We start from the raw sequence: 72,089 nt of genomic DNA on the forward strand, positions 1-72,089 counted from the left end.
ACTAAGGAAACATAATATTTGTCCGCAAAAACTATTATTTTCTGATTAAGTGTGACCTAAGCCAGTGCTTCCAAACCTTTTCAGTTCGCGACCCACTTTTCATCCAGATTTCGTTTCGCGACCCACCAGACCCCTCTTTCGCGATTAACGTTTTGACCACTGCTCGTGCGGTCTAGTATTTATGTTGTTACTGTGTTGTAGGCTAGTTATCTGGTCGCGGCTAGCGTCAATATTTTCCGGAATTCATGATTGAATTCGGTCGATGATATTGGCAATGGCATATAACGGTATTTTTTCCCTCTCTCAGCCAACGTGAGTAGTTAAGTAGATCGGTCGCATGACGCAATGGGGTTCTTATGGCGGGGTGGCGATTCGCCGTGAAAACCCGGGGTGGCGATTCGCCTCTTATCTCTTATGGCGGGGCCGCGATTCGCCATGTGTTCATATGGGTGCGGTCGTGATTCGCCTTTTCAGGTATAGGCTGCGGTCGTGATTCGCCGTGAAAACTCGGGGTCGTGACTCGCCTTTTTTGCTATAGGCGGTGGTGGTGAATCGCCTGTCGTGTATTCTTACGGGTTCTGTGGTGACTCGCCATGTGTTCTTATGGGTGCGGTCGTGATTCGCACTTTCGAGTATCTCTCGCGCGGTGTTGAATATGTACGAGTCAGCAACAATAACCGCACAAACGGAAACGTGGCTTGCAAGAGGATTAAGCAGTGCGACCTATATTTCGAATGACCTGCGTGCGGAATTGTTTCACGGCCAACCGCGTGCTACTATCGGTTATTACACTAGGCCAGTCAGTGCGAAATAGTTTGCTAAATCTAGGAATCACTTCCAAGGTAATATTTTGGTAATTAGTTTACTGCAGAGCCGGCGTAGACGGCGAGTCGAATATCGACAATAACCGCGTTCGCATACTAACACTCTAAAAAGGTGTGAAATATTTGTAAAAATCCTACGACCACTCACAAGATAACACATCAGAATAGTCATCTCTCGTGGTTTGGTGTTGCAAAGGTAGGAATTACGCATAAGTAATATTTTGGACGACGATGATATATCGTTATTCTTATGGACGCGACGACATGATAACGTTACAGGTATAGGCTGTGGTGGTGATTCGCCATGTGTTCTTATGGATGCGCTCGCACGTCGTACTTTCAAGTATAGGTATCTCTCGCATGTCGTATTGGAAATTCGTGTTGGCTCGCTCACGCGGCGAAATTTTAGTAATCAGTTTGTCGCAGAACTTGATTTCGCTGGTAAGATTTAATAAGTAACGAATAACAGACCGCCAGTGTCGGTAACTTGAATAGCGACAAATTGTCACTTATTTCCGCTCTAACCCTAATCCTTTGTGAAGTGAACGCTTATTCAAAAGGGTGTGATATAATTTTAAAATCCAACGACCACTCACCGGATAATGCTTCAGACATATAGCAATCTCTCATACCCGCTCACAAGGTAATATTTCGGTAATAAGTTTGTCACAGAGCCGTCGCAGACGGTGATTCGAAAACCAACAATTTGTCACTTGCCCGCGATCGCTATATGTTTCACGCCTCTCGAATAGTGGCTGACTTTAGTTGCGTGATAAGATCCATGAAAATATTCAATCAATGTGTTAGTTTGTCAACTTGAAGTGTAACTCACTACACAAATCAAGTTGAATCGTATTTGAATGTATTGATTCGACCCAACTCAAATCCTTTGACAAATCCTATTAACGCGATCTGTTGAATCGAACGTAACCTGAATATTACTGACGCCAACATTCACCCGCATCGGATCATTCACACATTCCACGCCGCTGTTTTAACACTTATAGAATCAATACCAACTATCTCTAACCCGATAATATTCAATCATTTTGGTAATTTGCCAACTTTAAATCCATTCGCGGGATGTACTAAAGGTAAATCCAAATAATCCAGAATGAAATATTTGGACTTTGACATTGCGTGAATTGAAATAGGTTTGACAAACATGACTATCAACTTTGATCCAACCACATTTCAAACTCAAAAGAATTATTCACAACATTAACAATTGTTAAAACTCTAGTTTCACTTACTTGATTATATCATTACAACTCACAAATTTGAATTAATTCATCCTGGTTGTATTCATATGCTCTATCTTTTTATTCAATTGTAAAGGTTGTTACTATTCTGAAGACAAAGTATTTACTAATCGGTGCATATACGATTCGACTTGGACACATTATATTTTGAGTATACGAGATTTGAATGTCTGAACAATAACTGAGAATTATTTTTAACACAAATAAATCCGTATATTACAGCGTAAAAGATATTGGGGTGTCAGCAACTCTGTACGGTCGTAGTTACAACCACATTAACTAATCTGCCCAGGCAACTCGTCATGATCATTCCTGAAATCAACACAAACACGACCACTGACTTGAGTTAACCGCGAAACACCATCAAGTTTTAAATCCGCTTGCAGCTGACGGATTATTCGAATGCATCGATGGGGAATATTATTGAACTCGTCGGTATTGTTACTTCAACAAATTACACCGACTGCGAAAGTTAATATCGAATGGTAAGACTTGATCACATATTTGTTGATCACAGACATGACGAAAAAAAAACATTACCGAGATTTTATAAACTAGTCATATTACTCTACACATCTATCAATATCAAAATGCGAGTCATCCAATTTTTCTACTAAAGTAACATTGCACTTTCGGATTCGAATTCGGTATAGTCATACAAATTGTATTAAATCCAACATCAAAACAAAAGGAATTTTTTTTTTTAGTTTATTGAAATCAAATCATTCGTCTTCGACTTGTGCTTTTCTAGATTACCCGCGACAATTCGTTTCGAGTGAGTTGTAACCAAAGTCAAGATATCTTTGTGTCCACAGATATGGAAGATGAATATAGCTAACACAATCACGAATCGACGTTTCAGAGTATTTCACGGGTGTATTAAACTTGTTAGTGTCACCTATCTAAAAGTACGCACGCGTTCGATTTCCATACCGACTGTTGCGATGTTTAGGATTCACTTACAATAACCACGGGTGAGGATTTAACATCAATGTCGTTACTGTCGGAATTTGCGACAGAGAATTGAAACATATGCACTTTACAGAGTGTGAAAATATCACTTTGAGTATCGAGTACCGTTCGAAGCTAGCGATCAATTCTTTATCATTTCAGTAACTCCCCATTGTGCGTGCTAAATGTAAAATATCGCGAGGTTATACACTCTAAGACTTTGATTATTGTAAAAGTAAATTGTGATATGTTTGTTAGATGCATCCAATTCAACTAGAAGTGTCTAGTATCCAACACTCGTAATATCAAAAAAGTACTTGCTACACTGTTATTTGCTAAACGTGTTTTGCATTGTTGTTCATTTCTAGTATTTATTGAAATTGTTTTTGAACCCTCAAATAATAATTCCCGACATGAAACTAAGCCGCCGAAAGTCGTTACCATCACAAAGAAACAATTTGCACGATGTTTACTAAATGTATCCTATAGTTAGGTGTACTGGAATTATTTGTAAAACACACACACACACACACACACACGATCAGAGAAATTGGAAATTTTTCCGTTGTCATTCGCTAAAGTAAATGTCATCACAATACTCTGTCACTAAAAGACGTTACTTGGACGTGCTTGCATTCTAGACATAGTTCTGATTTACCCAACACAAGACCCAAGGACAACCCTAGTTTCAGCCGAACACAGATATCCAAAATATCACACACTTCGCTATTCCTAAAGCACAAACACACGATACAAAATAATACTTGTTGTGTTGTTGCGGCATCATCTTCACAATATCACCATTTTGTTTGTGTCAATTAGTTACTTTGTATGTTATCCCACAACTCTTACAAAAGTACGAAGGATATTAACATCGCACTAAGTAATTAACTTTACTCGATATTCTCACATTACGAAACTAAAGAATGGTTGGTTAGACTCTACAAACTGTTTCGATATCACAAGACCTTTATTGTCTGAATGGGTGTTTATGTATCTTAATAATCAAATAGTTCAACACAGAACTAGTACTAACAGAAACATCAGAGTTGTTTACACAAAAGTTTGTATGTGTACAGTATGCGAATACCATGTGTAAGTCCAGCACAATTGCAGTATCCATTCGAGTTTAGTCAACACAAATTTATTACAACGGAGCCAAGTAAACTTTCGTGAAAGAAAAGCATACTCACTTCCAGAGGGTTATGTCAACACCATAGCAGTTCCCCAACAACAAAGTACATATGTTTCTAGCCACGGTCCTTACATCTTTCACATAGATCAATCTACTTTGCTAACGAAAAGTGCTGAGTCATCACATGATCGCTCTCACAACAAAACAGCTAGTAGATATTATCATTCAAAATATTCCTAACCCTTTACACACCAGTGACAAATCATACAACGAATATGCTTTGCGGGTCGAATTGTTGTTCAGTGTCAAGTCTACCTGTTGAAACGTACATTAAACAGCGCAATCCAATTAAAACCACGAATCTATTTTCATTTCGTCACATACAGAAAAATAAATTTTCTTTCTCCAACACATACTTGTAACCAATCGCTTTCATTAAACACACAACACCATAAAAGTATTTACTTTCTACAACATAGACATTCCGATGTAGTCAAGAAATATTTTTATTAATCAAAATCATCGATTTCTGTTCACGGCGTTAGTGTGTGCATGTCATACCTGTGGGCCCCGTATTAAAATGGACACGACACGCTTGACTGTAAGGAGATAGAAGTCTATCACATCGATTTACATGTGGTCTTCGCTACGGTTTCAAAAAACGAATCATCTCTTTTGCATTGATCTAGACCGAGCAAGTTAGTTAATGGCCATGATTGTGTTTGTCATATGCGAATGATAGGGTTACTGTCAAATCTACATACAACAATCTTCTGACGATCATAATAGCAATTTCATTTTCCACCCCTTCATAATTGTACAACTCGGTAACTACGTTTAACAAGACCAATCACACTACCGGCGTTGAACACAAGATACCTACCCAAGTAAAAATATCATTCTGGTTTGGACAACTGACGTTTACCTGTGTAAAATTATCATTTTCACTTGGAGGTCCACCGTTACCTAACTAAAATACCATTGTCCTTTGGAGATTTATCGTTTACCCAGTGTAACAATCCCCTTTTCACTTGGAAATCTATTTTTGGCCTGAATAACAAACCCCTTTTCATTTGGAAATATATTTTTTCTCTTGGTAACAAACCTTTTTTACTTGGAAATATATTTTTTCTCTTGGTAATAAACCTTTTTCACTTGGAAATATATTTTTTCTCTGAGTAACAAACCTTTTTCACTTGGAAATATATTTTTTCTCTTGGTAATAAACCTTTTTCACTTGGAAATATATTTTTTCTCTGAGTAACAAACCTTTTTCACTTGGGAATATATTTTTTCTCTGGTTAACAAACCTTTTTCACTTGGAAATATATTTTTTCTCTGGGTAACAAACCTTTTTCACTTGGAAATATATTTTTTCCCCGGGTAACAAACCTTTTTCCCTGAGCAACAAACCTTTTTCACTTGTAAATATATTTTTTCGTGGGTAACAAACCTTTTTCACTTGGAAATATATTTTTTTCCCTGGGTAACAAACCTTTTTCGCTTGGAAATATATTTTTCCCTGGGTTACAAACCTTTTTCACTTGGTGATCCGTCGTTTACCTGAGTAAAAATATCATTTTCCTTTGGGGATCTGGCGTTTACCCAGTGTAACAATACATTTTCTCTTGGTCATCTAGCTTTTCCTAGAGTAACAAAACCATTTTCATTTTGAAATCTGACAACCACACCGACAATTTGATATTTTTGTATTTTCTTACAGCGAACAGCGACAAAATATACACCAACAACGACTCCGATACATTTGTCTAATCAAATATTCACTTGTGTTGGTGCATCCCATCAAAATCGTCGGTTACCCACATGCAATGCGCTCCTGTACACAGAAATGCATGTTTTGGAAAATTGGACAATAGGCTTCGATAGTTCTGTGATGTCCGGGTTCGTGCTTTGGATTTTCCAGAGTCAAAATGTCTGAATAAAACACCTCCTTGACGATGGTTGGTATGTGGATAACGGTGTTCGGAAAACGGTTGGATTTATGTCACCCATCGCGATAACAATTCCAGGTCGAGTTTTCCCCCGCGTGTTTACTATATTGTGTCTTTATTGGTCATGTATGTCTCGACATTCAGTTTGAAATCGGAAACCCTGATAAAGTATGTAACCGGATCCGGATATCAACTCTGAATCGATAAACCAATGAACAATATTCAAAGTAAACATGTTACACCCTGAGTTTCCACGAAAAAATACCATCCAGACATACGTCGCGCTTGTTTGCCCACATCAGTATACGCGTAAATGGAGGTGTGTGACATTGCATGCAATGTGTTGGTATACAAACATCGATCCACAGACATTATCATAGCCGGTAGTTTTGATGTAGATCGAATGTCATCACACCCGATAACAATGTCATACCAATAAGCCACATTGCAATGACTCTGAGTCAATCTGAAGCGTGACATATAGACACACAAACATCGAACCGAACCGTAACATGGGTTATTCGCACGACGGTGAAAGTGAACTATACAGCATATACCAATAGAGCGTTCACAGTCGAATATGCGAACCACGCACAATCACATACCCTGGTTTTTGTTGGATATGTACGAAACCAATAAATCGATACATTTCTGTTCCTTCTACGTCAATAATACAAGCGTCATTCCAATGCATCGCTCGAATGTAAGGTTCGTCGGGTGTAAAATCCATGTCAAATAACACCAAAGTGTGCTTTCCGTGTTTTATTATTTCCACCGACGCTTCTTGTCTGTGTCGTAACACTATGGTGCGGGAAGTTGAAAAACGGCGGATTGTGAAACGGATTGACATGACCAACAGAATCGACGTCAATAGCCTTGTGACGATGTCTTTTCAAAATGATACCGATCTCTTGTGGCGATGACCGTTTCGAAATGTCACCGGACGAACTGAATCCTTACGATGATGTGTTTTATGATTGCGTGTGAAATCGCGAGGTAGTGTTCTATTGTGGTGTACGATTGCAGTCTTCATTCCTCAGAAACACACCTTATTGGATCACAGTATCAGTCCGAGATTTGCACGATATTTGTCTGGAGTCGTTATGTGGGAGTAGCGACATCCATGCATCGTGACTGAAAGACTGATCGCAATCATTTCGAGCACCACTTCGATAGTTCACCATGGTCAAACGCTGCAGCAGAAAACTTCGGTGTGGACAACACATTGATCGATGTATCCAATTGGTCTGGGTGGTCTGTCCGGAGATAGGGCCATGACTATCTTGCGATAACACCATCGAATAAATCAGTGAACGGTGTCGAAATATCGATGTAATAGCGCGGACTCAGAGTCATTGCAATGTGGCTTATTGGTATGACATTGTTATCGGGTGTGATGACATTCGATCTACATCAAAACTACCGGCTATGATAATGTCTGTGGATCGATGTTTGTATACCAACACATTGCATGCAATGTCACACACCTCCATTTACGCGTATACTGATGTGGGCAAACAAGCGCGACGTATGTCTGGATGGTATTTTTTCGTGGAAACACAGGGTGTAACATGTTTACTTTGAATATTGTTCATTGGTTTATCGATTCAGAGTTGATATCCGGATCCGGTTACATACTTTATCAGGGTTTCCGATTTCAAACTGAATGTCGAGACATACATGACCAATAAAGACACAATATAGTAAACACGCGGGGGAAAACTCGACCTGGAATTGTTATCGCGATGGGTGACATAAATCCAACCGTTTTCCGAACACCGTTATCCACATACCAACCATCGTCAAGGAGGTGTTTTATTCAGACATTTTGACTCTGGAAAATCCAAAGCACGAACCCGGACATCACAGAACTATCGAAGCCTATTGTCCAATTTTCCAAAACATGCATTTCTGTGTACAGGAGCGCATTGCATGTGGGTAACCGACGATTTTGATGGGATGCACCAACACAAGTGAATATTTGATTAGACAAATGTATCGGAGTCGTTGTTGGTGTATATTTTGTCGCTGTTCGCTGTAAGAAAATACAAAAATATCAAATTGTCGGTGTGGTTGTCAGATTTCAAAATGAAAATGGTTTTGTTACTCTAGGAAAAGCTAGATGACCAAGAGAAAATGTATTGTTACACTGGGTAAACGCCAGATCCCCAAAGGAAAATGATATTTTTACTCAGGTAAACGACGGATCACCAAGTGAAAAAGGTTTGTAACCCAGGGAAAAATATATTTCCAAGCGAAAAAGGTTTGTTACCCAGGGAAAAAAATATATTTCCAAGTGAAAAAGGTTTGTTACCCACGAAAAAATATATTTACAAGTGAAAAAGGTTTGTTGCTCAGGGAAAAAGGTTTGTTACCCGGGGAAAAAATATATTTCCAAGTGAAAAAGGTTTGTTACCCAGAGAAAAAATATATTTCCAAGTGAAAAAGGTTTGTTAACCAGAGAAAAAATATATTCCCAAGTGAAAAAGGTTTGTTACTCAGAGAAAAAATATATTTCCAAGTGAAAAAGGTTTATTACCAAGAGAAAAAATATATTTCCAAGTGAAAAAGGTTTGTTACTCAGAGAAAAAATATATTTCCAAGTGAAAAAGGTTTATTACCAAGAGAAAAAATATATTTCCAAGTAAAAAAGGTTTGTTACCAAGAGAAAAAATATATTTCCAAATGAAAAGGGGTTTGTTATTCAGGCCAAAAATAGATTTCCAAGTGAAAAGGGGATTGTTACACTGGGTAAACGATAAATCTCCAAAGGACAATGGTATTTTAGTTAGGTAACGGTGGACCTCCAAGTGAAAATGATAATTTTACACAGGTAAACGTCAGTTGTCCAAACCAGAATGATATTTTTACTTGGGTAGGTATCTTGTGTTCAACGCCGGTAGTGTGATTGGTCTTGTTAAACGTAGTTACCGAGTTGTACAATTATGAAGGGGTGGAAAATGAAATTGCTATTATGATCGTCAGAAGATTGTTGTATGTAGATTTGACAGTAACCCTATCATTCGCATATGACAAACACAATCATGGCCATTAACTAACTTGCTCGGTCTAGATCAATGCAAAAGAGATGATTCGTTTTTTGAAACCGTAGCGAAGACCACATGTAAATCGATGTGATAGACTTCTATCTCCTTACAGTCAAGCGTGTCGTGTCCATTTTAATACGGGGCCCACAGGTATGACATGCACACACTAACGCCGTGAACAGAAATCGATGATTTTGATTAATAAAAATATTTCTTGACTACATCGGAATGTCTATGTTGTAGAAAGTAAATACTTTTATGGTGTTGTGTGTTTAATGAAAGCGATTGGTTACAAGTATGTGTTGGAGAAAGAAAATTTATTTTTCTGTATGTGACGAAATGAAAATAGATTCGTGGTTTTAATTGGATTGCGCTGTTTAATGTACGTTTCAACAGGTAGACTTGACACTGAACAACAATTCGACCCGCAAAGCATATTCGTTGTATGATTTGTCACTGGTGTGTAAAGGGTTAGGAATATTTTGAATGATAATATCTACTAGCTGTTTTGTTGTGAGAGCGATCATGTGATGACTCAGCACTTTTCGTTAGCAAAGTAGATTGATCTATGTGAAAGATGTAAGGACCGTGGCTAGAAACATATGTACTTTGTTGTTGGGGAACTGCTATGGTGTTGACATAACCCTCTGGAAGTGAGTATGCTTTTCTTTCACGAAAGTTTACTTGGCTCCGTTGTAATAAATTTGTGTTGACTAAACTCGAATGGATACTGCAATTGTGCTGGACTTACACATGGTATTCGCATACTGTACACATACAAACTTTTGTGTAAACAACTCTGATGTTTCTGTTAGTACTAGTTCTGTGTTGAACTATTTGATTATTAAGATACATAAACACCCATTCAGACAATAAAGGTCTTGTGATATCGAAACAGTTTGTAGAGTCTAACCAACCATTCTTTAGTTTCGTAATGTGAGAATATCGAGTAAAGTTAATTACTTAGTGCGATGTTAATATCCTTCGTACTTTTGTAAGAGTTGTGGGATAACATACAAAGTAACTAATTGACACAAACAAAATGGTGATATTGTGAAGATGATGCCGCAACAACACAACAAGTATTATTTTGTATCGTGTGTTTGTGCTTTAGGAATAGCGAAGTGTGTGATATTTTGGATATCTGTGTTCGGCTGAAACTAGGGTTGTCCTTGGGTCTTGTGTTGGGTAAATCAGAACTATGTCTAGAATGCAAGCACGTCCAAGTAACGTCTTTTAGTGACAGAGTATTGTGATGACATTTACTTTAGCGAATGACAACGGAAAAATTTCCAATTTCTCTGATCGTGTGTGTGTGTGTGTGTGTGTGTTTTACAAATAATTCCAGTACACCTAACTATAGGATACATTTAGTAAACATCGTGCAAATTGTTTCTTTGTGATGGTAACGACTTTCGGCGGCTTAGTTTCATGTCGGGAATTATTATTTGAGGGTTCAAAAACAATTTCAATAAATACTAGAAATGAACAACAATGCAAAACACGTTTAGCAAATAACAGTGTAGCAAGTACTTTTTTGATATTACGAGTGTTGGATACTAGACACTTCTAGTTGAATTGGATGCATCTAACAAACATATCACAATTTACTTTTACAATAATCAAAGTCTTAGAGTGTATAACCTCGCGATATTTTACATTTAGCACGCACAATGGGGAGTTACTGAAATGATAAAGAATTGATCGCTAGCTTCGAACGGTACTCGATACTCAAAGTGATATTTTCACACTCTGTAAAGTGCATATGTTTCAATTCTCTGTCGCAAATTCCGACAGTAACGACATTGATGTTAAATCCTCACCCGTGGTTATTGTAAGTGAATCCTAAACATCGCAACAGTCGGTATGGAAATCGAACGCGTGCGTACTTTTAGATAGGTGACACTAACAAGTTTAATACACCCGTGAAATACTCTGAAACGTCGATTCGTGATTGTGTTAGCTATATTCATCTTCCATATCTGTGGACACAAAGATATCTTGACTTTGGTTACAACTCACTCGAAACGAATTGTCGCGGGTAATCTAGAAAAGCACAAGTCGAAGACGAATGATTTGATTTCAATAAACTAAAAAAAAAAAATTCCTTTTGTTTTGATGTTGGATTTAATACAATTTGTATGACTATACCGAATTCGAATCCGAAAGTGCAATGTTACTTTAGTAGAAAAATTGGATGACTCGCATTTTGATATTGATAGATGTGTAGAGTAATATGACTAGTTTATAAAATCTCGGTAATGTTTTTTTTTCGTCATGTCTGTGATCAACAAATATGTGATCAAGTCTTACCATTCGATATTAACTTTCGCAGTCGGTGTAATTTGTTGAAGTAACAATACCGACGAGTTCAATAATATTCCCCATCGATGCATTCGAATAATCCGTCAGCTGCAAGCGGATTTAAAACTTGATGGTGTTTCGCGGTTAACTCAAGTCAGTGGTCGTGTTTGTGTTGATTTCAGGAATGATCATGACGAGTTGCCTGGGCAGATTAGTTAATGTGGTTGTAACTACGACCGTACAGAGTTGCTGACACCCCAATATCTTTTACGCTGTAATATACGGATTTATTTGTGTTAAAAATAATTCTCAGTTATTGTTCAGACATTCAAATCTCGTATACTCAAAATATAATGTGTCCAAGTCGAATCGTATATGCACCGATTAGTAAATACTTTGTCTTCAGAATAGTAACAACCTTTACAATTGAATAAAAAGATAGAGCATATGAATACAACCAGGATGAATTAATTCAAATTTGTGAGTTGTAATGATATAATCAAGTAAGTGAAACTAGAGTTTTAACAATTGTTAATGTTGTGAATAATTCTTTTGAGTTTGAAATGTGGTTGGATCAAAGTTGATAGTCATGTTTGTCAAACCTATTTCAATTCACGCAATGTCAAAGTCCAAATATTTCATTCTGGATTATTTGGATTTACCTTTAGTACATCCCGCGAATGGATTTAAAGTTGGCAAATTACCAAAATGATTGAATATTATCGGGTTAGAGATAGTTGGTATTGATTCTATAAGTGTTAAAACAGCGGCGTGGAATGTGTGAATGATCCGATGCGGGTGAATGTTGGCGTCAGTAATATTCAGGTTACGTTCGATTCAACAGATCGCGTTAATAGGATTTGTCAAAGGATTTGAGTTGGGTCGAATCAATACATTCAAATACGATTCAACTTGATTTGTGTAGTGAGTTACACTTCAAGTTGACAAACTAACACATTGATTGAATATTTTCATGGATCTTATCACGCAACTAAAGTCAGCCACTATTCGAGAGGCGTGAAACATATAGCGATCGCGGGCAAGTGACAAATTGTTGGTTTTCGAATCACCGTCTGCGACGGCTTTGTGACAAACTTATTACCGAAATATTACCTTGTGAGCGGGTATGAGAGATTGCTATATGTCTGAAGCATTATCCGGTGAGTGGTCGTTGGATTTTAAAATTATATCACACCCTTTTGAATAAGCGTTCACTTCACAAAGGATTAGGGTTAGAGCGGAAATAAGTGACAATTTGTCGCTATTCAAGTTACCGACACTGGCGGTCTGTTATTCGTTACTTATTAAATCTTACCAGCGAAATCAAGTTCTGCGACAAACTGATTACTAAAATTTCGCCGCGTGAGCGAGCCAACACGAATTTCCAATACGACATGCGAGAGATACCTATACTTGAAAGTACGACGTGCGAGCGCATCCATAAGAACACATGGCGAATCACCACCACAGCCTATACCTGTAACGTTATCATGTCGTCGCGTCCATAAGAATAACGATATATCATCGTCGTCCAAAATATTACTTATGCGTAATTCCTACCTTTGCAACACCAAACCACGAGAGATGACTATTCTGATGTGTTATCTTGTGAGTGGTCGTAGGATTTTTACAAATATTTCACACCTTTTTAGAGTGTTAGTATGCGAACGCGGTTATTGTCGATATTCGACTCGCCGTCTACGCCGGCTCTGCAGTAAACTAATTACCAAAATATTACCTTGGAAGTGATTCCTAGATTTAGCAAACTATTTCGCACTGACTGGCCTAGTGTAATAACCGATAGTAGCACGCGGTTGGCCGTGAAACAATTCCGCACGCAGGTCATTCGAAATATAGGTCGCACTGCTTAATCCTCTTGCAAGCCACGTTTCCGTTTGTGCGGTTATTGTTGCTGACTCGTACATATTCAACACCGCGCGAGAGATACTCGAAAGTGCGAATCACGACCGCACCCATAAGAACACATGGCGAGTCACCACAGAACCCGTAAGAATACACGACAGGCGATTCACCACCACCGCCTATAGCAAAAAAGGCGAGTCACGACCCCGAGTTTTCACGGCGAATCACGACCGCAGCCTATACCTGAAAAGGCGAATCACGACCGCACCCATATGAACACATGGCGAATCGCGGCCCCGCCATAAGAGATAAGAGGCGAATCGCCACCCCGGGTTTTCACGGCGAATCGCCACCCCGCCATAAGAACCCCATTGCGTCATGCGACCGATCTACTTAACTACTAACGTGATCAGATTTACCGGTAGAGCTAAAGGTGAAGGTGGTGTCTTTGAAAATTCCGGGCATATAATTATTTATTTATGATTATATCTCCGGACGGGCCCGTTTTTAATAATTACTTGTAACAAATTTCATATGTCTTGGTGTGTTATCTAGTGGCAACGACTGACACTGAATGCCTATTTTACAAATTATGCGTATTTTCCATTAGGGGAGGTGTACCCATATTAAAATCGAGACATTTAACGTCGTTAAATCGCACCATGCGTGATGAAAATGTTTAAAAAGCCGAGTAACTGCCAAATAAATACCCCATAATTTGTGTTGATTTATGAGATGATTTGACACTTCGCTCGGTTTGGGGTGCGTCTTGTAACATATGATTACACACGAGGAGGGTTTATATCTAGGCTCATTCTCGTCATCGGATTTGCGTCAACGTTGTCTTAAAGAAGCCTGGAATTGGGCTGTGCTCCCATTCGGCAGATGCGGAATCAATCGAATCATAATAAAGAATATCGGCCCTTTGTAAATGACCATTGTAGTCGAAAACATCACGAATACCACCAACAACCACACATGAGAAAGAGGGTATTCAATCAGCAATTTGTCTTTTACATCGAACGCAAAGTGTTTATGAGTAGCTTGCGTCGCGGCAATTGTTTGCTGATCATAACGACAAATCAGGCTGCATTTCCCTATCAACGTTCGCAAAGCGTTTGGACGAAATAATAAATGCCAAGTCTCAGGCATACACAATAACGCACTATTCGATTTCACTCTCCCATCAAAATGACTGTTACGAAAACCTGGGTTGTCTAATCTTGAGAAGATAACTGTTTGGAACATTTGGCAAATGTATTAAGAAACTTTAACATTTGGAAATTATTCGCGACCAGCCTGAAATAGCCTAGCGACCCACCGGTTGGGAAGCACTGAGTAGCCTACTAAACCAATACAAATTAGAATTCAGAAAGTACAAAATTTAATCCAACTTTATGACATTAATTATAATTACCGTAATAATTAGGGCAAGTTTTTGTTGCATTTAAATCCGTGGAAAGTTGCAGTAAAACGATGCATTTCTTTTTTTCACAAAAGTTGCACTAAAAGACCACATCAACTTCCCAGTTCCACTCGCAAAATACAGTTTTCCATCCGCATTCTCTATTGACTGACTAAAAAAAGGGTCAACTCTCCGGCTTAGCTCCCAAAATACCCGTAAGAGCGTTACTTCAGTGCTGATTTACGGTATTTCAGTCGAATTTGGCCGTGTATTTCACCAAAATCAAAAATACTTTCATGAAAAATCGAAAAAGTTGCAAAATGTTGCAAAAAGTTGCATGAAAAAAATGGACAGAAGCTGCAAAAAGTTGCACTATAAGATTCCTTCAAACAGCTTAAAACAGCATTCTACTCATCCTACGAGTATTTAGGAAGCTGCTGGAAGCTCTAAAAAAGTTGCGAAAGCTGCAAAAACTTGCCCTAGTAACAATTAATACAACCGTGTTACAATGTTTTTGATAACGAAACTCTTTCGCAGCATGAGCTAATTAATTTCATCAAAAACGCAAGCTAATTAAATAATTTTGTAAACGATTACAAGATATTCATGTCATCACCCTTCGTACGCCGCGAAAGAATACCCGTCATAGTCGATTAGTAACTATTTGTCGTGCGCTAATATTAAGTATGGGGTTGTAGCATGTAGTAAGCATAGCGATGGGTATTTCACGTATTCGTTGAGTTGAATGAGCATGAAATGATTCCCGAGTCATCCCCACACCAAGCTCTCTCTAACCCATACCACTTGACCCTAGGGCTCGGGAATATTTTGCTTTAGATGTAAATACACAAACATTTTTCGCTTACTGTGTACAACTGTACATATAATCACGATACATAAATAAAATGGATTCTAAATAAAGATATTTCGAGTTTAGTTTGTAAAATATACAGCATATAGTTTCAGTACACTCATGAACATTCAACATATGATTTGTGTTCTAAAATCCAAATGACATATTGCCATTTGGCCCGCGGGCGGTAAAATACCCATGTCTGTCCTGTATACGAAGCCTAATGAATGCGCGGCCCGTGGCGGGATTAATTCGTTAAACTGAAAAGGTATGTGAGATATGAAAGAATCGCGAGTATAACAAATTAATATAATAGCTACAATGATTGTTTATAAGGGATAAAACAACTTCAAAAAGGTCAGATTTCGGAAGAACCATCATATACATCTGGAAAGGTATGGCAAAACCACAAAATATATCTAATCCGACAGTATTTGAATTTGTGGTGTAAGTGCTTCTTCAAAGTAGATCTCATGCCCGAAAATAGTTTTATTACAAGCTACAAGTTACGTTAACTATACGCATATGATGACAAACACATAGCTCGTGAGTAGTATTATTATCCTTTTTATACGCCCCGCCCCTCAGGCTATTTAGAATGTAAACACTCTCATAATATAATTTGCGTCGGACTATGCCCGGTTTATGATGTCATCACAGAGGAATTAGGCGATTGCAATGTTTTGTGAATTTCAATACCTATTTTCCATGTGTATTTAGCAATATGTATTGAATACCTTTGCGATTTTGAGCGCTGCGACTCGATAATATCAATCCCTACGCTTCTGATGTATGATTTTTTGTGATAAGGACCTTGGTAACATTCAGAGTCTGCAACGATTGTTTGGATATACATTATAGCAATTCCCTCACTAAACTATAGGCGGTTATATTACTCTATTGGTCAGAGATAACTCATCCGTCCATATTTTTAAACTTGATTTTATGTATACAAGTTACGGTCTCTGCAGGCTCCACATTTTACGACTTATTTTCATTAGACGCAGGCAAGCGATTCTCAAGTTCAGAGCTACGGAAACAAATCACTCGCATGTGCACGTTTCGAAGTCGTAACAGCTTAGTAGCATATACGCGAATCCCAAGGCGAAAATAATCGAACTAACAATAGCCGCAGGCGTGCGATTCGCAGGGCATTATTTATACAAACACTTTCGATACCTGTACGCGAACCCCAGCGTCATAACGATAAGGTCTAATTAGCGCGTTCTGAAACCGTAAATTTAGTCAACATCATTGAGATAGCCCTGATTTAAAGATGATGATCGAGTGAGACGATAGCACTCACCAAGGTTATACTATCTTAACCTTAAACTACTCTCTACTTCACAAAATATAAAGTTATAAAAGTAAATAATCCAGTGATCTATTTTCAATCACTATATTTTTCATTAATCAAAACTAAGAACTGTTAGTAGACAAACCCTAGGACCGATGCAAGACGGCGTGAAACAGCGCTTTCGCTCGATTCTTGTAGTGACCACATTTCATACGATTCAGTCCTTTTCATGTCACTAGAATAAGGGTGATTAAACCGACAGTGAAACGCCGCCAGCGTCTTATAACGTAATAATGTAAGCTGCGTCGGGCGCTGCTATAATGTTAGGAGCGAATATAGTAGAAAGTACACGTCTGGACACCTGTATGCAGATGCGCATACTACCGTAGTAAAACGCATAACAGAATGCACGCAAAATTCGATATTGCTTTGTGATGATTTTGATGTTGTTCCATACCGATTGGGAAGATAGGACTCCTAATTTCCTAACTAACTACATAATCCCTAGTAACATAGTCGGACGCATAACGGAATTTACGCAAAATCGGTATTGCTCTGCGATAATTTTGACCACTATGTTTTGATAATAACTTGCTTCCGAGAAATAAATAACATTCATTATACGTTAGATGATACTTTTCCTTGATATTCTATTATGTGTATTTAGGGCTTATGCGACATCACCATGTTGGCGACAGGCCTGATTTGAACACACTAATTTCGCGAATTAAACTTATCGCTCAACACGGACACTCAATGAAGAGCGCCCCGGAGACCCACATAAATGCTCCACAATTCTTGACATATAATATACTGAGCATATAATAAGATGACAAAACAGTAGTATTATACACAGTCTTTATACGCGCCCCAATCAGCGTCGAGTATTTGATCACGTGACATCTGTTAGCCAATCAGAATGCAGAACAATGTGGGCGTGGTTCCAATACGAGAGAGGTTTTGGTTGTGCGAGAGATGGCATAGTTCCAGTCCAGTAACGCTGAGATATTTATTACGTCATTACGTAAGTTGATTACCTTCAATTGCGTATTGCACATATCCATGATCACGTCACATGCGATTACTTTAGTTATTACGAGAGCGGCTTTGCTTAGTTTCAGTAATGCTGAGATATGATTACGTTATGATTGCGTCTAGTTCCAGTCCAATAACACTGAGAAATACGTCATTATGATTGTGTAGTTAAAGCATGTTCATGATTACGTCATATGCGTGGTTGATTACTTTAGTAACGCTGAGATATGATTACGTTAATATTGCGTTGATTGCCTTTGCAGTTGAAGCAAGTGCAAGGTAATATATAACGTGTAATATTTATTACATGATTATTCGCTGTAGGCTGTAGATTGAATATGTCAAAGATTACTGCTAATGATATATACGTCATAATGGATCGAATTGACCTGATGAACTGGTATAGGTTTGCACGTGAAAAACTTGAGCTATCTGACAATGAAATTGCCGAATGTCAATACATGGATTGCTATAACTTAACTGAGCAACGATATCAAATGATACAGTTATGGATTCGTAAAAATGGTCGTTACGCTACGATGAACAAACTTGAAGAATTAGTTCATAGCTGTCAGATACCTTCGAATAGTAATTCAAATGCTCTGAAAGACATAACGTACTAAGAGGAGAATTGCGCGGACTAGTGAATATGCTCTCAGAAGACTTCAATATCGGTTTATTCGTAATCATATGCTCATCTATGCGAAACTGTTATTGCTTTTACATCGCAAATCAAAAAAAAGGATTCTGATATCAAGAAAGTGTGCCAAGATCTCAAAGAAGCTCTACGCCTTGTTCTGAACGATTAGTAAATGTTCTTGTTGGTTATTAATAAACTGCTCATGTGATTGTGTAAAATGTGTTATAAAAGTCACTCGACGGAAGTGAATAGACACGTCTGAACCTGTCTGTATTGCAGCATATTAGAGATAGATTGTGCAATAACCTCTACGGAGAGTACTAAACTTGAGTGACCTGCTTATAAACACAAAGCTGCTCTACAGGGCTAAGCAATTAAATAACCTCATATGCTATCTTGATATAAGTCTATCAGCACTGAAAATCATCGAACACAACAATCATAATCACAGGAAGCTTTTATTTCCACTCACATAGCAATAAAACAATTGATATCGCATTGAGCGCGCTTCCGAGACAATTCAAAATTGCTGAGAATTGTTTGGCATCCATCTGCGATTGCCGTATTGCGTATTGCTATTTGGAAAGGTTCCATTAGCATTGCCAGCATTCCGGAAACTTGCATTGGCATTCGGCATCCCACCATTCGAATACCCAGCAAAGTTACCATAACCATTTGGAAATCCCGCTTTAGCGCGATCCATAGGCTGTATTTGACCATTCGGCGCAATGTAACGCGATGTTTCTTGTAAAATCCACCCCAGCGGTGAATTTTCTACGTCATCGACGACGTTCGACGGAGAATATAATATATATTCATCAGCGAGATTGATTTGCTGAAAGTATTCGATACCTTCTCGAGTGTAACACGCAACGAGCTTCCCATTATGAGTTAAACTTGCTTTGAATCGTTGAATTGCGCCATTCGTTGGAAACACACGTACTTGTCGAGGATCAATCAGCTGATCGTCTGCAGTTTCGATTCGAAGCTTCGATATGTTATTGAAAATGTAAATGTCTTTCCGAAGAGGTCCTTCTGGGAGTTGCGACTCGGCTCTAATTGCTATAGACATGATTCGATCTAAACAAAAAATACACACATTAAAGATTCAACGAAAACTGCTATGCGGTATACGAATAAGCACGTTGCGAAAGAACTTAGAATCCTTTGCTAATTTCATGATCAGAGGACAGGAAGGATTGAGTCTAGCATGCTCGCTCCAGACATCTGTACAATTTGTCAAGTTATCAAACAATTGACCACAAATGTAGCACTTGACGTGATTGTTGAATCCTAAGTGGAATAGTCCACAAGTCGCGAGTTCAAATGCACTAACTCTGAAATTCTCTTTATGAGACTCGAATGATTGCAAGCGTCTATCGAAATTCATTTTACGAAAGACGGGTTGATTTAATAAATCACAAGGTTCATATAGTATTTCGCCCTCGGAATTCTTTATTGATTGATGCGTTCCGCACGGCTTGATCTTTTCCATGTCTCTTGAATAGAACTGAAATTATGCACTAGCTACTGTGGTTTTATAGACCTCGGCGTCTTCTCTGATTTTTTAAAAATTTAAAATGATTGAATGTCTCGCACATTGCGCAGCTGTTTCGCAACTGTCACAGATTCAAATTCAACGTTCACGCCGCAGCTGTTATTTTTTAAATTTAAAATGATTATCTCGAACGTTGCGCAACTGTTTCGCAACAGCCGCAGATTCAAATTCAACGCCGCAGCTGTTATTTTTTAAACTTAAATTATCTCGAACGTTGCGCAACTGTCAACTGCCGCAGTTTCATAGCCGCAGCTGTCAACGTTAGTTTCAGAGGCGCAGGCATGCGCGTTTATTGTGATCGCAAACAGTACTAGGTGTGGGATTCGAACCCACGTGAACACTTGCTCATTGGAACTTAAACCCAACGCCTTAACCACTCGGCCAACCCAGTATTTATTCGCGTTGTTTAGCCTCAGCTATGCGACTACTATTTAGAGATCGCAGTCATTTGCGTTTTTGATATTATAGAGTATTACGATTGAATCGCTACGAGTAACGCACTGTTGTCTAACTCATTGGGGAATTGATTATAACGGCGCATTTAGAGTTAGCAATGCTAAGTTCCACTACGTTCGAACAGCTGCGTTTTGTTATTGTCGAGTATCGCGCAGACGTCGTTAGGGAATAGATTTAGATACGCTCAGTATTTCGAATACGGCGGACTTTAGTTATTGAGTATTGAGAATGAATACTGAACAAGCCGTAAATGACGAGATGGAACAAGTCGCAGTAGATAACGAAAGTAGTACGACTCAAGTTGACGTGATTGACATCACCGGTGATGATAGCAGTGAAGCTAAATCAACCAGCGAAGGTTTTGATTGGCAAAACACTCAACCTTTTGTTAAAATTCGACGTACGGATGAGAATAGTCAAGAGCCTCCAATCAAAATTCGTCGTACGGAAGCGGCGCGTGCAGAGATACGCAAAATTATGAAAAATGGTCATTTTGGTGTAGCACCTTCGAACAAGCGATCCATCCGAGAAGATACAGAAACAGCGATGTTAAGTGGGCTGTCTGATGATGATTCGCCAATGATATCGAATATTAGATCATTAGCTAGTGATCAAAGTGCCTCGTCTGATTCAACAAATGATAGTGCTCGTAGGCGCTCTGTGATTTCTGTTATTCGAGTGTTGCGCGAATCCAGTACGAGTGAAATTCTGGCAAGTGATTATATGAGAAGTCGAAAATTCAATAAAGTGATCGAAAAGTTAAGTCCTCAACCTACGATTCAAAATGCTGTGTTTTTGTATTCTGCGCTTGAAGAAAATATCACCGAAATTTGGTATGCCGGTCAAATGCGTAGTCTTAATTTCCTCAGGGCCGCGCTCGTTGTTTCTATCTTTGAAGGTTATGTTCGCCGCAGAGATATAGCCCCGAATTTTTGGTTTGAGGGTGATTGTCACTCTGGTAAAGAAATACTGACTCATATGTTTTTCACTAGTGATGTAGCAAACTATGTATTGAGTACTTTGGAAAAGTTGGATGCATTCAGATATTACGATGCCGACAAATCTATTTGTATGTTTCCGAATTGCGCTAGTATTTTCATGAATAATGCTGCTCTCCAAGAGACTATTATGACAGTACAACGCACAGCTGTGAACTGCGATTATGGCTTGATTAAGCCTGCCTCTTTCTGGATGTTTTGTGATGTGAAAAATGGCTCTGAGATCATGACTGAAAAGTACCCACTATCATTTGCCGGAAAAACTGTTGTCGTAAAATTTGGAAATAAACTTTACGATCCGTCAGTAGAAGCATTGAATAGTCATGGTCGTGATACTGTTCTGTATTCGTTATTGAATCGTACTTCAGTAAAAACTCGCAACGGCAATGAAGTAGAAACTGATATGCATGCAATGAGTTTCTATGCTAAATTTCGTGATATCAAACGTACTTACGAGGAATGTGAATGAATTTGATGCATGTTGATTTAGTACTAATATTTTGATGCATGTTGATACAGTGCTAATTCAATCTTTTTTGTTCGCAGCTCAGTATGGATAACTTCATTGACATAAGTGACTTGCTAGATATGAACGCACCTCATCAAAGTGTAACGATGCAGGCTCCGAGAAAAGACATGAACAAAATATACCAGAGTCAAAATGAAAGTCGAAAGCGCTCGCGTCAAGACACTATGTCTTTGATCGAAGGTCTAGTTGACGACGATTTGAAGATGGAAGCTATGTGGAATCGACTTGTTTCGATGGAAGTATTTGACCAAGACTACTCAAAAAATTTTCTAAACATAATTAAAAACACCATGAAAGACATTGAAAAACTATCTAGTGACTCGAATGCTTGCATTGTTGAGATTCAGCGTCTTGAAAAAATTAAGTTTGTGTTTCTATACGGTGTAATTAAATGTAAACTGCGCTTGAAATATGGATTCAATTTCTAATATATGTACTGACTATTGTCTTGATATTTTTCAGATACTAGTATCTATGGCGCGACGCAGGCGATATGGAGATCGTGGGTTTCTGGTCGATGAAACGCTGGGTTTCGAACAAGACGGCATTGAGGTGATTGAAAGACACTACGATTCCATCATCGATTCGACATGGACTTCAAGAAACAACTTACGAGAAATCATCAACATTCGAATGGTCGGAAGAGGTCCGCTCGAAATTCACGCGCGTATTGCAGACATTTACCCCAGAAGATATCGTCAGTTCAAGATGAATTTCGCGTATGGGTACTTATTATTCAACCGTGACACATCCAGATATAGTTATTATCATCCTCAGAGTTCTCAAGCGGTTTTTAATGTCCCGAAAACTATCATATCGCGCGAAGATTTCGATTCCGTTACGAATGAGATCGATTTGACGGCAGGTTTTGAATATGCCAATCGAGTGCGACCAGATACGAAATTCTACTGTGCTGATGTGTTGCATATTTCCATTTACATTTATGAAATGGATAGAGCTTTACTCGGTGGAAGTACTTCCATTTCCCCGGAGATGCAAGCATTAAGCAAATGTAGACATATCATGACTTTCCTGCGTAATCGTAAAGGCAAAGCATATGACGATTCTTTATGTATTTTCCGATGCGTTTCATATAGTATGAAAAAAGCGCGTAATGAAACACATGTTCGGCAATTAGCCGCGCAATTCACAGCCCGTTACGATATCTCGACTGAGAACGGAGTAGCTTTTGAAGACTTATCAAAAGTTGAGGATTGTTTTCAAGTTCAAATACTGCTTTATGAAAAACGTAATCAAGACACAGTCATGCTGCGTAATTCTCATGCTAATGGAATGACTATACCTATTCACATGCAAGATCATCACTGTTGCCTGATTATGGACCTAACATTGTACACGTCTACCTATATGTGCGACAAGTGTAAATTTTTCTTTACTAGAAAAAATAATTTGCTAGAGCATATGAAAAGCATTGATTGTGAGCGTCCCCAAAAACAGCGACACGGTTTCGGTATTTATCGCCCTAAGATGACTGTGTTTGAGCGAATGGCCGAACAAGGAATTTTGGTTAGCCCTGAAAAACGATATTACCCCTTCAGAATCGCTTATGATTTTGAGAGTTTACTAGAAAAAGAAAATCTTCGAGCTGACACACCGAAAGTCGAAATTGTTAATAAGCATGTCGCGGTATCGGTATCTCTCTCAGATAATGTTACGAATGAAACGCATACACTCATTTCCAACGGTGATCCCAACGTTTTAATTAACGATATGGTGGCAAAACTGTATGAAATTCAAAACATCGCATCTTCGCATATGCGGCAGTTATTTGAAGAAGAATTGAAAGATTTTCGCATGTTAATAGAGCATCGCAATGCAATTGAACCAGGCAAAACTCGCTATTTAGATCGCTTGTATCGTCACTTCGAAATTTGGTTGGATCAAATACCTGTGATTGGATTCAACTCGGCTCGTTACGACTTGAATCTTTGTAAAAAATATTTGATTCCTATACTGCAAGAAGAAAGTGGATTTTTCGTTTTGAAACGAAACAGCGCATATCTGACCATCAGTACCAACCGATTGAAATTCCTTGACATTTCGCTGTTTCTGTCACCGGGTTATAGTTTGGATGCGTACTTGAAAATTTATGGAAATGGCGTGGACAAAAAATTTTATTTTCCATACGAGTACATGACTTGTATTGATAAATTGAATGACACGCAATTGCCTTCACACGAAATGTTCTATAGCAGTCATCGAGGCACTAATATCACCGCGGCGCAATACCAAGAATGCGTAGATATGTGGAATCGTCTGCAAATGAAAACCATGCGAGACTTTCTAACTTTTTATAACGAAAGTGACGTGATTGGCTTTCTGGTTGCGTTAGGTAATAACGCTGCCTTTTATCAAAAGTTGGGTATCGACATGTTCAAATCTGCTATCAGCTTACCAAGCATAGCCAATCGACTCATGTTTGCGGAATGTTATGACATCGCACTGTTCAGTAAAGCGAATGCTGATCTCCATCAAACTGTAGTGAACAATCTATTTGGCGGTTTGTCACAAATATCAACACGTTTTGCAATGAAAGACGAAACGAAAATTCGTGAAATACAGTACGGCGACGCAGCGAAATACGTGAAAAAGATAATCGGATATGACGCAAATTCGCTCTACCTCGCATCCATCGATCAATGCATGCCGTGTGGATTTCCAATCAGGTGGTTGTATGACGAAACCAAACAAAAATTTCACAGAAAGCCAATTTACCCTGCGATGGCAGAACTCGAATGGCTTACTTATGAAAGTTATCAACGCGGTATTTCAATTCAACACGCCTGGAATGGCAAGCAAGCTAAACTTGGTTCGCGTCAAATTTCGGTTGATGGCTTTTCGCTTGAATATCAATTGATATTCCAATATCATGGGTGTTTTTTTCATTTTTGCGATCGCTGCTATAAGGACGACGCAAACATTGAGCGACGTATTAAAACAGAAGAAATTACTGCCTATCTCGAAGAGTTGGGATACACGATAATATCAATACGCGAATGTGAATGGAATCGCATGAAACTCAACCCTGACATTGCGCAGTTTGTTTCGTCACTACAAAGAAATGTAACAAAAGAATATTATCTCACTGCGAATCAACTATTAGATCGCGTATTTCATCAACAGTTCTTTGGTGCATTGGAAGTCGATGCGTACTGCCCCGATGAATTAAAAGCAAAATATGCAGAATTTCCGCCATTTTGTAAACATATCTCGGTGGATTTATGCGATGTCGGCGAACATATGCGCGAATATGCCCGTCAAAACAACGTGAAATTTCCAAAGAAGTTTTTGGGCTCTAGTTATTTCACTGAGAAACAACTAATTACAAGTGATTTGTTGGGTTGGTACATGGATCACGGAATGATTATTTCACGCATATATCAAGCCGTGGAATACGAAGCAAAACGACCATTTCAAAAGTTTGTAAATTCTGTCGTAACGCAAAGGCGAAAGGGTGATGTAACCCCTAAAGACCCAGCACGTGAAATGGAGGCCTTAACCTTCAAGCTCTGCGGAAATTCCGCGTTCGGGTCCACTATACAGAACCCAATGAAGTACAGAAACCATACTTATGTAAAAAGTGATGAGTTGAAATCACACATTCAGAAAAAAAACTTTATTGACGCCGATGAACTTTCTGAAGATCTGATCGAGGTTAGCTCGTTACCAGATTCAATTGACGTTGATCAACCGATCATTGTAGGTCTATTCATCTTCAACTCCAGTAAATTGCGCATGCTTTCGTTTCTGTATGACTTTTTACATGAGTATTTAGAGGAATGCGACTTCAGTTATTTGGAGGGAGATACTGATAGCCAATATTTGAGTTTATCAGCTGATTCAATCTACTCCCTGATTAAACCTTCGCGAAGGAAAGAATTTTTTCAAGTTCATGATGAATGGCTCATACAGAGAGCTTGCGCGCTGCATCGAGCAGACTTTGAGCGTGATCCGATCGCTTTCAAAACCACCGAACCGTGCTGTATCGCTGCTTACAATTATGCTAAACGAATTCCTGGTCTGTTTAAAGTAGAATGGGAGGGTCACGGGTTTATTGGATTGAACTCGAAAACGTATTACTGCAAGGGTGAGACTGATAAATATTCATCCAAAGGTTTGAGTAAATCCGCCTCTAAGACCTTCAAGGATTTTGAAGGCGTGTTGCAAAACCGTTCCACTTGCGGAGGGATTAATTCTGGGTTTCGCTGTTTCAATGGTAATATTTTTACTTATAAGCAATATCGTTCTGCTTTGTCGTATGGTTACTATAAAAGAGTTGTTTTGCCGGATGGCATACATACTGTACCGCTTTCATTGTAATAAAATGAACCGTGCACGTGTTTTATACTCGCCTCTTCGTATGATAATTAGTGGAGCATCGTCCAGTGGAAAAACAGTTTTCGCCTATAGAATCATACAAAATGCCGACAAGCTCATCGTACCTCGACCGAGAAAGATCATCTGGTTATATAATAACTATCAACCGTTGTATGATAAGATGAAAGGAGTGCAATTTTACAAGGGTCTAGACAAGTTGAAAGATTTACAGAGAGCTAATAGTGAACATACGTTAATTGTGCTAGATGACATGATGACGCAAGCAAGTCAAGTGCGTGAACTGTTCACCAGATACAGTCATCACATGTCGCTCTCAGTGGTGTTTCTCTGTCAAAATCTATTTCACCGAGGAGCAGGCTTCCGTGACATTACGCTGTCTAGCAACTATATTGTCATCATGAAAAATCCTCGTGATTCTGCCCAGATTCGATATCTTTCACGTCAAATGTTTCCAGATAAACCAAATTTTCTCACGGAAGCTTACAAGAGAGCAACTCGTAAGCCTTATAGTTATATCATGGTCGATTTGACGCAGGAAACACCCGAACAGTATCGACTTCGCAGCAACATTTTTCCAAGCGAACGTATGACCGTGTATTCGGAATAAATAGCGCTGTACTCGAACATTCACTATCATTCGCAATGGCGAGGTCACGCGGTGTTTTGAAAAAAACTTTAAATAATCATCTTATCAAGTTGAAGCTGTTAAAGAGTGCTAAAAAGAAGGAGCGTAACGAGTTATTAACTCACAAAGCTTTTACTACCTGTGTGTGTGAGTGTCTTCGTAATCTTGTCTCGGGTAATATAGCTATTTCAAGTACGAGTAAGGCACGACTGAAGAAGCATAAAACTAACATTCGCAAAGTGCTGTGCTGTAAATCTCAAAAACAGAAGCAAAAAGTATTTCAAAAGTGTGGCTTTTTATCCGGTGAATATATATGTGATTCGATTCGATTCATGATCTAACTTTAATGATTTATAGCGATCTTAAGTGCTGCAATTCCGATTATTGGAAGTCTGTTAGGTGGATTGACTAGACATGCGTGAATTGTACTTCCCGCCTTTACAATCAAAAGACGCCTACGAAAAGAAATTCAATGAACATATCGCAAGCATCAGGGACTCTGATTTGACACGCACCGAAAAATTAGCACTATTTCAACACGGCATTAGACTATTGAGAAATCTACGTGCAAATAAGAAATTGATCAAGTCGTCGTCCCGCGCACCCGCAGCGCCCGCTACCGATGAAACAATTGCCGCGTCGCATCCGCCCGGAGCGGCGCCCGCTATTAATAACACATTTGACGCGACACCTCCACCCGCAACACCCGAGATTTGGAGCAATTACGAAGCGGTAACTCCACCCCATACACCTAAAACTTCAAAGAAAAAAGTTAAAAAGAAGAAAGCCAATAAACCTCCAGTTAATTGGCAAAGCATTGACGGTCCGCGCAAACGAAAGCCGAATCAACGCTACACAGGAAAGTTATGGACATGACGCTAGCGAGAGACTATTTCGATCCCCGCACACCAAACTCCTATAGAGGAGCTTATTTACAGAAAGACAAAGAATGGTTGAAATCAGAACAAAGTTATACCCTGCATTTTCCTATACGAAAAAAATTTACTCGCGAGAAGGTGGTGGTCTCTGGAATTGATAGTCAGTTTCAAAGCGATTTGATTGATGTGCAGTCTATTTCTAAATACAATCGTGGATTTAGATATCTGGCTTTGGTTATTGATACGTTTTCAAAGTTTGTGTGGTTGATTCCAATTAAAGATAAAACTGGTCGCAGTATGATTTCTGCTTTCCGACAAGTGTTCAATGAGAGGCTGCCTTTAGTGTTGCAGACTGATAGAGGTACAGAATATACCAATCGAGCTTTTCAAAACTTTCTCAAGAAAAATAAAGTTCGTTACTTTTACACAAAAAGCGAATTGAAGTCGTCTCTCGCCGAGCGCTGTATTAGGACTTTCAAGGCAATCTTGTACCGCTATTTCACAAAGAATAACACCAGTAAATACATCGACGTGCTACAGGATTTCGTATATTCCTATAATCACACCAAACATACGTCGTTAGGTATGGCTCCTAGTCAAGTCAATTCACACAATCAAGAAGCTATTTGGCAAAAAATGTACGGGTTTCGACAAGCTACACTTCCCACACTAACGAAAGGAACAGCCGTACGCATTTCGAAAATTCGCGGGCTTTTTGAAAAGAGCAGTAGACCCAATTGGACAACTGAGATATTTTATATCATCGACGCAATGGCTGGTGACCCTCCGATGTATCGCTTGCGTGACTATAATCATGACGTCATCGACGGGAGGTTTTACAGAGAAGAACTACAGGTGGTGACCGAACCTACAGAGTGGCGTATTGAAAAGATTATAAAGAGACGTCAACGCGGCAAACAGCGTCAGTATTTAGTGAAATGGCTAGGATATGGACCAGAATTCAATTCCTGGGTCGATCAAAAAGATATCGTCAAACCGTAACTTTTATCAATTCATCGCTCAAGTCCTGGTTATATTGATCATAGTGATATTTTCACTCTACAATTTAACAATCGTTCAAGAAAACAAGGAGCTTTGGGTATCGTTATTATCGTCGTGTGTGGGTTATATGTTACCAGCTCCAAAAATACCTAAACTATGAGTTATGTGACGTTATTTTCCAATGCTTCTATGGACATGTTTCCTGGCAATACAACCGCAGAATATGTCAACGAAATGCAGACGGCAAGAAATGTAGAGAGAAATGAAGTCGCTCTGACGGAGATCAGTTTTCCAAGAGATTTTGAAAAACGCATCGATTCACAAGTTTCTTTCGGATTCCAAATTATGGGTATCGAACAAAGCTTTAGACGATTCCGCCTGAAAATTGGACAATATGACTCGCTCTACGCCATGTTAAAAACCATAGAAAGTATCAACCCCGATGTAGCAGTAAAATGTTTTCCTGAGAGCAATACCCTAACTGTGTCAATTCCACACGAAGACATCACAGATATCTTTTATCCAGGAGTGGATACGCAATGCAATATCGTGACTGCAGAGAACGATTATACAGCAACGTTGAAGAATATAGAAATTCCAGATGGCTACACTCTCGCGACTTTCGTGTTACCAAATACAGCAGCGCTATCCGCATATTCTTTCTCAAAGAAAAAAATACATTTCAATTTCGATATAACACCCTTACCGTCGATTGACTTTGTATACGTTCATTGCGATATTATTGAACCGCAAGAATCCAATGGTACATTACAGCGCCTATTGCGAGTGGTGAAAGTCGAGGGAGATAAGAAGGCGTTTTCCAAATACTACATAAAGCCTTTCTTTTTCCCTGTAAATATAAATAGATTGGAACGTATAAAAATATCTTTGTTGAATGATAAGGGTGAAAAAATTCCTTTTCGGAGTGCACCGTCTAGTGCTGTACTGCAATTTCGAAAGCGTGCTATTGCGTTATGAAATACATTCACATTAGCAGTTCGAAATCGGATTTTGTACTTGACTTGGCGCGTCCCATCACTGGAAAATGGGAGTTGGGGCTTGCAGAATTTTCAGTTCGTAATCAGTTTCAAGCTACTTTACCCCATTTCAATGGATTGTTATGGGAATTTCAAGAGGAAAAATCATCTGCTCTGTTGGCAGCGCAAAGCAATAATTATTTTTTCTATCCCAATGGGGATTATTATGATTTCAAAAGCTTGATCGATAGAATCAATCGTACTCAGACAAAGGTATGGATAAACCAGCTGTCAAGCTCCACGGCTATGCTAGTCATTCCACCTAGCGAAGCAGGTGCCTTTCCGAATTTCCGAAGAAATCCAAAGAGAATCAGAAATCCGGTTTACACATATGGAAATCTTAAAGAACAAAATTTACCGCAAGGAAAATATTTAACTTCGCAAATGTTCTTGAGAGATAGCATCGCACCCATAAGTAATTTATTGGTCTATACCGATCTCATTCGACCGCAAACAGTCGGCGATACGAATGCACCGCTATTGCGAAATATCCCTATCACAGCAGCTAACAATGAATACCAACATCACATTTTTGAGAAAATCTACTTTTTCCCTATGATTGCGGAATATGCCAATCGAATTCGAATTAGTATTAGAGACGATAAAGGTGCATCTATAAATCTGAATGGTTCTGTAGTTCATATCACACTTGCTTTACGTCACGATGAGAGCACATTACTGTTGTGATCGTGAAGCTTTTCAACACTATTATCGAAATCAAAGCGGAGGGGACATAAACTACTTTCGAGGTCGAGTGCAAAGAGGTCACGGTCTAGGTAATCTATTTCGCAGTTTGGGACGTAGTGTGGTACCCTTGATTTCCAAAGGAGCAAAAGCTCTGGGTAGACAACTACTTCACACTGGGGCTGAAGTCGCTTCTGATGTATTGGGAGGACAAAACATTGGAGAAAGCTTTAAAATCAGAGGAAAGCAAGCTGCTAGTCAAGCACTTGATAATTTCCTAGGGAAGAGAAAAGCACCTAAAAAGAAAAATATCAAACGAAAAAAACGTCGCCGGGATATTTTTGATTAAATACAACTAGCAACCCTTCCTCTTTTCATTTACAAGTAGACCCACGGAACATGACGGAGCTGATTCATAGCAAATCTGCTGAGGGTATTCATCCGTCCTTAGATCTTTTCCAGATACCACCTACTCAGACCAGTGTAGAGAAAAAACGTATCATTAAGATACCCCCTGTTTCGGACAATGAATCCGTCATCACTTTCAGATACGAGGGGTGTGGAGATTTCATAGATCTAAGCGAATCTTATTTTTTATTTCGTTTGAAACTGCTGAAAGGCGATGCGGATTTAGTTGCAAATGATGATATTGGCGTTGTCAATAACATTTTAGATTCAATGATTTCACAACTTCACATTAAAGTTGGAAATCACACGATCAAGCAGGATATAAAACTACAGGCGTATTCAGCCTACTTGAACTATCTGTTCGCCCCACAAGACGTACAAAAGTCAACGCTTTTGACACAGGGTTGGGTCAAAGATACCCCTGAGCAATTAGATGATAAGGCTATAGGCGATGCTGCAGCTAACAAAGGTCACAACGCGAGAAGTTTGCCTTTTGCAACCAGTAAAGTTGTTGAAATAAGAGGCCGAATCCATCACGGATTATGCTTACAAGACCGTTACATTCTGGATGAGGTACCCTTGGAGTTCGAACTCACTTTGAATCCGAAAAGTTTCTTTCTGTTTGGATTGAATACTAGCAATTTCAAAATTATTAAAAAAGAGCTGCAATTGTGTGGTGTGAAAGTAAGCGAAGATGTGAAATCCGCAATGATGGTCGATGCTCCAGCTAGATATCCGTTTATGGACATGAAGCTTTTGACAAGAACTTTCGCAGCTGACACCACTCAAATCGATATTGGTAATCTGTATTCGGGTACTCTACCGACTCGTTTAATCATCGGTATGGTAGCGACTAAGGCATTCCAGGGTGCGTTCGATAAAAATCCATACAACTTTATTCATAACAAAATGAAGCGTGTCGAATTGAAAGTCAATGGTTTCCTGATACCGGAAGGTGGATACGAACTTGATTTTGAAAACAATCACTATTCTGAAGCCTATCTCAATATGGTTCAAGGCATAGGAGCTCTCGAAAAACAGATCGGAGTCCTTACCCCGAAGGAATTCGCTAATGGATATACTCTTCTAGTATATAACTTGCGAGCTGATGATTTAGACGACTGTTTCGAACTGCAGAAAAGTGGTACACTTAGTCTGCGCATCACTTTTCCTGCTGATGGTGTCGCGAGCGAAACAACTCTGCTTTGTTTCATGGAATTTCAAAAAATACTGGAAATAAGTCAAGCTCGCACCGTTACTGTAATATGAACGGACTAGAAATAGATGAAATATTGTATAGTTACGATTCCACCAAACGACATTATCTAGGAAATTTTCCTATTGATCGACTTCCTCGGCGACCGAAACCTCCCTACTCATTAATCATTAATTATGACGAGGCCGACGAACCAGGAAGTCACTGGGTATGCATCTACGCTGATGAATATGGAACTCATTTTCACGACAGCTTCGGCATAACTCCGTTCAGAAACGAAATACCCTGTTTCCTAGAACCTGAAAAGTATACCAGTTCGATCAAACCATTACAACACAAACGTTCAGAGGCTTGCGGAGCACACGCAATTTCATTCCTTAGCTGCCGCAGTGATGGTATGAACACGCTGTCTTATTTAGACCACTTCGGAAAAGATAAGAAACACAACGATAGTATAGTCTGGGACTTTGTTCAAAGAATTAAACGAAATGCGAGCAAATAGCTTCACTGTCATACAGTACTTTGGAGATGAGAAGATTCGACTGAAAATCAGAGAAAAAATCATTGTAATGAATCCTGAACGCATTCACAGACTTTCATCTGATAGCTTTCATATACGTATTTATCCGCATGACCGAGATATTACATTATTCATTGGAACTGATTGGTTGCCTGTACGCTTTCCTAATCATTGTATGTACATAGACGTGTTATCGAAACATAGAATTGTACAGCAAATCAGTGAAGAATTTGTTGTTTTTCGTAGACTAAAAATCTGGGAATCTCTGACTAGATCGCGTATATAAATGGAAGATGTCGATGATATCTTAGCTGTCGTGTTCATCGTACTGCTTACTATTTGTTGTATACTGGAATGGGTATCATGTTGCTGTCAAGAACGTGAACAAGCTAGTGAAGCATGACCATGGCAAGAATTTCTGTTGCTACTCAGTTTGAGTCGTGTCGTAATTACGAGGAAATGATTGTATTACCTAACGTGAGATCAATTACCATTCCCTACACGTGTATACTTTTCCATTATGATAATAGAATTGTAGTGAAACCCATTGAAGATTGTGTTACATACCCATCGCGTAATATCATTGTCTGTAAAGACGAACATTATCGTGTGCTTTATAAATCGTGCTTGGTCATTGATTTCAAGGGCAAGGCCATTGTTGTTGGTAATATAATCCTATTTCAAGCGTTTTGTGATGGTCGTTTCATAGCTCAATAAATCACTGACTCGTGTTCGGGCGTGTTTGAGGCGCATTAGATAGTAGCAAAATGCAGATTCGTCCGGGATTTGAACCCGGGACCTCTCGCTCCCAAAGCGAGCATCATACCCCTAGACCAACGAATCAGCGCACAAGTCAAGTTGCATCAGATCAGTGCAACTTCGCCAATAAATCACTAACTCGCGCTATTTTTTCATATAACCAACAAAGACACATTATGGAGTTTTTTTATTACAAAGGTGGGGCTCCACAATTAATATTTACAAGGCATAAACAAGTCACAAGCAAATGATAGTTTTAATAATTGTAATCACGCTGACAAATCGCAGTTGACTCTGGCATAGCGTTCGGTATATTGCTGAGCGCGTTTAAAGTAGAGTTGTCTATCTTCCAGATAGAGATGTGCACTTTCCGCATTCATAGGATCATTTGGATTTGGTGCGCCAAGTAACGAAGATATTGATAGCAGCACAGTTGATGTAGTTAGCGCTGGTGACCATTGCTTCTGCAAAATATCCACGCATATAGTGCCTTTCACACTAATGTTCGGGTGAAATATATGAGTTTCAAATCTCATCTTCGGAGGTCGAAACGGATACTCTGTGGGATATTCTATTAATATTTTAAACACTCCTTTTTCGTATGGCGTTCCTTGGGGTCCTTCAATTGTTGCCCACCAACTAAATAGATTCGATTCGTCAATCGGTCCCGCTTTGATAGTAGAATCAGAACAATTCCGAAACTTTTCTCGCTCGAAACACAGTCTTTTCAAAGCACACATTCTGAGTGATAATCAAATTGAAATGATTGCGCCACCTTTGCGTCATTAGCACTTCAACGGAAAAAAGAGTGGAGAGTACGGGAATTGAACCCGTGACCTTCTGCTTGCAAGACAGCTGCTCTACCGCTGAGCTAAATCCCCAAGCGATAGCGACGGCTTAAATGTTAGTTTTGAGCAGTAGCATTAGCAAATTTATGAGATAGTTCTACTGTTGCTGTTGACTTAAAAACAACTCGATGTTCTTCTTTCGTTACTTCAGTATCGTATATCTTCATTGTTTTTCTTTCGTCTTGATCACATGCTAGCAGCTCTGTATAATTACATCCTTCACATTCTAGTATAGTGAAAGGATACGATATTTCCATTACATCCACACCAACCATCTTCATACATTTCGAATATACTATCCATGATACGGCCTTGGATCCAATAAACTTACAAGCATTTATTCGCACGGAGCCCATGATGTAAATATAACAAATAGTAACTGCGATCGAGCTTTTATAAGTGATACCACATGACAAAATGCCTCCATCCGCCATTTTGTTCTATCCACTTTCGTTTTTTAGTAGCAATGTAATTCCCGAGTGTCTGTATGATAGCATCTATATCCCTGCCGTTATGCGCAGCCTCGTTATTGCGAGCAAGAATGCCGCCAAGCACATAAAGAGACACAATCTGACCCCAATTTTCTTGACTATCTCTGAATATTTCATCGGCTATCATCAGGAACATTCGCTCAATGGGTGAATGTTCTTTATATTTCTCATTGACTTCACTATAACGAAGGCGCTTGGAGACTGCGTTTAGGATAGTTCGATATCGCTCAAATATTTCAGTAACAACTCGTCGTAAGGTTTTCTCCACCTGCGTATTTGCTTTAACGCTTGAGCCGTCGATTTCATACATGATAAAATTTCTAGCTAAGGAATATGCCGTGGATATAATTTCATCCTTTTCTTCAGTGAGCGCAGGTGATACTCGCAATAATTTCATGGTTTTGAAGATAACAGTGAGCATCAACTACGCTTGTGACGTAATCATGAATATGGTGCAATACGCAATTGAAGGTAATCAACTTACGTAATGACGTAATAAATATCTCAGCGTTACTGGACTGGAACTATGCCATCTCTCGCACAACCAAAACCTCTCTCGTATTGGAACCACGCCCACATTGTTCTGCATTCTGATTGGCTAACAGATGTCACGTGATCAAATACTCGACGCTGATTGGGGCGCGTATAAAGACTGTGTATAATACTACTCAAAACCTATACTTGAGTACTCCGAAATGTACAAGTACTTTACCTTTTCACGACGTTTTTGTAAGATGAATACTAATTTTATTGAAAAATAAAAATTATGTTCTCAAGTAGGTTTTTGTCTACACGCACCAACAACTCAAGTAGTTATGACATAGGAATGATTCATTAAGTATAGCGCAAGCAGGCCAAACCTATAATTGAGTGCTCCAAAATGTACAAGTACTTCGCTATGTACTCCCTCCACGTAAAAAGTGACTAGGTTTTAGACTACTTTATCGATTTTCAATGTTGCGCAAATACCACAAACTTTGCCTGCTTTCAGAGCTGGCAACTAAATGCAAGACAGACTTTACGCAAAAGTCTCTATTCTGAAAACTTTATCAAGTTAATAGTTTAAAAACTTATACTTGAGCACTATGAAATGTACAAGTACTTTACCTTAACACGACGTTTTTTGTTAAATGAATACTAATTTTATTGAAAAAATAAAAAATAAAAAAGAGCGAAAAATTACATGTTATCCCGGAACGCAACAAGAAAATTCGTATGAATTTGTAAACTAATTATTCATGACATAATATTAATTCTACTTGTATACTTTTTCATATTTTATAACAATTTTAGTAGTACTTAAATAAAATTCGGAATATAAACTAATCGAAAAATTCGGTAACCAATTTCGCATAGGCTTGCATACAAATGAGGAAAGTTACATCAACGCGTGTTAACTAATTGTATTATGTAGCTTGTAATTCATGCAAGTTTCGAAACTTCTACACTGAGTCTTTTAAAGTAGATAGAATCGAAAAATCTAATCGAAAATATTTACGAAGTTTGGATGCGACATATTTGGTTTTTTTTTTAAATTATTCATATCCATGATTCGAAATACTTTTGACTAACTTATGTTGTCGACATAAGATAAGCGTGAAGTGTACAAATTTCGATGTTGCGCAAATACCACAAACTTTGCTTGCTTTCAGAGCCGGCAACTAAATGCAAGACAGACTTTACGCAAAAGTTGCTATTCTGAAAATTTTGTCAAGGTAATGGTTTGAAAACTTATACTTGAGCACTACGAAATGTACAAGTACTTTATCTTTACACGACGTTTTTTGTAAAATGAATACTAATTTTATTGAAAAAATAAAAAAGAGCGAAAAATTACATTTTATCCCGGAGCGCAACAAGAAAAATCGTATGAATTTGTAAACTGACATAATAATAATTCTACTTGTACACTTTTTCACATTTTATAACACTTTAAGTAGTACTTAACAGTTTCAGTTATAAATAAAATACGGAATATAAACTAATCGAAAAATTCGGTAACCAATTTCGCGTAGGCTATGCATACAAATGAGGAAAGTTACATCAACGCGTGTTAACTATCGAGTTATCGAATGATTTTTTCCTTACATCAAAACAACTAGAGTGTGTAACTACATTAAAAAACGTATCTAAATGAGCTCCAGGGCATTGTGATTATGCAGCATACCAAATTTCATCACACATTGCATGATGGAACAACTTTAAAACTAACGCAGTTCTATAGCAACTTTTGCCTAAATCTGTTTTCGCTAGCGTGTACATATACATAGTCAGCTTTAATAACAGAATTATCATGCTAATATGTGACTCCTCACCCTGAAACTTGGTACGTAGTTGTAGTACACTGGCATTTTACTTATTCTAGACATGCAAAAATAAATCATGCAGGTATTAGTATTAAGCTCTACTCAGTAAACTGCGATCTGAAATAAGTCGTAGGGATGGTACCACAAAAAATAACTATACATCGTTTTGTATGGCCACATATTGTAGTGTTGCGACATAGAGCGGGCGCATCAGTGCAAGTTTTGAAAGCTGGAAAAGATACGCTCGTATTATTTGATTCGGATATTAATCCTGTGGAATCTCAAGTTATTCGTAGTCATTGGAAGGATAATTGCATCATAGATGTGCAGGAAAAAGAGATCTTTCGATTTGTGGGTGTCGTCAATATTCAACGAAAATCCGGCCATATAATTGTGCGCGGGTCCCATTGTTGAAATTGAATTGATCAGCGTGACGTTTTACATACTGCGCTGTATCGAAAGCATCAATGCCAGTTGAATATCGTCGAATGACTGTCTATAATGTTAATGACATACAAGAGTCCTAGTTATCTAAGCTGTGGATTTGCATAGCTGCTTGTCGATATATATGGATACAAGAATGGAACTCGTGAAGCGACATCGAAACATCAAGCGATCTGGAGGATTTCAGCAAGTGAATCGATGCAATGACGCACAATGATATCATTGATATATTATGCTCTTTTTCGAAATAAATGAACTCGTACACTATGTAATGCTATTTCAATCAGACTGATTAAGTATCAGCTAAAGTATAAGACACGAAAAAAGCTCGGCACTGAATCGTTATATTATGGGAATCGATTCGACTTCTCGGAATCGTAATTAAATGAATGTATCGACAGACAACAAGTTAGTTGAAAAGTAAAACTAAGCACCAACGAATATCCGTGAAAGGGTTGTAATCTCGGTGAAATAGTGTGCGACACATTTTTCCACAAGTCGAATGCATGTCGGTTCATACTAAGACCATGTTACGGCCAAATATGTGTGTTTTTCTGTCTCCAAGTCAGCTACCCCCACATTGAATGTACAGAGTCGGTGCATGTATGAGACTTCAGAACATTTGAAAGTTATGCAAATTCTAGGATCCTCATTTTCAAAGTAGCTTAGATCTCGAAATAAGCTCTGACTCGCTATTTTCCTCAAAGCATGGAATTATCACGAGTATCACCTTCGATCGTTGAAGAAAAGGATGAGATTATATCCGAAGCATATTCCTTGACCAGGAATTTTATCATGTACGAACTCGATGGCTCATGCGTTAAGGTGAATACGAAAGCAGAGAGAACCTTACGTCGAGTTGGGGATGAAATGTTCGAGCAACATCGAACTGTCCTAAACGCAGTCTCCAAACGTCTCCGCTATAGCGATGTTGAAGTCAATGAAAAATATGAAGAATATTTACCCAATGAGCGAATGTTCCTGATGATAGCTGATGAAATTTGCAAAGATACCAAAAAAATTGGGGTAGGATTGTCTCCCTTTTTGTGCTGGGTAGCATTCTTGCTCGCAAGAACGAGGATGAACATCATGGGGAGCATATAGAAGCTATCATACACTGTAAAAAATAAAGGTGGGTTTTTGGCTAAAATGGAGGTGGAAACGATAATTCCTCCTTTCACGAGAGGTAGGAACATGCTATACACCTCCGAAGAAGGTGAAATACGTCTTCCCACCTCCGACAATAGATCTTCCACCTCCCAAAACCCTCCTATAAAGTGATATACGATACATCGGTTTATAAGGAGGGTTTTGGGAGGTGGAAAATGTATTTTCGCGCGAGATCATATACTGCGTCGTCGGCAACAAATATACAAAAGCTGTCGTAACGTCGTTTTTGCTAAACCCGTGATATATTACAAATGCTGCGGAACGAGCCCCCTATGAATTGGAACGGCAGTCCCAACACATGGCGTCAGATGACGTACGCGTAAGTTGACGCGTTCTGCTTAGCTGATTGGTCATGCAACGGAAATTTATTAATGTTTGGGTTGCTACATACGTCCGTAAATGTCCGGAATTTCAGTGCAATTAAATTCAATTTCCAGGTTTTTCGAAATCAGTAATGTTTTACAATTTATGAAAATCTGCACAGCTCCGACAGTTATCGAACATGTCCACATTCAAATCAAAATACACACGATTTATACTGAATCAATGCCATAGTCAGATCAAGATTACAGGACCACAGCCTGACTTATCGATCTCGCCTTCGCCTTCAATCACATTTTTATCACCTGATAATGAATCTGAACGCGAATGCATAATTGCAAAAGACCTCCATCTGTAGTTGATCATGATCACACACGATTCAACAATGCTGAAGAGACTTTATTACACGTCCGTCCGGTCAGTAGCCAAAGCGGAAGTGAAAGCACGATGCGATGATACTACAACTGATGTAAGGGGCAGTATAGAACACAGCTGCTACACTATTCCGATCGAACTTGAGAAGTGCCTATAACAGCAGTCTCACAAAATACCATAAAAAAGTTAAAAATCATCAACAAAACCGCAAACACGCACATAACCGCACCACATTAGCAGAACACTAGCCCCAAATTAACATCAATGAACATATTCCCTAAACTAAAACCCTAACAACGCCGCGCCACATCACGGGGAGAGTTACATGCTCCATCCCCTCTTCGTAACATCGGACCGGGAGAGACACAAGCTCCATCCCTTCCACGCGCGCTTACATCAGTTCCGCCAGTGAAACAGTTATTATGAAGTGAAGCAGCCAGTCAAGTCTTCAAACTTCTCATATTGATTCAAAACTGCTTCTTCAATCGGTTCAGATAGCCAATGCCGTAATCGAATTTCTGCCAATCTTTCAGCATACCGTTACCGTCCAGGAATCTTGAGAATTGCAGCCAAATTAATGAAGTAACGGTTTTAGCGTGCTTGCCATTGTAAAAAACCTCCGTCTGTACTTGATCACACACGATTCAACAAAGCTGCAGAGACTTTACTACAAGTCCGTCCGCCGAAGAGGGCAAAAGCAAAAGAGGAAGTGAAATCACGATGAGATGAATTCAGAGATGAGCGCATTCCAGATTTGGGGAATCCGTATCCGTCCTGATCCAACAGTCAAATAGGATTTCGGAGTCCGACAGCTGAGTAACAAAATTAGGATCCGAAAAAAATCCTGCTATTGCTTTAGTGCTATTTCACATAAATATAGCCTGCAAAACAGATATGAACATTATAATCAACAAATTAGTATCAACAAATGCCTTACAAGGGTTTATATATATTACATTTCAAATCAATAATGTTAGGTACGGTATATATTTTGAATATAAATCCAAGTGGTAGGAACTAGGCAGGGAAAATAAGCTAAAAAGACTGCGAGAACAGAGAAAGCAATATTAGTTGCTTTACGCAGAGGGTAAATATAAGTAACCCAGGCATGCCATGATGCATTGCTGATGCCAACAACAAAATTAAATATTGTGTTACTGTGACTTGGCCAAGACCACTAGGCCTCCTACCATAGTACTCCTGAAGAATGAAACTAAATTTTCACAAGAAGTAAGCAATCACAGAACAGCCATGTATCAAACAAAATGGATGAATCAATCAAAATTATCACTTGATAAAGCAGCACAGCAATGAATAGGAAATATAAATATTATTATATAATCAGCATGATGATGTGCGCAATCAATCGGAGAGTACCGGTAGTACTTTAGTTTTAGTGTGTTTCCGAAATCATAAACATGATCAATTGACCATGCCAGCATATATTCATACATTACCTCACCACACAATCATTACAAATGACATCAGAAATCAGAACCACCAGTTACGGTACCTCTGCAACAACACCGACACCTCGCTCTTCTGCCATCCTGACAATTGATATCAAGTAACCTAATGGCTGATGAACAGGCAGGATAAGAATCAATTTCTAACCAACAACTGAATTCGAAAACAAACACTTCTGCAGCTCGCTTGCAGGAACCTGCCGTCGTCCTCGCTCAGCATTCATCATCACATCACTGCACAGAAACTTCATTATGTTGCTTACGCATTTCAACGACGTGACTGATATCAGCGGTTTCAACGTTGTCGTCCATTTCCGGAACCAGCCTGGGCTTGATTCATAGCAATGAATGCATAGAACTACGAAAATAATATCGAATAATATATACTAAATTAATGCAACGCATCAGTTACTTGCGCGGCGATTCCGTGAAGTCAGTTGAGTTTCCGCGGGAACCACATTCTCAAGGGAAACCCCGTTCAACCATCGAGTTTCATAAACACCGATGAGCTTATGGTTCGACTTACATCTTACTATCCTATTCAGTCAATTTCTAGTCTGTACTCAATAATGATAGTTATAATATTTATTTAGTGTACTAAGTAGTAAGTCGAACACAAAAAGCGAAGATTCTAATATCTCATGCTGACTGATCAGCCATGTCGGTTACGCTTTAATTAATCAGCGTTTGAACCTCGAAGCAGACAGATCGAAGAGACCGCGTTGGCGGCGCATGTCTTCTCCTCTTGAAGTTCATTATGAAGCGAATTCTTATGAGTTGTGCTTATTCTTACTACACAGGCAATAGTTGTACGTTTTTAAATATGAACCGCTTCTTCCTGGTAAGGAATGCGGTATGAACGCACTCTGTTCTCGCTAGCATAAACCCGTATATAGTTGCTCAACTGTTCCCGTCGTTGTCGGCTGTCTGACGATCGGCCGCCATATTGGAGAATGGAGATTACATTACGCCACGTGAAGAAATGGAAGGTGAGACGATAATGGACTAATGAATGAATTTCCATGCTTCAAACTTGCCTTTTCAAATTTACATGCTTAAGTCAGAGTGAGCTTTGTTTCAGTTCAGTTGAAATAATTGTTTGAAAATTTTAGAAGTAACTGCAATTTATGGTCATTTTCTAATATGAAACCATGCTATATAGTAGATCCAGTAGGGAATTGGTATACGCAGCACAATTAGGCGACTGGCAGGCTGACTATCACTTGTAGCTGGGGCTGGGCACAATGATTCGAGTACCCAAATCTGAATCTAGTATTAATTTTTATGATTCGAGTCGAGTAGTAAAATACGATATTTTCTAGTACCGGTACTGATATTACGCTTCTCTCCACTGAAAGTTAATTTAAACCCGATGATTATAGTTTCGATACTAATTTTCACAGTTGAAGCCTTAAACCTTGATTGGCGGTATCGTAGCTTACGAAACATATAGTACAAAAGCTACCAAGGTTACTGGACGGAGCATATTTCCGAAGTCATGAACATCCAACAGCATTGTCACCAAGTCGAATGAAATTGGTGAAGTCGAAAAATACCAAAGCATTTTATATGTGATTGATAAAAGGCATTAAATTCTTGGTGGTGGCATAAACGGTACATATTTTAACTTTGACATCTTACATTCTGTTATGACGTCATAATGAGTGATACTTGATTACTTGACCCGACTCGAAGCATATTACGTGATTCAGAATTGAATCACTCAGGTACTCGATTTTGCCCAGCCCTACTAGTAGCATGAAAAGTTCGACTGGCTCACCAAGGCAAAGTAAAGCCTATAAATTAAAATCTGCTCATTTTTGCTGATTCACCTGTTGAAAAAATGATTTGAGGTTCGGTTTCACAAATTTATTCTCCCAATGAAATTTTTATTCTGTTCCACTGCATATTTCAAATTTCGACTGCTTTGCAGAAAACGGTTTCGTCTTCTGTCCCTGAAGACGAGATGAGCATGATTTCCCCTCAACGCAGAGTTGGTTGAAAATATGATTGATAGGATGAAGCGCAGAAGCTGACATCGATGTCCCGAAGACAAAATGATGGATTGTGATTGGTATGTTTTCTCTTTCTGCTATTATATCTATTACCTTTGTTGTAATAAAGCTGTTGATTTTGACATAAGCATTGATCTCTTCAAATATTTGTATTGAGTAGGTAATTTCCATCTATTAATTGCCTCTCATGATATAGGCCTATAAAGCGTTCTTCAGTCATGTTGCAATTGCACGGCATCAATTTTCGCACTGTTTTTAATCTGTACTAATCAATCCGTCATTACGACGCGACGCGTTGACGCACTCCAATCTGCTGTATTGTAATGAGTTGATGTTGACCTGTATGTATTCAGTGATCAACTTGGACTTATAATATATTTTGTTTTACAGCATCTCAAAATCTAGACCGGATTGTTTCTATACCTACAATTTTTCATGAAGGATGTGGCAATTTCTTCCAGGTTCAACAGGTACGGATTTTTATAAATATTATAAGTACCTGTTTGCTTGAAATTTGGGATGGGAAAAACTATTCCACTACTGGCACAAATCGAGCTTCAACTGTAGTCGAGTCGTGGAGATTCGGAGACAATTTTAAATACTGAAAATTACGTTTTATAATATCAATTATTGAATTATAGTATCAATACATTTCTCTCAATGTGGTGTATTCAACCTTTTTTAGTGAGGAGCAAACCTAAAACCGGTGTTACAAGCCCATGCTCCCTTTTCAGCTCGGTCCCACAACCCGCAGTTCTAACTCTGGGTCCGTGAAGCACATCTTTATGGTGTTTGCAGACCTCTAAATTTTTAACCTGAATGATAATATAATTTGTGATTTTCTCAGCTCGGGTAAAGCATCACTTCGGATATTTCTAGGTTAGTACCAGTACAGTGTAGAAGTAGTGATTTCAAATCCATGTCAAAGCTACTTCAACCAAGTAGGAAATGAAGGGCTGCAAAGTACTCAAGTAGTTTCAAAAAGTAGATATCAGCATTTATCCGAGGTTGCTACTTCAAACTCGCCAAGATGTACCTTTGCAACTTGCAAAAAAAGGACTATTGATAAGAGGTGGATGGCGGTTGCACTATTATTGAGCATGATTTGAACTAAAACTTCAGGGGTGTCTGCACGGATGCCTTGCCTTGATGGTTAAGAAAAGGGGTCCGCACCGACAAAAAATTGAGAGCCACTCTACTAAAGGTTACTGTTCACATTAGCTGATGACTCAAAATGGTCATCACTTCCACCTGGCCAAGTCCGCATATACATTGGCCTATTTGCTATTTGATATCATATGTTGACTGAAAATAGGATCCGCAGTGCCCTGTTGCCGGTATATTTCATAAGCTGATTACTGAAATAACATCAATGTGTGTCTGTGTGTGTGTGTTAAGTGTATGTTCGACCTGATGCTTCTTTCACATAATAATATATTTCTTTAAGACACCCACATCCGCGTGTCCTACAATTTGCTACGATACAATGAAGAAAGAGTGGACCGTCTGGTTTGATGTTGAAAAGGTGAAGAATATCGAGAGCTTCCATGAGGCATTTGCAGTGATGCTAGAAATTCATTGGATCTTCGAAATGCAGTTTCTGACTGTCTTGTCAGTTTTTCTGGCGCGTTTGCCAGGTGTAAAAGACATCAGTACTGCAGCTTATGCCAAACAGGATCACATTCGTGACTAATTTGCAAATAAAGGCATTGGAATGAAGGTGATGTAGTGTTTTGTGAAGGCTTAAAGTGTGGTTATATGCTGTACCTCGAGGATATCCGGGTAGGATGAAGCGGAATCCGGATAGGACAAGGTGGAAAATTGCCCACCTTATGATGAGGTGGGAAAATAACCACCAGGTGAAATAAGGTAGAAAATTTCCCTCCTCTTTTGAAGGTTTTTTTTGGAACACCTTAAAAGGTGGGCCCAGTTTTTAGAGTGTACAGACAGTCGGAAATTACATTGCTAGCAGAAGACTAAAGTAGATAGTGCGAAATGGAGGATGGGTGGGTGATTTACATGCTTTGCTTATGATTTATAAATTATCTTTTAGCATGAGATATATATTGTATCCGCTCCCCAGAGCCCATATCATCTCTCGATGATGAAACTCAGCTTTACCTTCCAATTCGGTTCCCGATACGATAACTTTCATCCGTATGATCATTAAGGCTTCTATTTTTGTTGTAGGATGGCTTTGTAGAATTCTTTGATAATACCGCTTTCGACTACAATAAAGTTTGGCAGGGACTCGTGTTTGTCGGGATCGGACTGACATCTATTGCAATGGCATTATCAAGATAATGGATGTTCGCGTGTTTTGTCTCATGTAATATTTTAAGAATAAAATTCTTCATCGTTTAATCGCATCCATTTTACTGTAGGACCTATACAGTTTCTTCTGAGGATACTCGAAGGATTGCCCCATATGGAAACCTTCTTTATACTTTTAATTTTTCAAATTTCTACAGCTACGTAAGGAAATTGTTAGGATTACCCAGAATACATTGCAGGTCAAATTTGATTCGATTACGAGCATTATAGCGACAGAGATTTACGATAGTGTAAAATGACCTACCTTACGACATCAAATTTCGTCTTCTCTCCAAGTGGGTATATCATGTTCTATAATATTGTCCATACCGAACAAATATAAATTTGCCTGTGCTGTTGCTTTGCAAGAATACTTTGCTCACATAGTAACCAATTTCTGGTGGATCCCGAATCGATATAGACAGAAATGCGAAAAGGTACATTGACATGTCTTAACTTCTGCCATAGAAGTTGCGTTTCTGACTACTTAAAAGTTGCTAGAGCTCACGCTGTTTTATCGTCGTATTGATGTTCGTTTTGAAAAGTAGCATGCTCAATGGTTCATGTTCACATTATTCAGTTTAATTAGGTTTTGCGCAAAGAAAAATAAAATTCACGCAAAAGTCGGTATTGCTCCGCGATGATTTTGATGTTGTTCCATACCGATTTGGGAGGTAGTACACTTAATTTCGAAAAGTACGCAGATAACTACTTCTACTAAATTCTTACACTTCTAAGCTTCTACACTGAATCTTGTGAAGTATATAGAAAAGGAAAACTAACGAATAATTCATGAAGTTCCGATAGGCTATATTTGAGGTAATGATTCCCATGCGAATGAAAAGTAAGAGCAGAAGGTTAGTATATCAACGATATCGTTACCCGTCATTGCGTCGATTCGCTGCTTGAAATCCTCCAGATCGATTGATGTTTCGAGGTTTCGTGGTTTCGCTTTGCTGTCATCCGTACGAGCAGAATGTCTGGATTAGGAACAACTACACCAGGACCATTGAAGCTTTCGGTACAGCGCAATATGAATAGCGCTACGTTGATCAATTCAAATTCAACAATGGCTCCCCCGCACGATTATGTAGCCGGATTTTCGTTGAATATTAACGACACCCACAAACCGAAAGATCTCTTCCCCCTTCACATCTATGATAGAGTTATCACTCATCGTAAAACTCAAATATCGCGCAGTGAGAGTTCGCAAATTCTCGAAGTATTTTTGTTATTTTTATTGCGATAAGTCATTCTGCAGCGCGAAAATGCGTCGTAGGATATAGATGAAACTTGCACCACTCATGAAGACCGCTGAAAACAGTACATTCCAACATTTAGTAGCAGTAAATTTCTAGTAAAGTACAAGACGTGATGATTTCCAAGTGAGTTAAAAAGTAAGTATTGCAGGTATAGTTTACCAGAAAACTGAATACTCTGAAATAGAATTAGATGCAGTGTAAATAGTTAATCACTTGATTAAGTTTAGTGCAAGCAGATAAAACCTATACTTGAGTAGTACAAAATGCACGAGTACTTCGCTATCGCCTCTCTCCACGTAATAAGTGACTACGGTTTAAGACTGCTTTTACCGATACTCGTCGGTTTCAGTTTTAGATAGAATTCGGAAACCAAATAATTTCATAAACATAAGCTAATTTAATGAATTTACTCGAATGTACTGTGCCGCGCTGATAAGATTAATTATAATATACTTATCATGTTACAGCGATTTTTCTAGCGTAGAAAATCTTTAAAATGTAGTAAGCAGGCCAAATGAAGATATTCATTGAGCTGAATAAACATAAAAAATACTCTAGACTACTTTATCGGTACTTTACAGTTTCAGTTTTAGATAAAATTTGTCCCTTTCACCTATAATTACAACTCCTCGCTATCTAAACATGTTTAGAATATATTATTTGCGATGATACGAACCCGTGAAGTACTCAAGTAGCTTTTCGTAGGATAGAGATGAAACTGACAACACTCACCAAGACCACTGGTCCACTGAAAAAAGTACATTGTAGCAGTAAAGTCCTACTAAAGTACAAGAAGTAATGATTTCCCAGTTAGTTAAAAAGTAAGTATTGAAGGTATAGTTTGGTCGAAAAAGCGAAAAACTCTGAAATAGAAGTAGATGCAGTGTAAATAGGTAATCACTTCATTAAGTATAGAGCAAGCAGGCCAAACCTATACTTGAGTACTGCAAAATGTACAAGTACTTCTCTATGTTCTCCCTCCGCGTAAATAGTGACTAGGTTTTAGACTACTTTAGCGGTACTCGACAGCTTCAGTTTTAGATAAAATTTGGTAAGACTTTAAATTTTAAAGTAGTTTGAGCTTACGTTTGTATCACCTTGACAAGTAACATTATCAGACATGAAAATGATACTATCACCTAATATAGAAGGTAACACGCGTCAATGTGCTTCGGAATTCACGAGAAATTGCTTACTGAGAGAAGTATATTCTTGTATACACAATAGTGGAGAGAATATTTAAAATGTAGTAAGCAGGCCGATGGGTATTCGTTTAGTTGTATAGGCATAAAAAACATTCCCGCGCGCTCTTAAACAAAACACTTCCTAACCCTACCACCTAATACTAAGACGCGCGCGGGAATGTTTTTTTATGCCTATACAACTAAACGAATACCCATCGGCCTGCTTACTACATTTTAAATATTCTCTCCACTATTGTGTATACAAGAATATACTTCTCTCAGTAAGCAATTTCTCGTGAATTCCGAAGCACATTGACGCGTGTTACCTTCTATATTAGGTGATAGTATCATTTTCATGTCTGATAATGTTACTTGTCAAGGTGATACAAACGTAAGCTCAAACTACTTTAAAATTTAAAGTCTTACCAAATTTTATCTAAAACTGAAGCTGTCGAGTACCGCTAAAGTAGTCTAAAACCTAGTCACTATTTACGCGGAGGGAGAACATAGAGAAGTACTTGTACATTTTGCAGTACTCAAGTATAGGTTTGGCCTGCTTGCTCTATACTTAATGAAGTGATTACCTATTTACACTGCATCTACTTCTATTTCAGAGTTTTTCGCTTTTTCGACCAAACTATACCTTCAATACTTACTTTTTAACTAACTGGGAAATCATTACTTCTTGTACTTTAGTAGGACTTTACTGCTACAATGTACTTTTTTCAGTGGACCAGTGGTCTTGGTGAGTGTTGTCAGTTTCATCTCTATCCTACGAAAAGCTACTTGAGTACTTCACGGGTTCGTATCATCGCAAATAATATATTCTAAACATGTTTAGATAGCGAGGAGTTGTAATTATAGGTGAAAGGGACAAATTTTATCTAAAACTGAAACTGTAAAGTACCGATAAAGTAGTCTAGAGTATTTTTTATGTTTATTCAGCTCAATGAATATCTTCATTTGGCCTGCTTACTACATTTTAAAGATTTTCTACGCTAGAAAAATCGCTGTAACATGATAAGTATATTATAATTAATCTTATCAGCGCGGCACAGTACATTCGAGTAAATTCATTAAATTAGCTTATGTTTATGAAATTATTTGGTTTCCGAATTCTATCTAAAACTGAAACCGACGAGTATCGGTAAAAGCAGTCTTAAACCGTAGTCACTTATTACGTGGAGAGAGGCGATAGCGAAGTACTCGTGCATTTTGTACTACTCAAGTATAGGTTTTATCTGCTTGCACTAAACTTAATCAAGTGATTAACTATTTACACTGCATCTAATTCTATTTCAGAGTATTCAGTTTTCTGGTAAACTATACCTGCAATACTTACTTTTTAACTCACTTGGAAATCATCACGTCTTGTACTTTACTAGAAATTTACTGCTACTAAATGTTGGAATGTACTGTTTTCAGCGGTCTTCATGAGTGGTGCAAGTTTCATCTATATCCTACGACGCATTTTCGCGCTGCAGAATGACTTATCGCAATAAAAATAACAAAAATACTTCGAGAATTTGCGAACTCTCACTGCGCGATATTTGAGTTTTACGATGAGTGATAACTCTATCATAGATGTGAAGGGGGAAGAGATCTTTCGGTTTGTGGGTGTCGTTAATATTCAACGAAAATCCGGCTACATAATCGTGCGGGGGAGCCATTGTTGAATTTGAATTGATCAACGTAGCGCTATTCATATTGCGCTGTACCGAAAGCTTCAATGGTCCTGGTGTAGTTGTTCCTAATCCAGACATTCTGCTCGTACGGATGACAGCAAAGCGAAACCACGAAACCTCGAAACATCAATCGATCTGGAGGATTTCAAGCAGCGAATCGACGCAATGACGGGTAACGATATCGTTGATATACTAACCTTCTGCTCTTACTTTTCATTCGCATGGGAATCATTACCTCAAATATAGCCTATCGGAACTTCATGAATTATTCGTTAGTTTTCCTTTTCTATATACTTCACAAGATTCAGTGTAGAAGCTTAGAAGTGTAAGAATTTAGTAGAAGTAGTTATCTGCGTACTTTTCGAAATTAAGTGTACTACCTCCCAAATCGGTATGGAACAACATCAAAATCATCGCGGAGCAATACCGACTTTTGCGTGAATTTTATTTTTCTTTGCGCAAAACCTAATTAAACTGAATAATGTGAACATGAACCATTGAGCATGCTACTTTTCAAAACGAACATCAATACGACGATAAAACAGCGTGAGCTCTAGCAACTTTTAAGTAGTCAGAAACGCAACTTCTATGGCAGAAGTTAAGACATGTCAATGTACCTTTTCGCATTTCTGTCTATATCGATTCGGGATCCACCAGAAATTGGTTACTATGTGAGCAAAGTATTCTTGCAAAGCAACAGCACAGGCAAATTTATATTTGTTCGGTATGGACAATATTATAGAACATGATATACCCACTTGGAGAGAAGACGAAATTTGATGTCGTAAGGTAGGTCATTTTACACTATCGTAAATCTCTGTCGCTATAATGCTCGTAATCGAATCAAATTTGACCTGCAATGTATTCTGGGTAATCCTAACAATTTCCTTACGTAGCTGTAGAAATTTGAAAAATTAAAAGTATAAAGAAGGTTTCCATATGGGGCAATCCTTCGAGTATCCTCAGAAGAAACTGTATAGGTCCTACAGTAAAATGGATGCGATTAAACGATGAAGAATTTTATTCTTAAAATATTACATGAGACAAAACACGCGAACATCCATTATCTTGATAATGCCATTGCAATAGATGTCAGTCCGATCCCGACAAACACGAGTCCCTGCCAAACTTTATTGTAGTCGAAAGCGGTATTATCAAAGAATTCTACAAAGCCATCCTACAACAAAAATAGAAGCCTTAATGATCATACGGATGAAAGTTATCGTATCGGGAACCGAATTGGAAGGTAAAGCTGAGTTTCATCATCGAGAGATGATATGGGCTCTGGGGAGCGGATACAATATATATCTCATGCTAAAAGATAATTTATAAATCATAAGCAAAGCATGTAAATCACCCACCCATCCTCCATTTCGCACTATCTACTTTAGTCTTCTGCTAGCAATGTAATTTCCGACTGTCTGTATGATAGCTTCTATATGCTCCCCATGATGTTCATCCTCGTTCTTGCGAGCAAGAATGCTACCCAGCACAAAAAGGGAGACAATCCTACCCCAATTTTCTTTGGTATCTTTGCAAATTTCATCAGCTATCATCAGGAACATTCGCTCATTGGGTAAATATTCTTCATATTTTTCATTGACTTCAACATCGCTATAGCGGAGACGTTTGGAGACTGCGTTTAGGACAGTTCGATGTTGCTCGAACATTTCATCCCCAACTCGACGTAAGGTTCTCTCTGCTTTCGTATTCACCTTAACGCATGAGCCATCGAGTTCGTACATGATAAAATTCCTGGTCAAGGAATATGCTTCGGATATAATCTCATCCTTTTCTTCAACGATCGAAGGTGATACTCGTGATAATTCCATGCTTTGAGGAAAATAGCGAGTCAGAGCTTATTTCGAGATCTAAGCTACTTTGAAAATGAGGATCCTAGAATTTGCATAACTTTCAAATGTTCTGAAGTCTCATACATGCACCGACTCTGTACATTCAATGTGGGGGTAGCTGACTTGGAGACAGAAAAACACACATATTTGGCCGTAACATGGTCTTAGTATGAACCGACATGCATTCGACTTGTGGAAAAATGTGTCGCACACTATTTCACCGAGATTACAACCCTTTCACGGATATTCGTTAGTAGTATAGTAGATCGGTCGTGAGGTGGGTGGGGTTCTTATGGGCGGGGTGGCACGGTGCCGAGAAACCGGGGGTGGCACGGTGACCCTTATCTCTTATGGCGGGGGTGGCACGGTGCCATTGTGTCTTATGGCGGGGGTCGCATGGTTACCTTTTCGGGTATAGGCTGCGGCGACACGGTGACGCGAAAACTCGTGGTGGCATGGTTACCTTTTCAGGTATAGGCGCGGTGACATGGTGACCTTTCAGGTAGAGATGATTTGACTAACGTTGTGGGTATAGGCTGCGGTGGCACGGTGTTGAATATGTATCAAGTTAATAGTCACGTGATTGGTTCTTAGTTAATGTGTATATCCCAAATTATTATATATGACCGATACGAGTTAATCCCAACGTTTACGGCGAGTTCGACAATCATATATCGTTATTCTTAAGGGCGCGGCTATGATTCGTACTTTCGTTTATAGACTGCGGGTGGCATGTCGTACTTTTAGCAAAAAAGGGTGTGAAATAGTTTGCTAAATCTAGGAATCACTTACTTGGTAATATTTTGGTAATTAGTTTGCCACAGAGCCGGCGTAGACGGTGATTCAAATACCAACAATATCCGCGTTCACATACTAACACTTCAAAAGGTGTGAAATAGTTTGCAAAACCCCGCGATCGCTGACAAGATAATGTCTCGGACATAACCATCTTTCGCGGCTTCGTGTTACAGGCATATCGGTCGCTCACGCGGTGAAATTTTCGTAAGCAGTTTGTCACAGAACTTGATTTCACTCGTAAGATTTAATAAGTAACGAATAACAGACCGCCAGTGTCGGTAACTTGAATAGCGACAAATTGTCACTCATTCCTACTCCAACCCTAATCCTTTGTGAAGTGTACGCTTATTCAAAAAGGTGCGAAATAATTCTAAAATCCTACGATCGCTCACAAGATAACACCTATAAGACATAACCATCTCTCGTGACTTGGTGTTACAGACATACCGACCGCTCACAAGGTAATATGTTGGTAGTTTGGTGCAGAACTGGATTTCACGAGTCTGATATAATAAGAATATTACCTATTAAGTAATAAGCACCGAATAACAGAACCGTCGCAGACGCTGACTTGAATATCCAAGATTTGATACTTTCCGTGGTCGCTATATGTTTCACGTTGACTTTAGTTGCATGATAAGAATCATGAGAATATTCAAGCAATGTGTCAATTTGTCAACTTGAAATGAAACTCACTACACAAATCAAGTTGATTCGTATTTGAATGTGTTGATCCGGTACAACTCTAATCCTTCAAGAAATCCATTTACCGCGATCTGTTGATTCGAACGTAACCTGAATATTACTGACTCCAACTTCAGCCGCGTCGAATTATTCACACATTCCACGCCGCTGTTTCACACCTATAGAATCAATACCAACTAACTAAACAAGAATCAAGAAATCGCAAGTATGCACATACAATAATTGTATTTATTTCTGAGAAATCAAACGCTTAACAAAAACACGCAACTTATCATTTGCCAACTCTAGCATTACCAAAAAATCCAGGTATTGTTGATTGAAAATCCTTGAGTCCTTATTATCAAAAAATGTTATAGTGCGGCGTCGGAATCCATTCGCGAGATGTTCTATAGGTAAATTGAGGTAATCCGAAACGAAATATTTTGACTTGCTGTAGTGTGAATTGAAATAGGATTGACAAACATGACTACCAACTTTCCCACAGTCCCATTTCGATATTATACGCACATTGATTTGAAACAAGTAATGATACATTACAACTCTATTCGCGATCCGGCTTTTCGTTTGTCAAAGCGACATTTTAACATCTTACCATACTCAAAAGAATTATTCACAACATTACCAAGTGTTAAAAATCTAGTTTTCACTTACTTGATTATATCACTGCAACTCACAAATTTGAATTAATTCATTCTGGTTGTATTCGTATGATCGGTATTTTTTTATTCAACTGTAAAGGTCGTTACTATTCTGTAAGACAAAGTATTTACTAATCGATACATATACGACTTGACATAACCTATTACATTTTGAGTATACGAGATTTGAATGTCTGAACAATAACTGAGAATTAAATGATCACAAGTGAATCCGTATATTACAGCATAAAAGATATTGGAATGTCAGCAACTCTTTACGGTCATAGTTACAACCACATAAACTAATTTACCCTGCCAACACGTCATGATCATTCCCGAAATCAACACAAACGCGGCCACTGACTTGAGTTAACCACAAAACGGCATCAAGTTTTTAATCCACTTGTAGCTGACAGATTATTCGAATACATCGATGGAGAATATTATTGAACTCGTCGATATTGTTACTTCAACAAATTATCGCTTATGCCCACTGTGAACGTTAATATCGAATGGTAAGACTTGATCGCATATTTGTTGAACACAGACATGACAAAGAACATTATCGGGATTTTATAAACGAGTCATATTAATTTTCACATCTATCAATATCAGAATGCAAGTCATCAAACTTTTTGTTAAATGTAACATAGCACTTTTGGAATCGGATTCGTTATAGTCATACAAATTGTATTAAACCCAATACCAAAACAAAAGGACTTTTAAGTTCATTGAAATCAAATCATTCGTCTTCGACTCGCACTTTATTAGATTGCACACGACAATTCGCTACGAATGAGCTGTAACCAAAGTTGAGAAATCTTTGTGTCCACAGATATAGAGGATGAATATAGTTAACACAATCACGAATCGACCTTTCAGAGTATTTCACGGATGTAATAAACTTGGTAGTGTCGCCTATCTAAAAGTATGCATGCGTTCGATTTCCGTACCGACTGTTGCGATGCTTAGGATTCGCTTACAATGACCAAGAGTGAGGATTTAACATCAATGTCGTTACTGGCGGTATTCACATCAGAGAATCGAAACATCACACGGTGTGAAAATATATCTTTGATATCAAAGCATTATCCCAAGTACATGAATAATAGTCAACTCCGTTCACACTTTCTATAGAACGTGCTAAATGTAAAATATCGCGAGGTTGCGCTCTAAGACTTTGATCATTACAAAAGTAAATTGGAATATGTTTGCTAGATGCATTCAATTCAGCTAGAAATGTCTAGTGCACAACAATCGTAATATCAAGGAAGTACTTGCTATCACTCTAATTCACTAAACGTGTTTTTTATTGTTGTTCATTTGTAGTATTGATTGAAATTGTTTTTGAACCCTAAAATAATAATTCCCGACATGAAACCAAGCCGCCGAAAGTCGTTACCATCACAACGAAACAATTTGTACGATGTTTGTCAAATGCATCCTATAGTTAGGTGTACTGGAATTATTTGTGTAACACATACACCGACAATGCAGTCGAAAATTTTTCCGTTGTCATTCGCTAAAGTAAATGCCGTCGCAATACTCGGCCACTAAAATACGTTACTTGGATGTGATTGAATCGCTGGTAGTTAACTCGATAAATCAAACCCTAAGAAATTTCACTCACTCGACGGATATGGAACAGCGTCGCTTAATCGGTCTATATCGTTTTTCTAAAGGTAAATCATATCCATCCAATAGAAAACAATTTTCACCCACTCGGAAATGAAACCAATGTGTTGGTCTCCATTCGATATTTTGTTTGGGTCAAATACTTTGCAATGAACACATTTGAGTGGTTGAGCTTTACATCATCAAGCTGTCATTTGTAAACCAAGATTTCGGTAAACTTGTAAATGTACCGTTTAACTAACCGACATTTAGTGATTGGTGAACATACCAAAGGATACACATCCACCTCGAAATACTCCGTTGATCGTAATTTCCATCATCGTAATAATCGAAGTACATTTGTGTCGAATTCGTAACAACCGACTTTTCTATGACATGATAAATTTTTGACAAGTTATACTTAGAAGGTTGGTACATATCGCAAAAAATAATATACCGTTCATATTGATACTGTTACTCCATTGATCGGTATTTTCAAACGAGTCGATTTTCAAACGAGTAAAATTTATTACTTGAGTTGTTCCGCTTACTATATTTAAATGTAAACTCACCCATCTTTCAACAACAAACAACGATAAAAAAAAGTACGCAATCAAACACAACACTTTGTACGACACTAATTATTGTTCCACACATCTCATTTCATACTAAGTGTATACGAAAGATATTCATGACACATGGAAATATTCACTCATGCTACGAACATACGCAATGATTGGTGACGCTTTCAAACTGTTTCGTTACCTCAAGAACTTTATTGTCTGAATGGTTGTTCATGTGTCTTAAGAACCAAATAGTTCAACACAGCACTAGTACCAACAGAAACATCAGAGTTGTTTACACAAAAGTTTGTATGTGCGCAGTATGCGAATACCACGTGTAAGTCCAACACAATTGCAGTATCCAGCCGAGATTAGTTAACACCAATTTATTACAACGGAGCCACGTAAACTTTCGTGAATGTACGGCATACTCACTTCTCGAGATTCTGTCAATGTCATAGCAATAAACCAGCTACTCCAACAACAGAGTACATACGTTTTCTAGTAACGACTCTCGAATCTTACACACAGATCAATCTACTTTGCTAACGAAAAGTGCTGAGTCATCACATGATTATCCTCACAACAACCAGTACATGGAGCTGTATTAAAATGTTCCTAACCCTCTGCACACCAGTGACAAATTGTTTTGTGAATCGAGTTGTTGTTCCGCGTCAAGTCTCCATGTTGAAGCGTACATTAAACAGCGCAATCCAATTAAAACCATGAATCTATTTTCATTTCCTCACAAACTGTCACATACAGAAAAATAAATTTTATTCCGCCAAAAACATACTTGTAACCAATCGCTTTCATTAAACACACAACACCATAAAAGTATTTACTTTCTACAACATAGACATTCCGATGTAGTCAAGAAATATTTTTATTAATCAAAATCATCGACTTCTGTTTACGGTGTTGGTGTGTGCATGTCATACATGTGGGGTCCGTATTAAAATGGACACGACACGACTGAATGTAAGGAGATAGAAGTCTATCGCATAGATTTACATGTGGTCTTCGCTACGGTTTCAAAAACGAATCATCTCGTTTGCATTGATCGAGACCGAACAAGTTGGTTACATGTATTCGCGGTCATGATTGTGTTTGTCATATGCGAATGATAGGGTTACTGTCAAATCTACATACAACAACCTTCTGACACTCATAATAGTGTTTCATTCTCCCCCTTCTTAATTGTAGACTCACGACAAGTATATTGTACAACTGGACAACTACGTTTAACAAGACCAACGACACTGAACACACACCTCTTACCCTAGTAACAATATCGTTTTCGTTTGGAAATATATTTTTTTTTCCTAGAGTAGCAAACTATTTTCGTTTAGAAATATATTTTTCCCTTGAGTAACAAACCCTTTTTCACTTGGAAATATATTTTTTCTCTGGGTAACAAACCTTTTTCACTTGGAAATATATTTTTTCCCTGAGCAACAAACCGTTTTTCACTGAGCAACAAACCATTTTCACTTGGTGGGTCGTCGTTTACCTGAGTAAAAATATCATTTTCCTTTGGAGATCTGGCGTTTACCCATACTAACAAACCATTTTCACTTGGAAAAATACTTTTACCTAGAGTAACTAATCATTTTCTTTTGGAAATATATTTTCCCCCTGGGTAACAAATCTTTTTCGTTTGGAAAACTGTCATTTACCTGAGTACCAATACCGTTTTCACTTGGAAATCTATCTTTTCCCTAGGTAATAATACCATTTTCGTTTTGAAAACTGACACACACACCGGACAATTTGATATTTTTGTATATTGTTACAACAGACGGCGACAAAATATACACCAACAACGACTCCATACATTTTTGTAATCGCATATTCAGTTGCTCTGATGCATCCCATCAAAATAATTGGTTACTCGCATGCAATGTGCTGTTGTACATCGATATGTATGTTTCCGGAATTGGTGAATAAACGGGTTTCCGATATGTCCGTGATGTTCGGGATCGTGCTTTGGATTTTCCAGAGTCAAAATGTCTGAATAAAACACCTCCTCGACTTTGGTAACTGGTTGGTACACGGATAATGGCGTTCGGAAAGCGGATGAATTTATGTTCCCTATCGCGCTAACAACTCCGGGTTACTTTGAGTTTCCTCGGGTCTGTTTACTATATTGTGTCTTTACTGGTCAATACATGTCGCTCCAGTCAGCTGAAACCGGATCACTAATATGAGAAAGTGTGTGGGCCTGATCCGGATATTCACTCATGAACCAACGACCAATATTCAAGTAAACATGTTACAGTCCGTGTTTTGTCTCCATGGAAAATACCAATGCATACACCATCACACCAAGTACGTCACGATTGTTCACAAGTATTCGCGTAAACGAGGTGTACATACAATGTGTCGGTGTACAAACATCATGGAAAACAAATTCATGTTCTCAAGTATCATCATGCGACGACTCTGTACATTCAATGTGGGCATAGATGACTTGGGGACAGACCAGCAGCCATATTTGGACGTAACACGATCTTAGTATGAACCGCCTCCACCAAACTTGTGAAAATTGAATCTCACACGAGTACAATCCTTTCACGGGTTCACACCTTGATTTTGCAAGATTGTTTGGATTCTCAGGTAGACTTGCATCGTGATCCAGACCTCGACATAATCGGTTTGCGTAACTCGCTCAATCCCTGCGTATCGTTGGTCATAACCTGCTAACTTTTTCGTCGAGACCGCAGTGTTTCACCTGGTTTTATGTATTTGGCGATCACCATCGCTATCAATCTTTCAGGAGATGAATATGCCGGATGTTGCTACTCCCACATAACGACTCCAGCTAAACATCGTGAGCAGTGACTCCGGATTGAAATCGTAAACAGGGACTCTGTGTGTGTGTGAATCTCGAGTTCGAATACGATTAGATAATGTAATCCAAGGTGTGTCTCTGCGGGTTGAAGACTGATTTCGTGTTAACCACTCCGCAAGAGGGTGCTGTCTCGCAATTCTACATGTCGTTATAAAACGTGGTTGGAAACTTTTGGTCTAGTTGATCCAGCTACGTATTGAAACGGTGCACCCACGCAGACCACTGAGAAAACGTTGTCGTTACCTGACTATATCCACGAGTAATTATGGGACTACGCGTAACGTTCCATAGATTCCTCTGGCCCCACACCGTGGTTTTACGACACAGACAAGATGCAGCGGTGGAAATATTGAAAATGAAAAACGATACCTTGGTGACATTTGATTTGGATTTTACACCTGATGAACCATACACTCGATTGGTACATTGGGATGACAACTCTATCGTCGAGGTCAAGGGAAAAGAAATGTACAGATTTGTTGGTGTTGTGGATATTAAGCGAAAATCAGGGTATATGGTTGTGTATGGTTCGCATATTTGACTGAGAATATATCGGTATGCATTATGCACTGTCCATTGTATCATGTCGTGTGTCATCTATGCCCACATTGAATGTCGCATGATGATACTTGAGAACATGAATTTGTTTTCCATGATGTTTGTACACCGACACATTGTATGTACACCTCGTTTACGCGAATACTTGTGAACAATCGTGACGTACTTGGTGTGATGGTGTATGCATTGGTATTTTCCATGGAGACAAAACACGGACTGTAACATGTTTACTTGAATATTGGTCGTTGGTTCATGAGTGAATATCCGGATCAGGCCCACACACTTTCTCATATTAGTGATCCGGTTTCAGCTGACTGGAGCGACATGTATTGACCAGTAAAGACACAATATAGTAAACAGACCCGAGGAAACTCAAAGTAACCCGGAGTTGTTAGCGCGATGGGGAACATAAATTCATCCGCTTTCCGAACGCCATTATCCGTGTACCAACCAGTTACCAAAGTCGAGGAGGTGTTTTATTCAGACATTTTGACTCTGGAAAATCCAAAGCACGATCCCGAACATCACGGACATATCGGAAACCCGTTTATTCACCAATTCCGGAAACATACATATCGATGTACAACAGCACATTGCATGCGAGTAACCAATTATTTTGATGGGATGCATCAGAGCAACTGAATATGCGATTACAAAAATGTATGGAGTCGTTGTTGGTGTATATTTTGTCGCCGTCTGTTGTAACAATATACAAAAATATCAAATTGTCCGGTGTGTGTGTCAGTTTTCAAAACGAAAATGGTATTATTACCTAGGGAAAAGATAGATTTCCAAGTGAAAACGGTATTGGTACTCAGGTAAATGACAGTTTTCCAAACGAAAAAGATTTGTTACCCAGGGGGAAAATATATTTCCAAAAGAAAATGATTAGTTACTCTAGGTAAAAGTATTTTTCCAAGTGAAAATGGTTTGTTAGTATGGGTAAACGCCAGATCTCCAAAGGAAAATGATATTTTTACTCAGGTAAACGACGACCCACCAAGTGAAAATGGTTTGTTGCTCAGTGAAAAACGGTTTGTTGCTCAGGGAAAAAATATATTTCCAAGTGAAAAAGGTTTGTTACCCAGAGAAAAAATATATTTCCAAGTGAAAAAGGGTTTGTTACTCAAGGGAAAAATATATTTCTAAACGAAAATAGTTTGCTACTCTAGGAAAAAAAATATATTTCCAAACGAAAACGATATTGTTACTAGGGTAAGAGGTGTGTGTTCAGTGTCGTTGGTCTTGTTAAACGTAGTTGTCCAGTTGTACAATATACTTGTCGTGAGTCTACAATTAAGAAGGGGGAGAATGAAACACTATTATGAGTGTCAGAAGGTTGTTGTATGTAGATTTGACAGTAACCCTATCATTCGCATATGACAAACACAATCATGACCGCGAATACATGTAACCAACTTGTTCGGTCTCGATCAATGCAAACGAGATGATTCGTTTTTGAAACCGTAGCGAAGACCACATGTAAATCTATGCGATAGACTTCTATCTCCTTACATTCAGTCGTGTCGTGTCCATTTTAATACGGACCCCACATGTATGACATGCACACACCAACACCGTAAACAGAAGTCGATGATTTTGATTAATAAAAATATTTCTTGACTACATCGGAATGTCTATGTTGTAGAAAGTAAATACTTTTATGGTGTTGTGTGTTTAATGAAAGCGATTGGTTACAAGTATGTTTTTGGCGGAATAAAATTTATTTTTCTGTATGTGACAGTTTGTGAGGAAATGAAAATAGATTCATGGTTTTAATTGGATTGCGCTGTTTAATGTACGCTTCAACATGGAGACTTGACGCGGAACAACAACTCGATTCACAAAACAATTTGTCACTGGTGTGCAGAGGGTTAGGAACATTTTAATACAGCTCCATGTACTGGTTGTTGTGAGGATAATCATGTGATGACTCAGCACTTTTCGTTAGCAAAGTAGATTGATCTGTGTGTAAGATTCGAGAGTCGTTACTAGAAAACGTATGTACTCTGTTGTTGGAGTAGCTGGTTTATTGCTATGACATTGACAGAATCTCGAGAAGTGAGTATGCCGTACATTCACGAAAGTTTACGTGGCTCCGTTGTAATAAATTGGTGTTAACTAATCTCGGCTGGATACTGCAATTGTGTTGGACTTACACGTGGTATTCGCATACTGCGCACATACAAACTTTTGTGTAAACAACTCTGATGTTTCTGTTGGTACTAGTGCTGTGTTGAACTATTTGGTTCTTAAGACACATGAACAACCATTCAGACAATAAAGTTCTTGAGGTAACGAAACAGTTTGAAAGCGTCACCAATCATTGCGTATGTTCGTAGCATGAGTGAATATTTCCATGTGTCATGAATATCTTTCGTATACACTTAGTATGAAATGAGATGTGTGGAACAATAATTAGTGTCGTACAAAGTGTTGTGTTTGATTGCGTACTTTTTTTTATCGTTGTTTGTTGTTGAAAGATGGGTGAGTTTACATTTAAATATAGTAAGCGGAACAACTCAAGTAATAAATTTTACTCGTTTGAAAATCGACTCGTTTGAAAATACCGATCAATGGAGTAACAGTATCAATATGAACGGTATATTATTTTTTGCGATATGTACCAACCTTCTAAGTATAACTTGTCAAAAATTTATCATGTCATAGAAAAGTCGGTTGTTACGAATTCGACACAAATGTACTTCGATTATTACGATGATGGAAATTACGATCAACGGAGTATTTCGAGGTGGATGTGTATCCTTTGGTATGTTCACCAATCACTAAATGTCGGTTAGTTAAACGGTACATTTACAAGTTTACCGAAATCTTGGTTTACAAATGACAGCTTGATGATGTAAAGCTCAACCACTCAAATGTGTTCATTGCAAAGTATTTGACCCAAACAAAATATCGAATGGAGACCAACACATTGGTTTCATTTCCGAGTGGGTGAAAATTGTTTTCTATTGGATGGATATGATTTACCTTTAGAAAAACGATATAGACCGATTAAGCGACGCTGTTCCATATCCGTCGAGTGAGTGAAATTTCTTAGGGTTTGATTTATCGAGTTAACTACCAGCGATTCAATCACATCCAAGTAACGTATTTTAGTGGCCGAGTATTGCGACGGCATTTACTTTAGCGAATGACAACGGAAAAATTTTCGACTGCATTGTCGGTGTATGTGTTACACAAATAATTCCAGTACACCTAACTATAGGATGCATTTGACAAACATCGTACAAATTGTTTCGTTGTGATGGTAACGACTTTCGGCGGCTTGGTTTCATGTCGGGAATTATTATTTTAGGGTTCAAAAACAATTTCAATCAATACTACAAATGAACAACAATAAAAAACACGTTTAGTGAATTAGAGTGATAGCAAGTACTTCCTTGATATTACGATTGTTGTGCACTAGACATTTCTAGCTGAATTGAATGCATCTAGCAAACATATTCCAATTTACTTTTGTAATGATCAAAGTCTTAGAGCGCAACCTCGCGATATTTTACATTTAGCACGTTCTATAGAAAGTGTGAACGGAGTTGACTATTATTCATGTACTTGGGATAATGCTTTGATATCAAAGATATATTTTCACACCGTGTGATGTTTCGATTCTCTGATGTGAATACCGCCAGTAACGACATTGATGTTAAATCCTCACTCTTGGTCATTGTAAGCGAATCCTAAGCATCGCAACAGTCGGTACGGAAATCGAACGCATGCATACTTTTAGATAGGCGACACTACCAAGTTTATTACATCCGTGAAATACTCTGAAAGGTCGATTCGTGATTGTGTTAACTATATTCATCCTCTATATCTGTGGACACAAAGATTTCTCAACTTTGGTTACAGCTCATTCGTAGCGAATTGTCGTGTGCAATCTAATAAAGTGCGAGTCGAAGACGAATGATTTGATTTCAATGAACTTAAAAGTCCTTTTGTTTTGGTATTGGGTTTAATACAATTTGTATGACTATAACGAATCCGATTCCAAAAGTGCTATGTTACATTTAACAAAAAGTTTGATGACTTGCATTCTGATATTGATAGATGTGAAAATTAATATGACTCGTTTATAAAATCCCGATAATGTTCTTTGTCATGTCTGTGTTCAACAAATATGCGATCAAGTCTTACCATTCGATATTAACGTTCACAGTGGGCATAAGCGATAATTTGTTGAAGTAACAATATCGACGAGTTCAATAATATTCTCCATCGATGTATTCGAATAATCTGTCAGCTACAAGTGGATTAAAAACTTGATGCCGTTTTGTGGTTAACTCAAGTCAGTGGCCGCGTTTGTGTTGATTTCGGGAATGATCATGACGTGTTGGCAGGGTAAATTAGTTTATGTGGTTGTAACTATGACCGTAAAGAGTTGCTGACATTCCAATATCTTTTATGCTGTAATATACGGATTCACTTGTGATCATTTAATTCTCAGTTATTGTTCAGACATTCAAATCTCGTATACTCAAAATGTAATAGGTTATGTCAAGTCGTATATGTATCGATTAGTAAATACTTTGTCTTACAGAATAGTAACGACCTTTACAGTTGAATAAAAAAATACCGATCATACGAATACAACCAGAATGAATTAATTCAAATTTGTGAGTTGCAGTGATATAATCAAGTAAGTGAAAACTAGATTTTTAACACTTGGTAATGTTGTGAATAATTCTTTTGAGTATGGTAAGATGTTAAAATGTCGCTTTGACAAACGAAAAGCCGGATCGCGAATAGAGTTGTAATGTATCATTACTTGTTTCAAATCAATGTGCGTATAATATCGAAATGGGACTGTGGGAAAGTTGGTAGTCATGTTTGTCAATCCTATTTCAATTCACACTACAGCAAGTCAAAATATTTCGTTTCGGATTACCTCAATTTACCTATAGAACATCTCGCGAATGGATTCCGACGCCGCACTATAACATTTTTTGATAATAAGGACTCAAGGATTTTCAATCAACAATACCTGGATTTTTTGGTAATGCTAGAGTTGGCAAATGATAAGTTGCGTGTTTTTGTTAAGCGTTTGATTTCTCAGAAATAAATACAATTATTGTATGTGCATACTTGCGATTTCTTGATTCTTGTTTAGTTAGTTGGTATTGATTCTATAGGTGTGAAACAGCGGCGTGGAATGTGTGAATAATTCGACGCGGCTGAAGTTGGAGTCAGTAATATTCAGGTTACGTTCGAATCAACAGATCGCGGTAAATGGATTTCTTGAAGGATTAGAGTTGTACCGGATCAACACATTCAAATACGAATCAACTTGATTTGTGTAGTGAGTTTCATTTCAAGTTGACAAATTGACACATTGCTTGAATATTCTCATGATTCTTATCATGCAACTAAAGTCAACGTGAAACATATAGCGACCACGGAAAGTATCAAATCTTGGATATTCAAGTCAGCGTCTGCGACGGTTCTGTTATTCGGTGCTTATTACTTAATAGGTAATATTCTTATTATATCAGACTCGTGAAATCCAGTTCTGCACCAAACTACCAACATATTACCTTGTGAGCGGTCGGTATGTCTGTAACACCAAGTCACGAGAGATGGTTATGTCTTATAGGTGTTATCTTGTGAGCGATCGTAGGATTTTAGAATTATTTCGCACCTTTTTGAATAAGCGTACACTTCACAAAGGATTAGGGTTGGAGTAGGAATGAGTGACAATTTGTCGCTATTCAAGTTACCGACACTGGCGGTCTGTTATTCGTTACTTATTAAATCTTACGAGTGAAATCAAGTTCTGTGACAAACTGCTTACGAAAATTTCACCGCGTGAGCGACCGATATGCCTGTAACACGAAGCCGCGAAAGATGGTTATGTCCGAGACATTATCTTGTCAGCGATCGCGGGGTTTTGCAAACTATTTCACACCTTTTGAAGTGTTAGTATGTGAACGCGGATATTGTTGGTATTTGAATCACCGTCTACGCCGGCTCTGTGGCAAACTAATTACCAAAATATTACCAAGTAAGTGATTCCTAGATTTAGCAAACTATTTCACACCCTTTTTTGCTAAAAGTACGACATGCCACCCGCAGTCTATAAACGAAAGTACGAATCATAGCCGCGCCCTTAAGAATAACGATATATGATTGTCGAACTCGCCGTAAACGTTGGGATTAACTCGTATCGGTCATATATAATAATTTGGGATATACACATTAACTAAGAACCAATCACGTGACTATTAACTTGATACATATTCAACACCGTGCCACCGCAGCCTATACCCACAACGTTAGTCAAATCATCTCTACCTGAAAGGTCACCATGTCACCGCGCCTATACCTGAAAAGGTAACCATGCCACCACGAGTTTTCGCGTCACCGTGTCGCCGCAGCCTATACCCGAAAAGGTAACCATGCGACCCCCGCCATAAGACACAATGGCACCGTGCCACCCCCGCCATAAGAGATAAGGGTCACCGTGCCACCCCCGGTTTCTCGGCACCGTGCCACCCCGCCCATAAGAACCCCACCCACCTCACGACCGATCTACTATACTACTTTCGTTGGTGCTTAGTTTTACTTTTCAACTAACTTGTTGTCTGTCGATACATTCATTTAATTACGATTCCGAGAAGTCGAATCGATTCCCATAATATAACGATTCAGTGCCGAGCTTTTTTCGTGTCTTATACTTTAGCTGATACTTAATCAGTCTGATTGAAATAGCATTGCATAGTGTACGAGTTCATTTATTTCGAAAAAGAGCATAATATATCAATGATATCATTGTGCGTCATTGCATCGATTCACTTGCTGAAATCCTCCAGATCGCTTGATGTTTCGATGTCGCTTCACGAGTTCCATTCTTGTATCCATATATATCGACAAGCAGCTATGCAAATCCACAGCTTAGATAACTAGGACTCTTGTATGTCATTAACATTATAGACAGTCATTCGACGATATTCAACTGGCATTGATGCTTTCGATACAGCGCAGTATGTAAAACGTCACGCTGATCAATTCAATTTCAACAATGGGACCCGCGCACAATTATATGGCCGGATTTTCGTTGAATATTGACGACACCCACAAATCGAAAGATCTCTTTTTCCTGCACATCTATGATGCAATTATCCTTCCAATGACTACGAATAACTTGAGATTCCACAGGATTAATATCCGAATCAAATAATACGAGCGTATCTTTTCCAGCTTTCAAAACTTGCACTGATGCGCCCGCTCTATGTCGCAACACTACAATATGTGGCCATACAAAACGATGTATAGTTATTTTTTGTGGTACCATCCCTACGACTTATTTCAGATCGCAGTTTACTGAGTAGAGCTTAATACTAATACCTGCATGATTTATTTTTGCATGTCTAGAATAAGTAAAATGCCAGTGTACTACAACTACGTACCAAGTTTCAGGGTGAGGAGTCACATATTAGCATGATAATTCTGTTATTAAAGCTGACTATGTATATGTACACGCTAGCGAAAACAGATTTAGGCAAAAGTTGCTATAGAACTGCGTTAGTTTTAAAGTTGTTCCATCATGCAATGTGTGATGAAATTTGGTATGCTGCATAATCACAATGCCCTGGAGCTCATTTAGATACGTTTTTTAATGTAGTTACACACTCTAGTTGTTTTGATGTAAGGAAAAAATCATTCGATAACTCGATAGTTAACACGCGTTGATGTAACTTTCCTCATTTGTATGCATAGCCTACGCGAAATTGGTTACCGAATTTTTCGATTAGTTTATATTCCGTATTTTATTTATAACTGAAACTGTTAAGTACTACTTAAAGTGTTATAAAATGTGAAAAAGTGTACAAGTAGAATTATTATTATGTCAGTTTACAAATTCATACGATTTTTCTTGTTGCGCTCCGGGATAAAATGTAATTTTTCGCTCTTTTTTATTTTTTCAATAAAATTAGTATTCATTTTACAAAAAACGTCGTGTAAAGATAAAGTACTTGTACATTTCGTAGTGCTCAAGTATAAGTTTTCAAACCATTACCTTGACAAAATTTTCAGAATAGCAACTTTTGCGTAAAGTCTGTCTTGCATTTAGTTGCCGGCTCTGAAAGCAAGCAAAGTTTGTGGTATTTGCGCAACATCGAAATTTGTACACTTCACGCTTATCTTATGTCGACAACATAAGTTAGTCAAAAGTATTTCGAATCATGGATATGAATAATTTAAAAAAAAAACCAAATATGTCGCATCCAAACTTCGTAAATATTTTCGATTAGATTTTTCGATTCTATCTACTTTAAAAGACTCAGTGTAGAAGTTTCGAAACTTGCATGAATTACAAGCTACATAATACAATTAGTTAACACGCGTTGATGTAACTTTCCTCATTTGTATGCAAGCCTATGCGAAATTGGTTACCGAATTTTTCGATTAGTTTATATTCCGAATTTTATTTAAGTACTACTAAAATTGTTATAAAATATGAAAAAGTATACAAGTAGAATTAATATTATGTCATGAATAATTAGTTTACAAATTCATACGAATTTTCTTGTTGCGTTCCGGGATAACATGTAATTTTTCGCTCTTTTTTATTTTTTATTTTTTCAATAAAATTAGTATTCATTTAACAAAAAACGTCGTGTTAAGGTAAAGTACTTGTACATTTCATAGTGCTCAAGTATAAGTTTTTAAACTATTAACTTGATAAAGTTTTCAGAATAGAGACTTTTGCGTAAAGTCTGTCTTGCATTTAGTTGCCAGCTCTGAAAGCAGGCAAAGTTTGTGGTATTTGCGCAACATTGAAAATCGATAAAGTAGTCTAAAACCTAGTCACTTTTTACGTGGAGGGAGTACATAGCGAAGTACTTGTACATTTTGGAGCACTCAATTATAGGTTTGGCCTGCTTGCGCTATACTTAATGAATCATTCCTATGTCATAACTACTTGAGTTGTTGGTGCGTGTAGACAAAAACCTACTTGAGAACATAATTTTTATTTTTCAATAAAATTAGTATTCATCTTACAAAAACGTCGTGAAAAGGTAAAGTACTTGTACATTTCGGAGTACTCAAGTATAGGTTTTGTCATCTTATTATATGCTCAGTATATTATATGTCAAGAATTGTGGAGCATTTATGTGGGTCTCCGGGGCGCTCTTCATTGAGTGTCCGTGTTGAGCGATAAGTTTAATTCGCGAAATTAGTGTGTTCAAATCAGGCCTGTCGCCAACATGGTGATGTCGCATAAGCCCTAAATACACATAATAGAATATCAAGGAAAAGTATCATCTAACGTATAATGAATGTTATTTATTTCTCGGAAGCAAGTTATTATCAAAACATAGTGGTCAAAATTATCGCAGAGCAATACCGATTTTGCGTAAATTCCGTTATGCGTCCGACTATGTTACTAGGGATTATGTAGTTAGTTAGGAAATTAGGAGTCCTATCTTCCCAATCGGTATGGAACAACATCAAAATCATCACAAAGCAATATCGAATTTTGCGTGCATTCTGTTATGCGTTTTACTACGGTAGTATGCGCATCTGCATACAGGTGTCCAGACGTGTACTTTCTACTATATTCGCTCCTAACATTATAGCAGCGCCCGACGCAGCTTACATTATTACGTTATAAGACGCTGGCGGCGTTTCACTGTCGGTTTAATCACCCTTATTCTAGTGACATGAAAAGGACTGAATCGTATGAAATGTGGTCACTACAAGAATCGAGCGAAAGCGCTGTTTCACGCCGTCTTGCATCGGTCCTAGGGTTTGTCTACTAACAGTTCTTAGTTTTGATTAATGAAAAATATAGTGATTGAAAATAGATCACTGGATTATTTACTTTTATAACTTTATATTTTGTGAAGTAGAGAGTAGTTTAAGGTTAAGATAGTATAACCTTGGTGAGTGCTATCGTCTCACTCGATCATCATCTTTAAATCAGGGCTATCTCAATGATGTTGACTAAATTTACGGTTTCAGAACGCGCTAATTAGACCTTATCGTTATGACGCTGGGGTTCGCGTACAGGTATCGAAAGTGTTTGTATAAATAATGCCCTGCGAATCGCACGCCTGCGGCTATTGTTAGTTCGATTATTTTCGCCTTGGGATTCGCGTATATGCTACTAAGCTGTTACGACTTCGAAACGTGCACATGCGAGTGATTTGTTTCCGTAGCTCTGAACTTGAGAATCGCTTGCCTGCGTCTAATGAAAATAAGTCGTAAAATGTGGAGCCTGCAGAGACCGTAACTTGTATACATAAAATCAAGTTTAAAAATATGGACGGATGAGTTATCTCTGACCAATAGAGTAATATAACCGCCTATAGTTTAGTGAGGGAATTGCTATAATGTATATCCAAACAATCGTTGCAGACTCTGAATGTTACCAAGGTCCTTATCACAAAAAATCATACATCAGAAGCGTAGGGATTGATATTATCGAGTCGCAGCGCTCAAAATCGCAAAGGTATTCAATACATATTGCTAAATACACATGGAAAATAGGTATTGAAATTCACAAAACATTGCAATCGCCTAATTCCTCTGTGATGACATCATAAACCGGGCATAGTCCGACGCAAATTATATTATGAGAGTGTTTACATTCTAAATAGCCTGAGGGGCGGGGCGTATAAAAAGGATAATAATACTACTCTCGTGACACGCTGGGATTGGAGGTGACGAGTAATTCGACAGTTTGAGAAAGAACAGCCTTAGTCCCCTGATATAATAGTTACGGGATTCACCGACGCTGTCAAAGAATGAAATCTGGGAGATTATCCGACAACTCCGCTGCAGGGAGTAGAAATTCGAACGCCCGATAACGGTCATTGTTACACAATTTACAATTTTTAAATTTAAATAGATTTTGTAGTTGCAGACGACCTATACAATTATTATTGACAATTACCTTAATACTGAGAATATCCTATAGTCATGGTCTGTTACAATTGATCAATTAGCTGATTACCAGAAATGATCAAAGTGGTCACCGTCCCTACTTTAAGTAGAAGTAGGAGCGGCGGTTCTCAAGTAAGTAGGTAAGTAGGTATTCTACGCCTATTTTTGCCTAAAAGACTGAAAACTGTCAAGTAGAAGTAGTCTAATATCATAACTACTTGATAAGTAGTGCGAGTAGGCAAAATCTACTTGAATTACCATAATCTTCCATGTATAATGCGCGAAATTTTACCGATTTTTTTGTCCTAAAATCGGGGGTGCGTAGATGCATGGGTACAAAGAGCCTTGAAAAAAATCTCCTCGAAATAAAACTTGAAATCACACCTTTTTTCATGTTTGTTATAATCTCGTATTTCTCCACATATACAAGGAATAAATCGGATTTAATGTAAACTTTAAGTTTAAAGTACATGGAACAAAAAGTACTTATGGAATATAATAACCTAATGTGCTTCAATAGCTGTTGAAGTCAATCAGACATCTGTGACAGATCAAAGTTGTCAACAAGTTCTTTGCATGTCGGATGTGGAAACCCTTAATAAATACTTCACGCGAACATCAGTGATATTGGAACGCAGCTATGTCTTGTTAATGTTCATGATCGAAAATGTTTTATCGTAGTAGTTTCATGACCATCTGTCACAGATTGGAAAGCTCTCGGATGCAGTCCGTGACTCATAAAATTTGTCGATACTTTCAGATTAGAATTTCACTTTCAGAGTGGAAACTCTCCGCGGGCCGCTCAAAATCCCTTCGCGGGCCGGATCCAATTTTGCCCGTCCCTGTTTCAACACATTGATCTTGGTACATAAGACGAATCCTGTACTGAATCTCCATTTTGCGCGACTATTATTTCACGAATGTTGAATTGTGACCTCGCGGCGGGGAGACATTATTATACGGTTCTCTGGAAAATGTATGGCCAACATGCCTCGTATCACGAAAAAGATTCCCGGCCACTGTCTCACTCGGACCGAAGAATATCTGCGGCCAGAACATGTTTCAACAAAGTGTTTTAAAACACCATTTAGGTTACTTAAAATGCAACCGCAGATATATCCCAGCGGTTCTCAGCCTTATTGACCTCGCGGGCCGGTAAAACTTCAAAACAAATGTTGCTGACCGGTAAACCTTTAAAAACCAAAATTCACCTTAAGTTCAAATGCGAAAAATGCATGCACCTTATCTGTAATATTGAAAATGTCAATTGATGATGACTTATACGCGCGTCCATAACTGATAAATTGCTTTTCATCCATTGGAATTTCGTTTATTTATTTTTTCACAAAATCTATATGCAATTGAGAATTGAGTAAAATATTCATATTGAAATGAACCCGGAAATTTTCGGCTGACACTCGTCAGGGTTAATTGTCAGCAACTAGTAGAGAATCGGAAAGAACATTGTATATCAACAATCGTATCACAAAATATCGCGTCACTAGCAATGCTCCCTCTAATTTATCACGAGTCTGCGCGTCCTCACCAACTCACTGTGCGGTCCCTTAGACAAGAGTGCGTAGCCACGGATGGACTCTCGACTTACCCGCAATTTTTCCGGTAATGTGTGGTGTTGACTAAAAATGTTCAACACTTTGACTATAGACTCCCAAATTTCTCGATTTCTTCCGAAACTTTGACGTTCGCTGCGTCGGACTCGAGTTTTTCATCGCAGTTTAACTATATTTCCCACATATGTAGATCGAAAATGGTCGTCAGTTTGGTCCGATGATCAGCAGTGCTTTCTGCGAAATATTTAGTGATAATTTTTATTGTGCGTGGAACATATTTTCTGTGCGCGCAGACTTTGTCGGCAGTTCGCGGCCGCGCACGCGCGCAGTTTAGAGAGAACATTGGTCACCAGCATGAAATTTCGAATAATAGAGCGTTCAATGAAATATTTTAGACACGAATTCCTTTTGTTCTGTGTCAATTACGGCTTACGTTGTCGCACTATAGTAGGCCTATATCAATCAAATAGCAATATCTCCATTCTCTTTTGACTACTCAGTGCTGACATTGCGCGTTACTTACCCTTACCAACCACCTTGACTTACC

At 38.4% G+C, this 72,089-nt stretch overlaps 1 protein-coding gene, 2 long non-coding RNA genes and 3 other non-coding genes across 7 annotated transcripts; 1 reads left to right on the forward strand and 5 right to left on the reverse strand.

Moving 5' to 3' along the window:
* Positions 1 to 19,007: 19,007 nt before the first annotated feature.
* Positions 19,008 to 32,819, reverse strand: LOC145450080 (uncharacterized). The gene is made up of 2 exons (XR_013918419.1): positions 29,680 to 32,819; positions 19,008 to 19,648 (listed from the first exon to the last, which is right to left on the reverse strand). It is a non-coding gene; the product is annotated as an uncharacterized LOC145450080 (long non-coding RNA).
* Positions 20,435 to 20,517, reverse strand: Trnal-uaa (transfer RNA leucine (anticodon UAA)). The gene has a single exon. It is a non-coding gene; the product is annotated as a tRNA-Leu (tRNA).
* Positions 32,820 to 33,609: 790 nt separating the features above from the next.
* On the reverse strand, positions 33,610 to 33,681 carry Trnap-ugg (transfer RNA proline (anticodon UGG)). Its single transcript has one exon. It is a non-coding gene; the product is annotated as a tRNA-Pro (tRNA).
* Positions 33,682 to 33,866: 185 nt separating this feature from the next.
* Positions 33,867 to 34,337, reverse strand: LOC145449946 (uncharacterized). Its single transcript, XM_080328388.1, has one exon. The coding sequence runs from the start codon at positions 34,335 to 34,337 to the stop codon at positions 33,867 to 33,869; it is 471 nt and encodes a 156-aa protein (XP_080184514.1).
* Positions 34,338 to 34,406: 69 nt separating this feature from the next.
* Positions 34,407 to 34,478, reverse strand: Trnaa-ugc (transfer RNA alanine (anticodon UGC)). The gene has a single exon. It is a non-coding gene; the product is annotated as a tRNA-Ala (tRNA).
* A 4,323-nt stretch (positions 34,479 to 38,801) lies between these two features.
* On the forward strand, positions 38,802 to 44,757 carry LOC145450678 (uncharacterized). Of its 2 annotated transcripts, XR_013918563.1 has the most exons (4): positions 38,802 to 42,007; positions 42,952 to 43,092; positions 43,424 to 43,503; positions 44,481 to 44,757. It is a non-coding gene; the product is annotated as an uncharacterized LOC145450678 (long non-coding RNA). The 2 variants fall into 2 exon arrangements; XR_013918562.1 differs by having other exon boundaries at positions 38,802 to 43,092.
* Positions 44,758 to 72,089: the final 27,332 nt, after the last annotated feature.

Source organism: Botryllus schlosseri, chromosome 11 (genome assembly GCF_051294905.1).
Source record: "Botryllus schlosseri isolate E-star chromosome 11, Bs_hap1, whole genome shotgun sequence".
Lineage (NCBI taxonomy): Eukaryota > Metazoa > Chordata > Ascidiacea > Stolidobranchia > Styelidae > Botryllus > Botryllus schlosseri.

Coding starts and splice junctions, on each gene's coding strand:
- LOC145449946 (XM_080328388.1), bottom strand. CDS start 34,337: ATGTGTGCTTTGAAAAGACTGTGTTTCGAGCGAGAAAAGTTTCGGAAT.